Source organism: Pogona vitticeps, chromosome 1 (genome assembly GCF_051106095.1).
Source record: "Pogona vitticeps strain Pit_001003342236 chromosome 1, PviZW2.1, whole genome shotgun sequence".
In the NCBI taxonomy this organism is placed as follows: Eukaryota; Metazoa; Chordata; class Lepidosauria; order Squamata; family Agamidae; genus Pogona; species Pogona vitticeps.
Window position 1 is genome coordinate 224,847,539 of NC_135783.1, and position 72,089 is coordinate 224,919,627.

At 41.5% G+C, this 72,089-nt stretch overlaps 1 long non-coding RNA gene across 2 annotated transcripts; it reads left to right on the forward strand.

Moving 5' to 3' along the window:
* Nucleotides 1–7,110: 7,110 nt before the first annotated feature.
* Nucleotides 7,111–33,788, forward strand: LOC144583384 (uncharacterized). Of its 2 annotated transcripts, none has more exons than XR_013537134.1 (2): nucleotides 7,111–27,385; nucleotides 31,295–33,788. It is a non-coding gene; the product is annotated as an uncharacterized LOC144583384 (long non-coding RNA). The 2 variants fall into 2 exon arrangements; XR_013537133.1 differs by lacking the exon at nucleotides 31,295–33,788 and adding an exon at nucleotides 28,697–31,010 and having other exon boundaries at nucleotides 27,281–27,385.
* Nucleotides 33,789–72,089: the final 38,301 nt, after the last annotated feature.

Sequence of the window (72,089 nt, forward strand, 5' to 3'; positions counted from 1 at the left end):
AGCTGTGGAGATGAAGTCTGCCAGCTCCGGTATGGAAATGGCTGGATCGTGGGAAGCACGGCATGCCAGCAAGATTCCAGTACCGTCCCTGGCCCCAATCGACATGGGGAGGGCCTCCAGACGAAGCATCACCACAGCAGAAAGCCTTACAACCTCCAAGCTGGTTTTTCAGGCAGGCCTTCCTCCCTTCCATTTCTTAGTTTTTATGTTTTACCATCTTGGACCTTCACTATCTCTATGTTGTTGATATTGTTGTTTTGATTTTTGTTATATACTCGGACTGTAAGCTGCCCAGAGGTAGCTGAATCTAGATGGGCAGAGTGAAAGCCAGATAGATAGATAGATAGATAGATAGATAGATAGATAGATAGATAGATAGATAGATAGATAGATAGATAGATAGATAGATAGATAGATAGATAGACAGACAGACAGACAGATAGATAGATAGATAGATAGATAGATAGATAGATAGATAGATAGATAAACCTAGTTGTTGTGGTTACTCCTGTATGTACACAGAGGCAAAAGCAAAGTTAAATCCTGCAAAACACATAACTGAAACATGGAATGTGAGAAAGCATGAATCAACGTACGATTGGAACCAGAAGCAAACATCATCAAGAAAGTAACCCTGAAATTAGAAACAAAGCAATAGAGCAACTCACAGAATATTGTGAAGTCAAAACTTTTGTTATACGCTTCAGGCAATTGAAATGATTATATATGTGGGCATCACCAGACGATCAATACAGAAATCAAATTACAGTATATAGTTGGAAACAGAAAGTGAAGAAGCTCTGTTCTCTCTGTAAAAACAGAACTGTGGCATACACCATAAATTAAAGTAGCGTCAGGATTTTAAACACAAGTTTTCAATGACTTGCGTACAGTATAGGGACACGGAGAATTATTATAATAACTTATTTACAGAAATAGATGAGAAAAAGGAAAAACAAGAGATCTCTTCCATAAGATCCAAGAAATCAAAGAGATATTTAAATCTAGAGATTATCTGTTCAGGACAAAATAAACAAAATATGAAAACAATATACTAAAGAACTATACATGCTGCTTCATTCCTTCCAAGAAGAATCTTTTATTTATTTATTTATTTATTTATTTATTTATTTATTTATTTATTTATTTATTTATTTACAGTATTTTTTAGCCGCACCATTACCAGTGGCTTCTGAAGAACATGTACTTTTTGATAGGAAAGTGGAGCTTCTTTCAAAGAACTTGGAAGAAATAAATCACCAGCAGTGAGTGGGAAACAAATACAGCTATTTTAAGCTACAAAGACTGAGTCTGTCAAAATCGTAACACAAAAATCCCAACAAAGTAGTTAAAACAATGGCCCACAATCTAGAAACACTCAATATACGTTTAATTATTAAAAGAAAGGTGACATCAATTATTGCAGTAAGTATAGGACCATTATGTTCAAAATTATACCAAAAGACTTTTGTCTTGTGTGGAGCAAGAAATTCCAGATGTTCAAGCTGTATTCATAAAAGGCAGAGGCATTAGAAATGATGTCACAAAGCATATTTCGACTACTGAAAGGTACAAAAGAATTTCAGAAGTGTTTCAGTGTGTGCTTTACAGATGACAGTAAAACATTTGATTGGGTCCTTCTGGGGAGAAAGGCAGGATAGAAATATTTCAAATAAATAAATTGTGTGGATCATGAGAAGCTATGGATCATTATAAAAGAAATGGTGTGCCACAACATTTGATTGTCCTGATGTGTAACCTATACACCGGATAAGAAGCTAGTCTTAGGACAGTATCTGAGGTGGAAGCCTTTAATATCAGGAAATTGCAGCCAGATTTCTAAGATGACTCAGAAGTGCATCTATGAATGAACTACAAGTGATCCTCATGTGTAACGCTGTGTATAAAGTGAGAGCAAAGTCATCCATACTACGGTATTTCTAATTATGAAATCAATTTAGATTCAGTCCAAATTCTTACCAGAAGCTAAGTGCTTAACAGAAGTTGTCATAGTTTCAACATATCATGAGAAGACAAGGCTCAGAGAAAAACACTAGCAATAACGCTAGGAGACGTGGAAGGAAACAGAAGTAGGAGAGGACAAACACCTATCCGGTTTCCCAAAATTAAGACGTAACATGAAAATAAGTCCTAGTATGATTTTTCAGGATGCTTGTAATATAAAGTCCTACCCCAAAAATAAGCCCCAGTTAAGTGAAACCCTGCCCTCCATCATTGTGCACCAACCAGAAAATGATGACAGGACTGCATTTAATTAAATGTAGATTGTGGCACATGAAAAAAGTAAAACATCCCCTGAAAATAACCCCTAGTGTGTTTTTGGAGCAAAAATTAATATAAGACCCTGTCTTATTTTCCCGGAAACACAGTAACATGAGGAGGATGGTCTCTATAAAGGAAGCCACCTCCTTCAGTTTGTAAGACCTGAACTGGAGGTTAATGGCAGTATCATTTGGAGGTCATTAATACATAGAGTCACCATACATTGCAATCAGTTTAATGGCACACGGTGATAATACTGTTAACCTTAAAAAGTTCCTTATTCATTTAAATTCGAAAACCTAACCATTTTTGTTATGGTACTGTGTTTAAATGCCAGCAAAACCAGCAAAATAACGTAAAACTAAATCTTGTGTAATATTTTTTCTCTGCTTAGAAGATGCATTAAAATCTCATATCTAAAAAATTAATGAAGGCTTTGCTTTCCAAAAAGATGGAATGTGAATGACTGATCTCGCTTGCTTCTGTCTGTTTATATTTTTTCCTATGTGTTTCTTCCCTGTTGTCTTTTGTCACAATCTATGCACATGTACTCAGAAGTTCTCGCTGACTTGAAATGGGACTTTGCTTCCCATCAGTACATATAGAATTGCACCCTAGATTGTCTTTATTCTGGTTGTCATTTTCCTGCATTTTAGATGTACTCGTCTCATCGTTAAGTTGATCTGCACATTCCTATGCCTAAAAATCAGCAACAGCTTAATAAACAACTTTCCATGAACTACAAAACTATTATTTCCTTCAGCTAGTTTTTCTTGGGGGGGGGGGATCTCAGAAAAATAAAACTGACCGAATTCATCTTTGCTCAGCTACACACGTCCCATTCCACCCTTCAAGATTTCAGTTTTCAACATGGGGCAGGAGGAGGGGAGAGATGTTCCTTAAGGTGTAATTCATTACTTTCTCCACCATTTGCACTAACTGGTAAAGAGAACAGATCTAAAGACCTTAGCAATTGCCTGGCCAAATGGCTAGGTGGAAATGAAGAATGCCTGGAGAGCCTCATCATAAACAAGCTGGAGGATTTTTCACATTGTTTTTACAACTGAGGCGAAATCTAGTTGTCTGAGTATTGGAGTCAGGGAGAAACAGAACACAATGTTCCTTTCCATTAGGGATGACATTGACAGAAAATGTCATTTTGTTTCAATAGGGTTGATAGCTGATATAATGGCGAACACAAAGGATGCAATCAACCTCCTATTGAAATCACTGATGCTAACAGCACTCCACTGCATCTGAAGCCATTAACCAGAAACTTTTCTTCTGTGTATTGAGTCATCCAACCTTCATCTTCACTTCTTTCAGAATTGTTTATCATGAATAATCAATTCTGGTTGACCAAGTGAAATAAGGCCTTGGATTCAACTCTACCACCTGGTATTTAAGTTTGTTTGTATATCAGTGACTCCACTGGATTCTCAGATATCAAAATGGAATTTAGTACACAAATTTCAGGTGAGGTTGGCATCAGGAGTCACTCAGAAACGACAAGGATTCTAATAATTAAACCAATGATTCCCAGCCTTAGGTCCCATGCTGTTCTTGGACTACAACTCCCAGAAATCTTGCCCAGCACAGCTAGTGGTGAAGGCTTCTGGGAGTTTTTGTCCAAGAGCATCTGGGGACCCAAGGTTGGGAACCACTGGATTTGACCAAAGACCTGTCCAGCCTTATAAACTGTTTCCCACAGTAGCCAGAGAAAGACACTAGCCCTCTCCCACTCTTGATCTGCAGTAACGGCTTCCCATTCTTTCTCCCTCTGATCCTGGGGACCCATCATGGATCAGGTCTGATGGGTATCCGTCAAGGTCCATATGTCTGTAGAGTGGCCACATGTCTTCTTTTTCACCTGAGGACAGTCCTTTCTTTGAAGGGCTGTCTGAGGGTAGTCCTCTTTTTAAAGGTGTCACCTACTTGAAGGGCTGTCCGGGTCTACACCCAATTTAAAGAAATATAATGAAGTTGATCAGGGATCTGCCCATCTACAACTGACATCTGGACAGCCACCTCAGCAAACACAGATGTCCCCTGCTCACGGTCTGTGACGTCCACCCTTGTGCCCCTTGCTTGACCTTCAAGCCCCAGAGCACACGAAGGCAAACACTCTCTTCTTTTACACCTGCTGCCATCAGGTGATCTCTAAATCACCATTTACTTCAGAAAGACTCAGGTCCACACTTCAAGTTCTTTTAAATAAAACTTTGATTTATTGATTACAGAGATTCATAAATATCTTCAGTAGCTAATCACATCTAAATTTCCCCAAACTACACACTCTATTACTCTGTCTGGCTTTTCTCTCCTGCCTGACTCTTACATTTCTCTCACTGACTCTATCTGATTTAATCTAACTCTCTGACTCCGCCTCTTATAGCATCTCTCTTGACTCCGCCTCTCAGCAACATGAATATTCATAAACCATTACATAATACAACAAGAACCATAGATCAAATAAAAGGAGAACGCTACACGGTCTTCCCAACTCAGGTGAGAGGTATTCTAGGAACACAGAGATTTTGCCTTACATTGTTACCACCCATACAGTCAATTCTGATCGCCAACAACTCTCCAGGGTTTCAGGAAGGATTCTGTTCCAGTTCTTCATGGAGATCCCTGATATTACCATGGCTTTTCTCCTCCAAATACAGTACCAACTTGATCTGATCCTGCTTACCTGCCAAGGCCAAACAAGACTGGGTGTGTTCAGGGTAGCAGAGTGGTAATTCTGTTCAAAATTTTAAAAATATATATTTCTGATTTTGCATTTGTATGTATAATTTAGTAAATGCTTTGTTTTGCAAATTGATACCCCCTGGGTGATGCATGTGCTCTCTTTTTGGGTGATGAGTAAGTAATGGATCCATTGCTGAGTCCAGATCCACCCAGCACTATCCACCCTTCTCCTTGTTGTTGGGTCTCTCCCAGTTCACTTGCTCTCTCCTGGTGTGCAAACAGTCACAAATGCAAAGGAAAGAAGTGGTAGGCTACACTTCCTTTGACATCTGCACACTGGACCAATAGGAAGGAGGGGAACAACTGGAAGGGCCAGCCCACTGGACAATCGGCCTAAGAGATCCCACCACCCACTTCACAAATGTGGAACCAACATGTATTCAAGAAGAACTTCAGTGTTTCAAATATCAGTTCAATGTGTGTGCCCATTTTCAAAGGGCGAGAGAGAGGAATGTAAATTGCATGACATTGAGTTCCTCATTCCAACACTGAAATGTGAGAATGAGACCTGGTGTTCATATTCACAACAACATTCCCTGTACCTTGAACCAATTCCAGATCTATGCCCACACCCACATCAAGAAGTGTAGCAATGAGCAATATATTTAACAATCCATTCTTCCACATTTGAATGCTGCTGAAAACTCAGATAGAAGACACATGCAAAACAGTTGCCTCAGCACAAAATCATTTCTCTTTGTTTATATGCCATGTTCTTTAGCCCTGCTTCTATCTAGTGGTCAAGGGGCACTTGGCACAGATATAACAAATAACCACAGAGCCCCTTGCATTTCAAACACTTGACTTCCACAAACTGTCATTTTCTCTTCTCCTAGTCATTTATACTTGACTCACACCGATCCTGACACCTCAGTATCTCAGATCACTCTCCATACATGCTGTGTATCACTTTCAAGATGTTTACTTGTTGTCCTAGGTTTTTGCTGATAAAGCCAGAAACCAAAGACCAATGGCAGATTTTAAAAGTATATGTGGCTTTTGACACATTGTTTCTAAATATGGACTTCCTGTTGTGCTTTCATATTTACTGGTATTCTTTCATCAAGAAGAAATTAAACTTGTCTTTTGTGCTAAAGTATGCAGGGAGCAAGGGCACACACACAGAGAGAGAGATAGAGAGAGAGAGAGAGAGAGATTCTGACTTCTTTAAACCAGATTTTTATCAGAGGCAAAAAAATAGGTTCCTTGTATTTTTAACTGTAGAAATTCAAAGGCAAGGGTGGCTGTCTGATATCAAAACACAGCAATTGAGACTTTCCATCGAAATGCAAAGCTCGCTCAGAACCAGAGGGAAGCGCTATACAAATTGACCTGTCCAGGCAGTTTACTCAGTGAAGGGTAGCAGCACTCCCAAATAGCAGTAGGTCTTCGGATCAATCCAGCATTGAAACATCTCAAATTGCCAACAGAGTAGCACCATATAGGGGAAACTGAGGGAAATCTGAAAGGTAGCACTCGGCATGTGATGTCTTAAAAGTTAACACATTTGTATTTTTTTCTTTTTAAAAAAAGTAGCTTGTTACTTCTGCCTTTGCAACAAATAACATTACTAGATATTACTATTGCATTACCTTTTTGGAAAAAAGTACTTAAGAATAAAAAAATGGGAACAAAAAAGGGAACTCTAATGCCCCACCCCTAGATGTCTCTCCCCAAACAAACACTAGCCTAAACATGGAGTGGAATGGACATTATGGGAGCATCCCTCACTCTCTGCAAGGTTCCTGTCACACGCCTGTTTGGGGGAGGGTCAATCGCATCACAGGGAGCCTGCTGGAGTTGCCGGGGAGGCAGCGGGGTGGGGGGTGGGGTTTGGGGTTGGGGATGCTGAAGCAATTTCCTTTCAGCCCTGCATTTCACCAAGAAGACACTAGCCACAATGTTTTGGATATAAGAAACCAATGATGTCACCAGTCATTGCATTACTGTGGGAAAGGGTGGTCCTTCTCCCTCATTGACTAATATACAACGTTACAGGCAATGTCCTTACATGTAATGTCTTACTTCCGATATCTGCTTAAAGATGGCTGGTGCCAGAGTCCTGGACTCTTCAGATTCCTAGTTTTCCTTGGGAGAAAAATCAGGAAAATTGGCTACATGATGGCTACAATTACTTATTTTGATTCACCGTGACTGAAACTGCAGTTAGTCTTTTTGCCATCTTAGAAATGCATTCATATTTGGAAAGGATGCCAGAAATTGCACAAAAAAATCTCTCAAATGAGGGCACAGATGGATTGTGGTCTGGGTAGAAGGCATGATTCACTCCCAAATTTCAGGGTGACCTCCCACATGAAGCACGCGCTGTCCAGGGAGGCAGGAAGGATATGTATCTTAAAGGTGTCTGGGAAAAGGAGGAGGTTTTCACAAGCTGTAAGTGTATTTAAGAGACCGAATTGAACTGGCTACAAGTGCAGTTAAACAGTTTTGAGAAGATGTTTAATGCATTATATCATGGATTTTAAGGCAGAAAAGTAACTCTCATTAGCTATCTAAATTAATCCACTACATCAGGGTCCTAAAGATAATACACAAAATTGGGTTCTGCCTTCACCACAGGAATGACATCATGGTCAGCGGCAGATTGCCACTGATTAAAGCTTTCCTTTTTCAATTTCAGGGTACATGCAACTTCATCTTATTGTGTGCAAGCAGTGCACACCCTGGAATGCAAAAGGCAAGTCTTTTATCAGTAGTGAGCTGTTGCTGTCTCTGAGATCATTCCCATTGGGCAGGAAGAGCTATACAACAGGTTTTTGGCCAATGTGTTGAGCAAAAAATTACATCTCTGCCTTGGAAGTTGAGTCATGGCAACTGGACTTCTTTCTTATTAGATTGAAACATTTTGCTACTCATCCAAGTAGCTTCTCCGGTTTGAGGTGACCTGGTAGGAGATCCTTGGTATATCCTCCACATTGGTCTTTCCTGTCTCCATTTTATTCGGTTCTTCTAAAAACCTCCAGTTTATGAATGTGGGATATTGAGCTTGTGTATCCATGATTTATCTTCACACATAAATCTTTGCCTTTATTTACAGCTTCAAGTGTTATATCATGGCCCTCTTCTTTCCCTGTCAGCCTGTGGCAATATTAAGAGTCTATATCAGCTCTAGGACTGGTTTAATTAGTTTTGGTATGCAAGTGTCATGCTGTCCTTCCTTTATGAATCCAATTCATATATAAAGTTTCATTTATATAACATATAGGTCATAAGTACATAAAACCATAAGAACATAAGAAGAGCCCTGCTGGATCAGGCCAAGGGCCCATCTACTCCAGCTTCCTGTATCTCACAGTGGCCCCACCAGATGCCTCTGGGAGCACACAAGACAACTAGATGCCTGTCTCCCGACGCCCATCCCCTGCATCTGGCATTTTGAGCATTCCATGCCCCACTATATTTAATACCTAATGTCTAAATGGGTGTTGACTCCTCTTCATGTAGTCATAATGTCCTAGCAGGCAACGATCTTGTGCTACACACAAACAGATCTATACATGTATGCTTGTGTACTGTATTTTATATGATATGCGTCAAAACGTTTATTTTGATTTCACTACAGCCAATCTAGAAATTGGTCCTCAGACAAAGAAGAGGTGAGGAAGCCAGACAAAAATAAGTACCTGCTAAATTCAGCCTCAGCATCGATCTTGCCAGAGTGGCTGTAGCTCCCAGGACAGATATAAAACGGTTACTGTCTTAATTTTCAGCAGTTAAAGGATGTGTTGGAGCAGCCAGAACTGGATGCCTCTCTGTCCACCTTGCTAACTACCACTGTTTCTGTCACAGCAGCTAAAACAGCCCCACAGAACTGGACTGCTTTAGTATATTATGATTTGGACAAAGCTTTGTAAAATCAAGAAATATAACTGCTATCCGGGAAGAGAGCCAGAAGTTAGCCTTCCTCCCACTGCGCCGCCCTCAGTGGGGTGTGACATGTCATTGGGCTTTGAAATTAGGACTCAAGCAACACCTTTCTTTACACTTCAATTATTTCAAATTTCTCTTCTGCTCCCCATTCTCATCTTGTTTTCTCTCAGGTGGTGGCAGTGCTGCACTGCTTCCATTCTTAGACTCTGAGACACCTACAAGACGTCCAAGGCTTTTTCTTCACTTTTAGAGTCACTCCCACCACTAACTTTGTCTGCTTTCACCTTCTTTCACTGGACAAAGCCTTATCTTTTCATTAGCTGGCCATCATGGTATGCTTCTTCTTTTTTTTAATGGAGATAGAAAAATAGGAGCAAAATATTTATTGTTTTGATGTAATATAGTTTGGTTCTGACAATTTTGTTCTCATTCAGATGGTACTTCATAGACTCTGTCTTTTCCCCACCGATGATAGAATTTTAATATCTTGTAAGAAAGCAAACACAAACACATTTAGTCTACAAGATTTTATTCAATTCTTCTAAAAACCTCCAGTTTATGAATGTGCGATATTGTGTTTGTGCATCCATGATTCAAAACACCAGGATATGGAAAAATATTGCTGCACGATATATATATATAGCACACGGCAGGCTGAATGTTGACAACAACAATGGCAGCAGACAAGATGGTCTACAGCAGTGGTCCCCAACCTTGGGCCTCCAGATGTTCTTGGACTTCAACTCCCAGAAATTCTGGCCAGTACAGGTGGTGGTGAAGGCTTCTGGGAGTTGTAGTCCAAGAACATCTGGAGGCCCAAGGTTGGGGACCACTGGTCTACAGGATACCCTCCTGTGTTCACTACCATTCACAAAGTGACATCAAGGAAGGGAAAATCCCAGAAGCTACTTCTTTCATCAGTTAACCACTTCTCACCCAAACACAAAGCAATTGCCAGGGCTGCATTTCAACAAGTGTGAATGGTAGAGAGCACAATAGGGTGTCCTGTAGACCATGTTGTAAAACAGTAATTTCACAACTTAAATGGGTGGCCTTCGAAATAACATTTTCTATTCTTTTTTAAAAATATATTTTAAATATTTTTACAATCATACACATAATCCCTTTACCAGCATGAATACCTTTTCGGCCAGAAATGAATTTAAAAGTTCTCTTCCTGAGAGTCAGTACTGTAATTAGATCCTGAATGAAAGGTCAACAGTTCAGATTGCCCCAGAACTGGAGACTTGTTTCAGGAGCCTGGTCTCAGAAATCTGGAGAGAATGTTTACTGAAAGCCCTAAGGACTGGAACAAGCTCCTGTGTGCTTTCTAATGCAGAAACATTTTAAATATACCTTACAAAATTGCATGTTAATTCCCTGGAGATACCTGGCAAAATGTCACTTTCTGGATGATTGCCACTCCATTGCTTTTTTAAAAGCAAGACCATTTTTTTTAACTCTTGAAAGAAAACCTGTGTTTTGACTGGTTCTGCAACCTTTCATTGCCCTTCAAATATTTCCCATGCCAACCGAGAAAACTAGAAGAATTATCAACTCTGTAAGGCTCTTGCTAATAAGCCTGTTCCATGCATGCTTAATCTAATAACAAAATGGCTGTTCTTTTTCTTTTGAAAGGCCTTTTTTGGGGATCAATATTTCAGTCCCTGCAACCTGGATTCCATCCAAATGAATAAGGGGGGAAAAGCAGGTTGTGTCATCAGTTCTCTTTCAAGATAAACAAGATTGGTATTTTCAATTTATTTGATCTGGGTTGAATATGGGGACATTTAAGGTCACTTGGTTCTGCTTGAGGGAGAAGCATCTTACATTTAAAAAATCATAACACAAAAACCCTTTGCCAAAACATCTTCAAATTTAGAATAAAACAAGAGCAGACTGCTACAATTGTGCCACATTTGCTGCAGAGCTGAAGTCAAATTAAACAGTTTTAGAATTGCCTTGTAGATTGTTGATTTGCTCTGCTACACAATAACATCACTACACTCTTTTGCTATGACAATAAAGAAATCTGAATTTCCGAAATCAACCAGAGAATTCATGAGTTAGTTGACAACACATTCCACCTAGTAGTGCTTGATAGACTGTTTATTCAAGAGAAACTCCCATCCAGAGTTTTTGTCAGATTTCTGCAATGGACTCACTACTGTGTGTATTTCAACTGATGGCTGGAATAAATTTACCTGCTACTTTACAACCTGAAGTGCCACAGATGTCTGATTCCAGATTTACGCACATGCCAAGTAAACTGCAGCATAGGGCCTCAAATTATGAGGGACCTCAAATTATGAGGGGCCTCTAACTGTTAAAAACAACAACCCTAAATTCTGAGTTTTATCTGTTTATTAGAATAATTACCCTTTCCTGATAATTCTGTGGGGCCTTGGTATATCTCAGTCCAGCCTGGATGAAGCCTTCCATTAATTAAACTGAAATAATAAAGAAGTCCACCATTGAGTGCCCTCCATGGTATTGTTTTAGGTCTGTCTGCAATTCAGTAACTTGTTTATATGTTGGTCTTTTGAAAAATTACTCACTATCTTGAATTAAAAGACAAGCCAGATGGCTCCCACAAAGTATGAGTCATAATAGCATTGAGGCTACAGCCTATTCTCTTGTCATTTATCTCCTTGTAGCCTATTGATATAATATGCTGAAAGCATTATCTGATTAAACAAGTGGTTTCTCATGGGCTCTCCCAAAGCCTATATCCAATTAGTTGTCACAGAAGATAGAAAAAAATATATATTCATCCCATTGCTAACATTAGATGAAGAATAGCTTCAAAGAGTCATAAATAACACCAGGAGTAGCATACTTAATGTAATCATGGAAAAGGCTGTGGAATCTCCCTCCCTAGAGACTGTTGACCAAAAGTTGAATGGAGAGAGACCCAAGAGCAGTACTTAGGGTTGTCTGGCCTCAGACCACCACCTATGCTACGCACCCACCTCCACCCATTCACAGCTGGTGGCAGGGCTTGCCAGCTTTGCATAAAGATGTTTGTATGTGTGTTTCTCATATATATCTCTTTATAGAGAGAGAGAGTCAGGTGCCGTGGACAATGCTGGTGGCTGCCACATCTTGGGCCTGCTGTACAACTTGGAGCATGAAAGAGAATGGAATGTCAGCATCACAAGTCAAGAGGCTTCTGCACGAGTCCCGGCAGGGGTGATGCAGGGTCTGGGAGGCAAACTCTTTGTAGGCTGGCTGCAAACCTTTCACAAGCTTCAGCAATGACAGAGGTTCTTGAAAAACTACCCCATATGCCACATCTGCTATAGGTAATGCTGTGCAGAATATCCCTAACCAGAATCATGACTACTGCATTCTGCTATCTGCTCAGATGACCAAAAATGGCTTCCTTCTCATTGCCTCTCCAGCTGTCCCTTGCCATATTACCTGGTTAGCCATGTTTTAACCACATTCTCCACCCATTGAGCTGGATTACCTCATGTCCCATTTCTATAATCCGTTCACCTAGAAGCAGTCCTAGCCCTCCTTCCCCAGGCTTTCAGGCCCTGCCTCTGTAATATACCCCTGCAATACCACAAGGACTCAAGGTCTGAGGTTTTGACCAGAAATCTCCAGAAAAGGGAGTTGACCTGGTAACCCTCATCGACTCGGTGTCCTGTTTCTGCATGTAAATCAGAATGAAATGGTTGATTGGAACAAACCTGCAACACTGCTATTCTATAATTTCATGACTGATTCTAACTTTTTCCTTCAAACAATACCAAAAAAAAACCACAGAGAGAGAAAAAGAAAGGGGAAAAGGCACAGTAGTTTTCAATCACAAAAGTAATTTTAATTAAAAGACACAGAAACTCTTTGAAGGTATGATGTTTCTTGGTAGACAATATAATGGGTAGATGGAAGTTTCCTTATACAGTACTGTGGCTGGATATGGGCAGCGCTATGCCTTTTTGAGCAGGTACATTCGTTCAGTGCTTGGAGATTCACTTTTAAAAAGTAACTAATTCTGCTACATGTTACAATATTTGGTAAATAACCCACTGTTGTTACTCAGTGCAACACTGGAAAAAAAACAGCCCATTCCATTTTTGTTTTCCCCTCACATTTTGCGGGTGGGAGGTTAGGACTGATGAGAAAATGGTCTAAAACTGGGGAACGGACCACAGTAGGAATCATGTTTAGTGCCTTAAAATGCAGCTTAAAAACTTTATCTACCTCTGCACCATAAGATAAGCCACAGGGGTCCTACTTTTGCACTCATCTGAGAGAACAATCAAGCTTGTCCACATGAGGGGACACAGCCTTTGTAGCTGTGTCCCCTGACTGTGGCCTACTAGTTGAAATTTGTCCAAGCACTGCAGTCTAACAAGTAAATTCTGGCAACTGTTCTTTCAAACAAGACAGGTATGTAACAGCAAGATGAGTATGCTCTTCCACAGCTTGGCGCATGTTACCTGTCAGAAGTATGCATATAATTATATCCTGAGATTATCCATAGCTGAGCAGTGGTAGAATGATAATTTTTGGGGTTCCAGAACATCATCTCGCCACCAGTCACTTATAGATGAGTTTCAGTGTGTCCTTATATTTACTCTTCTTTAAAATTCTTTCTGAAAATCTTCTTTAAAGTACAGTAGCTTTAAAACTCTGCACTCTACTGTTATAAATGGAGAACTGCACCTCAATTTAAGAGTAAAACAAAAGTATATATGTTATTTAAAAAAAAATGAAATGACATGTCATATAGGGAAGAGGTAGCTTGCATTGAAGGGACCCAGTGTGGTGTAGCAAATTCAGTGATGGACTAGGAGTCAGAAGGACTCAGTAGCAGGTGGAAATGGTAAAATGAACATCTCACGTACCTGAATATCCTATTAGAGTCAATGTAAGAAAAAGATGACTTGATTGCAAATAGTAACAAAAATCTTGAAATAGTTATAATTCATGAGCACACATACAGAAAAGTTAACTACTGTTCCCCCCCCGCACTCAAATTATAACTTAAAGTGCAAACCCTCATCCCCCAGTAAATACTTTAATATTCATCTGATCTCAGTGTCATGGATTTAACCACATCCTTAAATGTCCCCCCTCCAATAAAAAAAATCTAGGCTAGCTGGACAGTGCTCAATGGTACTTAGGATGACTTTTGAAATTGTCCCAAAACTGCCCTGGGAGAGATATTAGGTTATATTAAACCGGCAGAAAGCTTCTCCCAACACATGGAACATCTGTTTCTGACTAAGTGAACTAGCACAGCACCCCAAATCCTGTTTCCTCCATTTGCACAAGTGTCTTCTCCGTTTACCCAGTTGACATACTGAAGTCTGCGTTTTCCCTGTTTTGCTTCTTTTAATATAATGCATTTCTTCGGATAAAGTCTAGCAGAGCACTGCAGGGGGTTCCTCCGCGTGAGCTCTTCAGCAGAAGCGCAACCGTTTTTGAGCAAATGTTCCTCCAACAGCTCCAACACATTTTATCTTTCAGCACAGAGTTTTTTGAGGGAGGCCAAATCAATGTCTCATAATCCCCTGCAGGGTGGATCCTATGTATGCCCATAAAATTGTTACACATGCAAATGTGCATCATCATACGACAGATTGCCCTGAGGGGAACAGGAGGGTTTCCCCCCATTTCCATATGCTCAGAAATCCTGGAAGGGAAACTCTGCTTGCATATGAAATCAATGTAACAAAACCATACATGTGTTTTTATCGTCTGCTACAAGGGGAGGACATGACGGCTTGCCTGTCTCAGAAAATACGACCATCTGCTTAAGCCCTTAAACTTTACTTGGCAAGAAAGCTATAAGATGTCTGACACCTTTATAAACAGGGCTGCACACCCAGCAAATTATTGACTAAACTACTATTACTGCTGATACACCACATTTACATGGTACTTTGCATCTTTCAAAGAACTGAGCAAATATTATCTGATCGATCTAGCGTGGAAAACAAGTCCTAGCAATCTAATATCAAGCTGATATGTATAGGAGAACAAATCATTGACTGAAAGGAGCACATTCTGTGGGACTGTATTACCATAAATTACACACAGATCTCCCACCCCACCCCTAGTCAAAATTATTCCCTTAGCCATCTGATTAATGACTGGATTAAAGCAGATTCATTTACTTGTGGTTTCTGGAAACTCAATCGGTGGAAACAGAATAGAAGCCTGATAGAATTGTCAGAGATAATTGATGCATTAAAGGGCGTGAAATCGGAAAAAGCATCCAGCCAGGATGGGTTCACAGAGAGACTTTTTTATTTTTATTTTTTTAAGGATGCGAGGTAAATTTCTCTGTTTCATTATGCTGTGTTTTGTTTTGTTTTAAGTGAGTTTAAGAAGTAATATTTATATGAGCATATGTATTTCTTCTTTAGTTGATATTGCCCATAGATACAGTCTTAACAGATGTTACAGTATTTCACGTATATATACCTAAGTGTATTTTTAAGCAACAGGATAATGATTAAATGGCAAATGACATCATCTCCTACCCACTCAGCCCTGAGACACTGGCAAACACACCTCCAGTGAAAAAGGAAAAGTAGTTAGTTACCCCAGAAAGACAGAGAAAGTGTATTTTTAAAAAAAAAGAGTGAGGAGGAATTTGGTCTGCTGTTTGTTCTGCTGTGGGAATGGGCTGGTTCATTCCTTTTGCCAGTGATCAGACAATGTAATTGTCTGAGTGAGTCAGCCTGTCCCCAAAGCATTCATACCTGTACCTTTGGGTCCCTGTCATGGACTACTTTTTTTAAGCTGTGGGTAGGATTGCTCCACTTTGGTTTATTTCCAGCACATGCAATCACTGGAATCTAACCAAAGTGGAGCTTCCTGCTTTAATTTCCAAGCAAGTTTTAATTTCCCAATATCAATACTGGCTCAAAAAGACACTTAATGATATTGGGGAAATGAAAAATTTAATATTCCCTTCCTCTGCTCCTCTGTGGAGGAGTGGAGGGAGAAAGCAAGAAGTTTGGGGTGGATGGTTAGAGCCAAGTAAGGCACTATAACTTCTAGGGAGGGAAATTTAAAAAAACTGAAAACTTCCTTCTGCTAACAGGAGGGAACAGGAGAGGCAAGGAGAGAAATTGCTTGTGTGGTATGGGAAAGACTTATAGGCTATGTGGGGAATATTCCTGGTTCAAGGACCAATGTGGAAAACCTGAGAAAGAGTTAGAAGAGACAGCCATGAAACTATAATAGTTGGCTTAGTTAAGAAATCTCTTTATTAAGGAGTGTTTGGTTAATGCACACTAGCCTATTTTGTATTATTTATGCTAAGTTTCATACCACTCGCCTGTTGCAAAAGTGTACACTGTGTGGAGTTGTAGTCCAAAAACACAAACCTGCCCACTTCTATCATAGGCAGTGCCAGATGGCTCACTGGGCTGGATCTTTGGTCTTGAAATAAAAAGTTACTAACTGTATCCCTGCAATATATTTACCTATATATCTATTCTGGCCATGCTGGATAAATGGTTCAAACATCTGTAAAAAAAAATCATTTGCAGTGTTTATTTGAACCATCTTCTCATAAGCTGAGAAGTCACATAACACATTTTCCTCTACTGCTCATTTATTCACTAAACCGTAGACATTTATAGGACATGCTTCACCAATTGAGCTTTAGAACTTCTTTGAATAGTGTCAGTCTGATGTAGGAACATGCAGGAAATCTTTGCATATAATGACCACAACTGCATGCAATGAGAAGCCAGGATTCAAGCAAATCCTGACTCCTCCTCAGAAGCAGAGTGCTGATGCCCAAGGCCCCTTTTCTTCCGTCTTGCTCCTCCCACTGGGAAAAACAGTGACAGTTTCCCACATTTCAAAGGTTCATGTGCCATCTAAACCAAAACATCATTCTGCTAACAGGTCAGAAATTCCAAATCAGGATTTGTCCTTGTTTTGTGATTCCTGGCCTGTTTACGGAAAAACATAAACCAGGAGTTATGTTAAGGCAACATGTAAAGCTTTAAATTCCTGGTTGGTTTAGCCACTCACCCTGATGTGAGGGCCCAATCACTACTAAACAGGTTGTTTGAATAGTAAGCCAGGAGTCTCACTTATCATTGGATGCTAATTCTGCCATTGTTAGGTGGAGAGGTGGGAAGAGTTGTGGTTTGTTTTATTGACTACAAGTCCCAGAATCCCTTAGCCAGGATGGCCTGTGGTACTCTGGGATCTGCAATCAAAAAAAAATCTTTCCTATGATTGGTCATGCAAAATCATTATATATATATATATATATATAAATTTTGTATCCATCTGGCTTACGCTGGTTGATCATTTAAAAAAGGTGTAATTGCATTTTCTCTGCTTTCTATGTAAGAAAATGCATCGGGTTTGTGATGTTATATTAGCAAGAGAGAGGGAGTGGAACAGATAATGGCAAGCCCTGTCTATTAACTAAAACAGACTTCATCCATTTCCTCTGTAAAATGCCTCGCCAAGTCCATGAGAGAAGCAACATATTTTCTTTGAGAGTCCAATCTGTTCTCCATCATCGTTCTCTCCTAATACCAAGAGTTTTTGGCCACAGCACTCTTTCCCCCTGCCCATCTCCCCTGTAACTCTTTCACAAGCCACTAAGTAAAAGCCATTGTAGCGCTGCCTACTTTGGAAAAGCACTGAACAATAATGGCATGTTTGAGCCTGACAGCCAGCCGGCCATGGTGATTACAGGGCAAAGGAACGAAGCTTTTGTTCTGTTCTTATTACCGTTTTTCTTATTCAAGGCAGGGCCATCCATCAAGACATGAAGTTATTTCTGACATGGCTGCAAAGGTCAATCGCTCATACACTGATCACAGGATAATCCCTGGAAACTCCTTATGATCTTCCCATGTCTTTGCTGCACATATGTTTCAGCATTAGAGATCAACAAAGCCACTGACATTTAAACCTGCATGAAAGTGTATTAAAGTGATCTGTCAGGAGAACGTGCATGAAGCATCACAGTTTGAAGTGTAACCATGAATCAGTGAAATTCCTTTCTAACATCAGCTACAGACAGACTATGACATCTAGATGATGGAATCCTTCCCCAATCCTATGGATCTCAGAAAATTTATAGAATTTAATACTTAAAAAGACAAACAAAAATACACCTCTCCAGCTTATCAATGTGGGACATTGTGATTCTGTATCCATGATTCAAAACACCAGGAAATGGACCAAAATTGCTGCACGATGTCATGCCCGTGTTACCAGCAGGAAAAAGGATGCCAAGCTTTACAAAGCAAAAGGCAGGCTGAAGGTTGACAATAGCAATGGCAGCAGTCAAGATGGTCCACAGGATACCCTCAAGTGCTCACTACCATTTACAAATAGACACCAGGCAGGGGAAAAGCCCAGAAGTTTACTCTTTTTTTAAATCAGTTAACCACTTCTCATCTTGAGATCAGAGGCTATTTCTTCTCAATCTCTGTTTTAAACCTAAATTTGTCCTTGGGTGGCATGTGTTCCATTTAAAACAGTCTGTGGTGTGGACCTACATGTCTTAGTAAGAGTGAGACTCTGCGGGGGTGTTGTATAAACCTGACCAGTTTTGTAACAAAAGATTCACCATTAACCAGATAAATTTCCACAGAAACTATGAACACAACGGTATGCAGATAGTTGTAATCTGTGTCAATGGAAACATTACTTACCCCAATTATACGTAAGTGTCCCAGTTTTTCAGATTTTTCTAGGTGGGTAATAGCAGCTAACAAATCCAAAGAAAACAAAGACATGGCAGGGCTATAAAGGAACCAGTAAAGATCTTTACGTGTGGTTGCTGGAGACCAAGGACATAATATTCCAATTACTCCATATGTGTATAAAAAGTGGACACAGAGAAAGGCTGACAGGGAAAAATATTCATGTGACATGTGGTATTAGGGGAAATTTTCAAGGATACCATGAACCACCAAAATGACAAATAAGTAGGTTCTAGATCTTCAGTCTCCAAAACCTGAGCAGGATTGTTAGTGATAGGGTCTGTTGGTCAACATTCTTTCATAGGGTCACCATAACTTAGAAGTGACTGAGTTGAAGGCACATTAACAGCAACAATACAAATCTTACAGTGTGGAAATTCAAATTGGAAGTATCAGTATTACATTCAAGGAGAAATTAAAACAGATATGGAAACTTGGAGTGAGTGATTCCAGATCTATGGGGGAAAGGGACAGCTCTTTCAGTTCCCCTTGATCTGAACCATGCACCTCATAGGAATGAGCCCTAAGATGCCATTTGGTCCTGGCTGTACAAGCAACTCTGTCTGGTTCTCATTCTTCCATATTCAGCCATGTGTGTCCGGGTAAGGAATAAACTCTGGAAAACCTGGGCTCTATGCTAATGGATAAATATCAAAACATTTTGCAATACATGCTGAAATCCCGGCACACTCTTGAAAAAAAGAAGCTGGGAACGATAGGCTGTAGCCCTTGGGCTGGCTCCATTCATTTTGGCACTTAAATAGCAGCATAGATCTCATCTAGAGATTTCTAGCTACAAATAAAGGCAATTCATGCTGCCCTGCGGCTGTGCTACTTGCGTATTCGGGTGCATTGGATAGCTCTAATAATTTCTAGTCAATTTAGCGCATCCCATTTGGTAAAGGTTATTTCACAGACCACAAATTTCATTGGCGTGCTTGATTCATTCGGGAGATAGCTATTGATCATGGAGGTGCCAAGTGGACTGCAGAGAAAGAAATGGAAATTACATGGTTAAATAATTACGGCGTAAACAGATAGTTCTGTCTCCCATATTGTACACAGCCCTCTCATTCATTTCCTGATGGGGATATTGAAAGGGAAAGGCAGTTTCGTGGTGAGCTAGAACATTGACATTTTGGCACATGCAAAGTACAAAACATTCATTTTATGATGGGGGGGGGGGAACACCACAAAACCAGGACAGGTATATATTTTCTCTGAAAATGATGGCTATAAAGTATATGCCAAAATAGTTCATGGGTCTTTGCAGGCCACACAGAAGGCTAACATCTTCACCTTGGGATAAGTCAAGTTGATGGTGAGGGGAAAAATCTGAACATGAAATAGACTTGTGTTGAACAGAAAAAAAGGCCTCTTAATCTTACACAGCACTCAAGCAGCAGTGGGAGGCCACAGAATAAATTGTCCCCTGCCAAAGGAGCATCCTTGGTACACATCCCCACCCCCAAAAAACACCATTGCCTGGTAGATTTTTCCCACTTTTTAAATCATTTATTGAGCTTAAAGTGTTTGCACTGCTTACAGTGCTTGCTAAATGTCACTACATAGCAAATTTCTGTTCTTGTGATTCTTATCTAGAGTGAATGACATCAGACTGGAAACTGAAAAAGAAACATGCTCGAAAACTAACTGCCGGAAGTGTGCAGTTTGTGGCCAAACAACCTTGTGGAACTATTATTGTTGGTGTGTTTAAAATTTTATTTTTTAAGAAAATAAAAGTCTGCTTTCTTTCTATCCAGCTTACTACATATCATCACCGAACTCAGCTTGGCAGTCTCTACAATTCACCATCCAGAGTGAGTTCTCGATCGTACGCCCTGAAACCGCACACCTAGCCTTGAGTTGAGTCCCCAGAAACCCCATTCCATTTCAAATATCACTCAGTGTCCTCCCTATTAATAACTGCAGGGCAGGAGAGGGCCTTATGGATCTTCAAGTCCAGACCCTGTCACAGAGGCACAATCCAGAGCACATACAGGGCAGCAAGAAAGGGGCACATGGAGACATAGGGCCAGCACTGTCATTAGATAAAGTGAGGCTGTTGCCTTCAGTGGCAGATCACCAAGAGCGGAGAATTTGCTAGAGCCCCGAGAAACATCCAGCTCTGCAGCAATTCTCTTCCAACCTCAGGAGAAAACAAGGGGTAGGAATACTCACTACTACCATGATATAAGGGGAAGGTTTCCTGTTCCTGTTCTTTCTCAGATTTTTCGTGGAGAGCTCCCTTCCTGCTTCTCTTGATGACAGGGCGGCAGCTGTTTTTGCTGCAGCCATCGAGGCCAATGTCACAGCAGGGAGAAAACTTGTGCTGTTCCCTTTTCTGCAACATGTGTGAGTTTCTACGGCAGAGTCTGGGGATTTGAACCCTGTTCTTCAGAGTCCTAGTTAGTCACTTTATCCACTACACCACACTGGGAATTCCTATCTGCAACACAACATGATATAATGATGTGCTTTATTCCAGCTCCTCCACATTGGCCATTTCCCCCAGCAGACAAAACTCATAGAATCATAGAATCATAGAATTGTCACAGGGTTGGAAGGGACCTTGGAGGTCTTCTAGTCCAACCCCCTGCCCAAGGCAGGAGACCTCATACCATCCTGGACAGATGGCTGTTCAATCTTTCCTTGAAAACTTCCAGCGATGGGGCACCCACAACATTGGAAGGCAAGCTGTTCCACTGCTTAATGGTTCTCACTGTCAGGAAATTCTTCCTTATTTCCAGGTTGGATCTCCCTCTTGGCCTCCTGCATTTGGCAAAATCTTGTAAGGGTTCTCCTGCTTTAGTGGTCAGCACTACAGTGGCAACAGACCACCTTCTCCTCCAGCTATACACACAGCTGCACCCTCAGCATTGGGTGTCTTCTGACCTGTTGAGATGATGGAGGCCTGCTGGCAGGGCTTCATTTCCTGTCTCAAGCAGAAGGAGGTCTTGGGGTAGCTCTTAGAACAATTTGTACTCTTTAGGTAGAAATGTTCTACTGCCTCCTGGCGTGCTCTGGTCCATGGGGTCACGAAGAGTCGGACACAACTAAACGACTAAACGATGACGTTCTACTGGAAGATGATTCCTACACATTTGAAATAACTGATCTGACGTTGGATTGCCCATGCACATGACACAGAACTGATCTCTGTATGACCATTTTTTGTGTCTCTGAAACAGTGAAGGAGGTTTGCTGTTGTCAAGAGCCCAGGTGATTTCTAATTATTTGAAAGACTTGTAGGACAAAACATAATTTTATTTCTTGCTTAATGAAACTTTGACTCTGAAAACCAAATCGATACCTGTGTGACTCCCCAGACAACTTACTGACTACAGATTAAAATCCTTCTGTGTTTGCTTTGAAATATGTAGACACCCAGCTGATCTCCTGACCAAGATTACAGTGTAAGCATGTGCTGTCAATGGTGTGTGCCATTTAATATGATTGATTGGAAAGCACCTTGGAATCTATTTGAATAAATGAGCATTCCATTGTGTCTCCTGAAAGTCTAGTGCATGAATGACGTAAATGGAGCCAAGAAACACAGAGCCACACGGACTGCAGCTGACCCTCCAACTGTCTTATTTCCACTTCACAGTCCACACTGCAGGAATTCCTTGGCAAGCTGCAGAATGAATGAGGACAGTAGGACTAGTCATATAAGTTTACATATGTGTATCAGCAGTGGGCAATTCCTCCAGATGTTAATGGGTGCCACTTCCCATAATTGCTCACTATTCACTATGCTGGTTGATAGATTAATGATGAGAGTTGTAGGCCAAAAATAACTGCAGGGCATGGACCACCATTTCCCACTCTGACATATATGGATTACCTTTGTATGCCTAAACTATGGAAAGATGCATGGTTTAACCACAGGGACAAAGGTTCTTTTGGCTTTGAAGGCAATGGACACACGCATGTGGAAGGAAAGCAAATTTATTAAATATCTCCAATGAGACAAGAAAGGGATAGTGTGGGATAAAGAATGCTTGTACCCCATGCTGCTGTCCAGAACCCCAAGAAACACCACGGGTAGAACCTTTGGATCTAGCCAAATGCATAACAGTTGATCCATGGTTCAGCCTGAACTGAGGTTCAGTCAGAGGTAATAAGAAAATTTAGAATTCAAAGTGGCATGATGCAGTCTGTGGTTGCCATTCCAGAAGACTTGGTGTGGCAGTATTGTCAAGAGTTTGGAAAAAGTTACTTTCTTGACCTTTTTTTTTTTTTTTTTTTTTTTTTTTTTTTTTTTTTTTTGTTATGGGTCATCACATCATTTCCAAATTATGGCCACCCTATATGAATGAGTGATCTCCAGAACGGCCTGCCTCAACAGCCCTGCTCATCTCTTGTAAACTCAAGCTTGTGGGTTTCTTTAAGGAGTCAATTCATCTCATATTGGGTCTTGCTCTTTTCCTGTCGCTTTCATCCTTCCCCAGCATTATAGTTTTTTCCTACTAATCTTGCCTTCTCACGATGTGCCCAAAGCAGGCCAGCCTCTATTTCATGATTATTAATTTTTTTGCTTCCAGAGAAAATTCAGGCTTGATTTGATCTTGTTCATCTTTTTGACCGTCCAGGGTATCTGCAAAGCTCTACTCTAGCATCACATTCAAATCAATCTTCTTTTTTCTGCCCACTTTCTTAATTATCCAGCTTTCACACCCATACATGGTGATTGGAAATACAAGAGTGTAGATGATCTTGGTCTCTAGTGACACATCCTTATAGTTGATGATCTTTTCTAATTCCTTCATTGCTGCCCTTCTGAGTTCCAGTCTTCTGATTTCCTGGCTGCAGTCCCCATTTAGATTGATGACTGAAACAAGGTATACAAAATATTTAACTATTTCAACTTCTTCATCGTCAATGTTAAAAGTTAAAGTTTTGCAGTCCTTCAGTAGTCATTGTTTTTTACTTCTTAATGTTCAGGTGCGGTCCTGCTTTGGCACTTTCTTCCTGCAGTTTCACTTGAAGTCCTTTCAAATCTTTGTCCCTTTCTGCCAATAAGATGCTGTCATTCTCATATCTTAGATTATTGATGTCTCTTCCATTATTTTTCAGTCTTCCAGCAGGAAATCCCCAAAGCCTATTATTATTTCAATGCTCACTACAAGGCTGCTTTCCTTGTGAAGAAGAACAGCCCTATGACGATCAGGAAAAATGCAGCCTCACTTTGTAATGGCAAAGGAAAGCTGCCCATAATATTCAACAGCTCTCACTTTTAGTTATCATTTCCCAATCCACACCCCATGCTAAAAACATGACTGCAACATCTTCTGGCCAGTTCACAAAGCAATTTTTTTAAAACAAAAAGTGAATGCTTCCCAAGTCTCTATATCATAATGATGACATTCTGTTTCCCACAAAAATTAGTTAATAAGGGCAACAAGATGGTGATGTTTTGATGGCAACATCTGTAATGGATTTTGAGAAACAACCTATTCTCTTGCTTAAAAACTCAGTTTGCTTTTTGGTCTGTGCCTGTTAAAGAAAAGCACTTTGCAAAAGCTGAAGCAAAGCATAAATACAGCAGTTTTCATGGCTGTAGTTAAATGGCAGAAGGATATTGTAAGTAGTTCTGTTATGAGAATGAAGTTGGTGGTTATTGTAAAAAAGGAACAGAAGAGAGCCCAGCCTTCCCCCCCCTTTTTTTTTTTTTCTTTTTTGAAAAAAAGGTACTGTTTTAAACTCAGTGAATTATGTATCAAAAACAATGGGGAACATACACAATCCGGACAGCTGTAAACTTTAATTATTTTAACTGATGTCATTTATTATGCATGAAATTAAAATGGAAGATCAGTGCTTTAATGCTTTTGAGCATGATAAACAATCCAACTGGGCTTGTTAAGCTTAATGGAAAAGAGTGGAATGATTTATAGTTCCATTTGTCTCCCTCTGTGTGTCGGTTGTAAATCAGTGTTCGTTACAGAGAGAATGATTGTCAGAGGAAGGCTTGAATTGTCTTCAGGTCTGAGACCGAAACCCATTGCCCCCCAACTCCTCATGTGAGGAGGAGGAAAACCCAAGACATGCTAGACAGTTGCCTTCAACCTCCAATAACACTGCCAGGGTTGGGGACATGGTTGTAGGGCACCTATAAGGGAAGATGAGAAAAGATGAAGAAAAGCAGAGGTGGGTAGAGATACGCGTGGCAGAGGGTGGCAGAGCAGATGGATTTAGAAATCAAACATTAAATGGCTGGTTTGTCTTGAATTCTGTCCACAGAAAAGCAAATTCCATAAAACAAGAACTCAGAATGTTTATGAATGGACAAAGATGTTTTAACCAAACTGGTGGTCCATCCAGCACTGTTCTGTATACAAAGACAGTCAGACTATAATTTATGCACACACGTCATGAGAAGCTGAAATCATCTTCGAGCATCATTTAGCTGGTTCTCTCCAGTGTGTGAGCAGGGGAGTGCCTAGCCCCTTCCCTCTCTGCCTTCATTTTTTTCCAAATGGAGGGTCATGTGTTTGCAGACGAAAGGTGCCTATTCACATTCAAGCTTTCCACACAAACAAAAGTCCTATTTTTTTCCTAGGTTCTTCTGCAGTGGTAAAGCCTTTAAATGACCAGGGACTTCTCCTTTGTTGTTCTTTAAGTGGAGTAAGTGACAACAGAGAAGGGAGGGGCTAGGTGTACCCCTTGCTCAACTGTTGGAAAGAGCTAGGTAAGCAATGCCTGAATAGGGCTTCAGCGTTCCACAGAAACGATTCTACCAGAATTTTGTGCTTCAGTAATCAGACTTTCAAATGAAGCCCTGTTAACTCCAGTCAGCTGTCACAAGACAAAGCAAGCTAATCTGCAAACAACGGGAGTTGTAAAAAGCATGTGCTGTGATAGTCAGACATCTTGTAGCACTTAGGAGATTCCCTCTTCTAATGAAACGATGTCTGTAACATATTCTTTGGCTGTGACAAGTGGCCATTCTCAGAGATCTCAAGACATTTCCAGCCATGTTACTGAAGACCATTAAATGGAAACACTGGATTTGAATTTCCTCAAAGAAGGCATGTGCCATACTAGCAATAGACTCTCCCCATTATAAGTTGAATATTTCATGTAAAACCTAAATATAGAATGAGTGCTGTTTTACCTTTAAGTTGGTACCCAGCTCCTGAACATATTTGGACCAGGATACTCCTCAACATTGATGCAATACTATAGCACTGTTGCTTTAAATTTCCCATCACGTGCCTTGATACCTTCGAGTTCTAGAATTCTTTTTTTCATTTGATCAGCAACATGTCTTAGACTGGATGTTCGATTCCCCACTCTGCCTTCTTGCCAGCACTTTACATGGACCGGGATTGATGAACCATGGGACCGCTTCCATTTCTGCAGTTGTAAGATGATGAGGATGATGAGCAAAAAGTGACCTGCATGGCTCATGAATTTTCCAGTCATGAGATAATGTTGAAAGCAGCTTATGGAGCTTGTGGATGGAATACAGCAGGGCACGACTGATGTGCTCCGGATGGAATGTGGAGTTCCGATTCTACTCATATGACTCAAGAAGATGCGGAATTATGAGAATCTGGTAGTTCAGGTATGAAGCTGGGTGCCTTCTGCAGTCCTACAGGTGTTGAATTTCTTTGTCGGTGCCGAATCAGATGATGGTTCCACCACTAAGTCAAAGTGCGCAATGTGCTTGTCAGCAAAAGACTGGTACTTCTATACAAAAAATACCATACACAATTAAAGCATGCATGTAAAACTTTTTGTTATTTTTTTACTCTTCCCACTTTTTACATTATCATACATCTTCCTTTTCTGTTTTTTTTCCCTTCTTTTAAAAGATACGTGAAAAAACAACAAGAAGAAAGACAACACCATTAATGTAGCAAATGTTCACTGTTCAAGCCAAAGGCTATAACAAATACACGGAGGTAGAAATCAATGGAATAATATAAACTTACAATTCCACACCATACACCAAAAAAGAATAGATTGCATGAGTACAAACAAGCTTTAATACAAATTTAATCTCCGTTATCTCCATAGCTATGTATAGCAATTTGTTTTGCTCTCCCTCTGATTTCTTTTTTTTTTTCCCTACTAAAGCAAAAAAGAGTGGATGCCAGTATTAAGATCAGGCTGCAATTCATGGTGAAAACAGAAGGCATTTCAGCAATCATAGTATAAATCTTCAAAACATTTTTTTAAAGATCAAGCACAATTGCTGTGACCATAAGATGCTCTTCCATTAGTCTAAGACAAGGGTGTCCAATATGTTGTCCATGGCATCTTCATTGTCTTTCTCCACATCTCTGGCCCCTGTGTTTCGAAGGGAACAGACAAATGATGCTATGTGCTAAAGATGTGCATGGTGGAACCTTTTGTTTCATTTTCATTTCCTTTCAGGGGAACCTCTTTGGCATTCATTTCATTTACCTCAAACGGGGGTGCTACTTTTTGGTTTCTTTCCATTTGCCTCCTCCCCATTCAGAGAGGAAAGAGAGAGACAGGCTGGGCAAGGGCTTGCCTAGCAGTACCCACATCATAGCCATCCTTCAGTCTCGAGAGACTATGGTAACATGCTCTGTATGGAGGACTAGGAACAGCATCTAGTGTGGCTGAGGAGGCCGATTTGAGAGTGACAATCCCTTCCACACCCACAAGAAGGATGGCAAAGGGGACTGTTGGGCAAAGTAAAGGAGGCAGTGGCACACAGTCGTGGCAGGAGGAAGGAGGGGAGAAAACTGAGCTGGCTAAGCAAGGTAAGGAAGTGCAGAGCGAAGGCAGCAGGAAGGAAAGGACAAAATGGTGGGGCTGGCTGGGCAAAGAAATGAGGTGCACAGCAGCAGCAGCAGCTAGGGCGGGAGAGAGAAGAAAGAGAGTGGAGCAAGGGGGCTATTGGTATATCAATGAGAGGAACAGAAAAGGAAACAGGGAGAAAATTTAGTAGTGATCAAGGAAGGAGAGCATGTGTGGTTGACAAGTGAGTATAGAATGTGTCATTCTTTTGTGTGATTTGAGTAACTGATTATGCTTTGGGATATAATTTGATTGAGTGACATCTTCAGATATGGTTTGGGGAGATAATTGACTGGCTTTTCCCTCAGAAAAAGGTGACCTGTTGAAACAGAAAACTAGACGAAAAGGAGTGGATTTCTGTCCTCAAGCTCAGATCCTATCTATACCAAGTACTCAAGTCCATGGGCACTGTGTCCTTTTTGCCTTATCATTTCTTGAAAATGGATGCATTGTGATTGGCTGCACTCAACACGACAGTTGTTTTGTGAATGAGCAGAAAATGAGCAAATCAGCAGAAAAGGGGGGGGGAACCCAGCAATTTTATGATGACACCATTATATTTCAATTGCACCCTTTTGTCCAAAATGGGCTGTGAACCTCTGACGTAAGAGATACAGAAGTTGGCAAAATCACTCTTTCCCCTTCATACTATGATATCCCACAGCATTACCATTGCTAAGAGCAGTTCTTGGAGAAGAAAGGGGCTGAACAGGGAATCAGGAAACTAGATCCACTTGCTCCATGCGTGTAAAAACTGTTCTGTTCACAGAAAGAAAGTGAAGGTTACATTTTTCCTATATCAGTTATTGCTTGCCTACTTAAAGATGTCAGCTTATGTATTTGCCAGCCTTTGTGTTCTGGAATGAACCCAGTAACAACACTCCATCTCACAAATGGTGTTAGATTCTTATAGTTTTGGAAAAGTCCAACTTCAGAACTTGAGAACGGGTGGCTACCTGCTTGGGAAGAAAGATGAGCAGTCAATCCACATCCATAAATTGCTGTGATGCACTTCTGTAGTTAAATGGGTGGTTTGCAATGGGCAGCTTTGAACAGCACCTCCTGTTAAGTAAAAAGAGTGCCAGGTTGTTAGCCTCCTGTTTAAACGTTCCCAGCCTTTCTTTCTCGCTGGCTGTTTGGCAAAACTTTTTTTTTTAAAAAAAAAAAATCTTTTGAACTTAATACATAGATTTCTCTCTCTTGCAATGGCTATAACCACAGACAAAGCACTCAGAAATCTTCCACATCCTTTGAACCACTTCCATGTTTTACAGACCTGTGTGATGAAATCATCTACCAACACCTGGAACTGACCAGCATTTACATGTTGTGATTGGTGTCACAGGGAGTGAATCAACCCGTTCCTGCAACAGTCGAACTGCCTGCCTGATCACACCTACTAATGCATTCACAAACGCAGTAATTCGACAACAGAGGAGCCAAGCAAATAAATCAATTATACTGTGCAGTTTAGATTTCTAAGCACAGAAGCGAAAATGGTCTCCTGATTGTATCACTCTTGTAGACAGCAGCAGCTCACATACACCAGTAATGCATCTTTCTTTCTTATCACCCCTCTCTGAAGTTACACGGGACAAATTAATGCATCTTCCAGACTGAAATATTATAAGGAGTCAATTGCCTTGTACATTTCTCCTCCATCTGCTATGGCCTAAATTCAGGTGCCTAACTTGAAAAGTGATATGGCTTTCAAACTAAACATAAAAACGAGCCAGCTCCGTTTCCCTGTCATTGTATGTATTATTCTACCCCAGTCGCTACCAAGCACGTTTTGTATACCTATGTTTTTTTTTAAAAGCCCCATTATTGCTGCCAGCACATGGATTTGAAAGGGAAGATGGCCGTCATTTCTTAAGGTCCCTCTACACTGATGATTCCGCCAGCAGCGGGAGTGCAGGCAGAATGTGGAAGGAGCAATGCCATAAGCACCACAGGAGCGCTTGTGTTTTGTTTCCCAGATGTCCAGCCTAGTCAGGCAGATCCGGATCATATGAACAACAATCATGAATGGCACAGTTGTGGGTAGTTTCTAATTAGGCCAGGATAGTAATATGCCCTAAAATTTGATGGTGACCCCCACATAGGACCATGGGCCAACACGGGCTATAGTCCCTGGCTTGTGAAATAGTTCTGAAACACCGTGAAATACACTGGGTACCTGTGGGAGGGGGCTTTTACTGTTGCAAAATTTTGAACTGATTAAATTCCTCTAGATGCAGAGCGGAAGTACAGGGATCCACAGAACAGAATAGCTTCAAATTCCTCAAAGCAGTCCACCCCCTTTTTCTCATCAACTGGCACTTAGTCTCTATAGTTCATTCTGATACATTAGTAGGACAAAAAAAGAAAAGTTTTCATTACTTGCAATTGAACAGCTCAAACAACAAACTGACAAACATGACTGCTTTCTACAACAAAGTTCAACAAATACTAGAGCATCTTATTAGATAGGAATGACTCTTTTTAAATTTAGAGGCAGGAGAGGACAATTGGTTGGTGCTGGACAGATTTACAGTCTCCAGCCTAGACAGATCCCTCCCAGCCAGCATGTAAGAATGTAAAAACTCTAACATTTACCGCTTGTGATTGTCCTTTGCCACTAAATTGAGTAGTAAAGTTATTTATCCTGCCTTTGGCATCTGAGGCAAGCTCCTGCCTCCTCTTCTTGTTTGCTTGTTTGTTTCCATTGTCTTTGTTGTTGATAGCTCTTCTTCTTCCTCTGACCAGACAACAAACGTGGGAGGTATCTTCCATTTGGTGGAGGCTCTATTTTCCCTTTTTTATTGTTCTGATATAAATGATAACTGTAAGTAAAGATACTGTACAGCTTTTCTGCTTTACATGCTTCTCGAGTACTTTTATCAAGCAAACTGCTACTTTGTGAGGAAAGAAACCAACGGGATGAGTAGGAGCTGAGGACTAAACTGATCTCTCCATGTTTCTGGGCTATTGTTGTTTTTTCTACCTCTGCTAATTAAGAAGAATAGACAATGTACCTGAATTGTTCCTGCAAAAGGTTAGCTACATGCTGTGTGAAGAACTACTTCCCTTTGTCTGAGCTCCATCTTTTGCTACTCAGCTTGAGCTTTTTGCTTGAAGAAAAAAAAAGATAATACAAGCTGATTAAAATAAGAGAAGAAGAATACAGAAATTCACTAACTGATCTGAGTGACACTAGGTTCTAGAACAATGAGTGAGGGGAAAGTCACATCATCTGGATCTTCTTTCTCCTCACCATGCCTCATGTTATATAATCTACCATGTGATGTTATATAATCTTCTCCACCTTTTCACATGTGAGGCGTAGTCCTTGGTTCTAGTTCATTGCATACAACCTCAGCTGCAGCTTTGGAACTTGCAACATAATGTAACAGTATGGAGTAATCGGTGCTCCAGTTCAGAGTTTACACTTTTCCCCCACCTGCAATGACCTTTCAATATTCTATAGCTCTGAAGAAATTTAATCCCATTTCTGGGTGCTTAAAATGCAGTCCTTCTTCCCACTTTATATATTTTTCCCTTTTAAACAAAGTGTGTGCATCTTCAAAACAAGGTATATGTTCCCATTCTCTTAGCATACCAATGCCTCTCTCTTCTCTGTGGGCAGTACTTCTTTGAATAAACACGCAATGTACTCATACACAATTTAGGACTGCAACGGCACTCAAAGCTGGAATTGGCAGATGGTGGCCGTGGTGGTTCTGATTCTTTGCAACATCCAGAAATAAACTGCACACATTTTACAAGGATTTTTTAAATAAAGAAATCATAAAGTGCCATATGTTTCAAATCCTGAATTAGCTTGCACTTTTTAACTAAAAAATGAATTAATTCATTGTTTTATTTGATAGATACGCCTGGAAAATGCATTTGAAGAGTGGTATTTATATTGGAGGCTGTATCATTTGCAGAGAAGAAAGGGATTACGGTTGGAAAAGTAAAGATCAAAAGCTATTTTTGCAGGTAATAAGAGCCCTCTCAGATGGATTTCAGCAACAGAAACTGCTATAGCAAAGTAATAAAATGAAAGCAAAATGCAATAAAATCAAAAGGAGTAATAACTCACTCGCTCCGAAATATGCCGCACAGCATTCTACTGAACGATATTTACTGAAGTCAGTGTGGCACTTGAAAAAAATTTAAATTGCACAATGTATCCCCACATGTTGAGAGTCGCTTGCGATATCACAGAAGGATAAAGCAGCAAGTCCTTTTGCCAAATGCCCCACCGCTTCTTCAAGTCCTGCATAGACAATGGAACATATGTGTATTACCATATTGCTGGAGGGGTCTTTCCGCACATTGACCCAAGCCTGTTAAGATTTCACTTGTTTGTGTGTATGTATGTATGCAGGCCAACTCATATCAGCCTTGAGGGGGTGTTACAACTATAAAAACAAAGGCAGTAATTAAAATCACAGATATCACAACAACAAGAAAAAAACAAGCACAGCCAAAAAGGCATCAAGATTTTAAAATATTAGAATGCTAAGATATTAAAATTGTGTTTAGGGGTCTGCAAAAAGAAAAGGGAAAGAAAAAAAAAACCCGAGTAGACATGGTCTAGAGGGGCGGGGTAAAAAACAAATAAATAAATAAAAAATAAATAAAACAATAGGAGCACAAGCAATAAGAAACAAGACCTGAATGCCTGCTGGGAGAAAAAAGTCTTCTCCTGGCACCTAAATAAGGATGTGAAGTAGGTCTTTCTTGGGAGGGCCACACAAAAGACAGCTACTGTGTTTCCCCGAAAATAAGACAGGGCCTTATATTAATTTTTGCTCCAAAATCCGTGCCTGAAAATAGCGGGCGGCCATTTTGTTTACCCGGTGGCCATTTTGAAACCGCCAATCAGCTGGCCAAAAATGGGGGCTTCCCTGCGATCATCGCAAAGCGAAATTTCCCCATAGGGAACATCGCAAAGCAATCGCTTTTGCGATCACAAAAACAGCATCGCTAAGCGATTTCATTGCTATACGGAGCGATCGCTATGCAAGGCAACACTGTATAGTTATATATTGTTACATATATTGTTATGTGTGTGTTTTATAAATATAACAGCAACATGTTATACCCTAGTTATATGACTAGGATAGTCTTCATGGTTAAGCCCTTGATGTTAACAGTAATTAACAAATTGTTAACACATGAGAAAAAAGTGTGTTTGAGGTCTGAACCTTTTACCTACTTTTTCTGAACAACAAGATGAGTCAAGCTGAAGTGAGCCTGTGATTCCTCCTGGTGACATGGGATGAGTCAGGCAGTGTCTCAAACCCATATTGTTTTCTGTCCCCAGCTCTCTGCTTCACATGCTTTATGATGAGAAGCAAGTTTGAATACAATGTCATTTGGGAGTAGGTTTTCTGAGGTCAAATCTTGAATTAACTTTTAGAGAAGTAAATACAATGTCAACATTGCTTGTGACTCTTCAATAAATTTAGGCTACCAGGGTCTGAAATGTAGACCACAGAATGAGGGGAAATGACCTCTTGTTTGTATATATGTGTTTGTTCAATTCATTGTTTGCTTGCCATATTTAGATTGGCTAAATGACTGCAACTGGCATTATAAAGGGAAAGGAAGAGGCATTTCTTATATGTTATTGTTGTTTATTTTATTTTATTCCCATAATGGACCCAAGGCAGCTCACTACAATTAAAATCACACAATAATAAGTTAAAAATGCCATGCATAGATGTTACATATTGCTTACACCCGCCAACATGAGACTACTCTGTAAATTGAAGTGCCAAACTGTCACTCAAGATGTTGGTGCTTGAATTTCTTGTTCTGGACCAGTTGCATGTATTGATGCCCAACAAGAAATACAAGGCTTGACTTCTAAACTGATGCCAGATTGCCATTAAAATTTATGCTCTTGGACTCACACCAGCAAACAAAGGTAATAATATTTTAGGCACTCTATGTTATATATGGTATTGTTGTTATAACAATGTTATAATGTTATCATCGCCACCATGTTACACCTGCAGAGCTAAAAGGGACCGTATGGTTATTGAATCCAGCCCCTGTCAAGGAGGCACAGTGGGGAATAGAACTCCCAATCTCTGGCTCAATAGCTAGATACCTAAACCACCATGCTAGTATCCGGTAGTTCTATGATTGTACTCTCACTTGAAATTAGGGGAAATTGATTTTAATTGTAATATTTTTATATGCCAGCTTCCCCCAACCCCTGTTCTTCTTTAGGAAAGGATCCCATGTTATTCCCTTTCTGAACAGAATGTAGATAAGAAAGAAATGACCTTATTTTGGTTGCTCCCAACATAGAATGGCACCTTTTGACAAGCTAATCATGCTTGAAAGCCATCACAAGCATCACAAAATTTCTCTCAGATTGCCTCACGCAAGGCCATCCTTCAGTGAAGAATAGGGTGACATATGAAATGACTATGTAGTACAAACAAACACGAAAATCATCCCACTCTTGTTGGCACCAAAAAATGGAGCCCTCAGATTTGTCAGGTAGTTAAATTGCTTGACAAATCTGGTGTCGAATAACTAAGCATAATAACAGGATACAGACTGTAAGGCATGAATGGATGGTTCTGTTAAGATTTTATGGCCTCCTAGTGAATTTAGGTACTCTTTTGCTGCATTGCCTTATAGAGGCTGTTTGGAGTAACCAATAAAAATGCCAGGGCACATTCTCATAACTTGTTGCTGCCGTGGATTTGAGTCAACCTGAGCAGACTTCTAGCGCTGATGCAAAAATAAATGTGCAGGAAGATGTGCTGTTAGCTGAGGAACTCTGTCTCTGTTCACTGCTAACACATAATCTCAAAAATCAGCACATAAAAGTGAAGCCGCCTTCTACTCCAGTCTGCAGCATGACACGCCCACACCTGAACCTAATACTAAGGTGTGGAATACTTCCATAGAATGGGATTAAAAGGGGACAGAGATAGGACTCCAGCGAGAGTGTCCAACAGATAACTTGGGATCTGCAGTGCAAATACATTCACTTTTCCAGGTTCTGCAAATGGAGCGTGCTACTAGAAACACAAGTGATTCCTCTGCCACTGTGGAGGGCTGACTCGGAGTTTAAGAATGGATTCTTTTCAATATCAAACATATCTGGGAGGAAACGGATATATGTCTCCAGTAGCGCAGTCAGTAGGGTCTCTTTACATTACCTCTTTTACATTATCTCGGTGTCTCCAAATAAAGCTGTGTTGAGATCCCCATGGGTAAGTATCATAGCCAGAGCCAGCTGTGCAGGGTTTGCTCAGAGAGTGTCAGGCTTTCAGTTCTGTTGAAAAGGGGGGCCCAGCATAGGCGTTGACATCGGGGCCCCAAGCCTCTGCTGCAGGATACAAGATGCTGATTCCAAACCTATAACAATCCTTAGGACCACTTCCCCTCTGTCATAGAGCATCAGCATTGTAAGCTTCCCCCTGGCCGACAGGAGGCAGTACTCAGAATATGAGTACTGCCTTTTATGAGGACACAGGAGATTAGCTGCCTAGAGTGGTCCTCACCGACCAGATAGGCGGGGTATAAATTAAATAAATAAAATAAAATAAATAAATAAATGTGTGGCACAGAAGTCTGTGGTGAACATAACATAGCCAAGCTCTGCATGTTGGCTGTAGTTACGTGACTGCTGTAGATCCATGTGTTCCCACTGTTACTATGAGCAGATGGCCACTTTCTGTATGGCTGAAGAACAAACATCATCAGGCAACAGCTATGGGGAAATGAACTGTAGGCATGGAGAGGACCCAGGCAGACCCAGATTTCCACACATGGAGATACCAGCCTTGCATGTAGTTTGAACCTGAGCAAAGTCAGACGTTGCTACAGAGGAGCATTTATATTTAATTTGGCCCTCAGGCTGTGAGTCCATCTATTTTATAACTGGGATTTGCTCCAGTTATAAAATGGATGGATACAATTTTTTTAACTGAGCACACGACACAAAGGCCAATTCGAATCAGTCTATCCCTCTTTGCTTCCAACGGTTTTACTCTGCCGCTGAAGAGACTCCCCCCCCCCCCGAGGACCGAGGGCATGTCTATAGGTGGTGCTGTGGTGATGTAGGTGCTTGGGGCGTGATGTTTAGGAACACCTATCTTCTAAGTTCCTTCACCTAAAAAAACGAATATGTGACTTCAACTAATGTATTGATGAAGTACTTTAGCACTAGATCGCCGCTGCAAGTAAAAAGTTTAAAATGAACCATAGGAGGATTGGCAGAGCTGGGAATAGAGGAAGGAAACAAGGAAAGGGGGCTGAAATGTGAATCACACCACGAGGAACCAATGTGGGCACTGGGTACGAATCAATCCATGGACCGTGTGTGATCACTCAAAGGAATTGGAAGCAGAAGATAGGTTATGACTCAAACTACATTTAGTCAGTGTAGTCACATTGTTAGTCAAGCCAAGGCTTAGAAAACTTTATTTTTCCAAAGTAGAGCTCCCAAATTTCCCCAGCCAAAATGGCTCAAGGCTAGGAGATTCTTGTAGTTCAGAAAGTAATTTTTCCAGCCTCTAAAGGGAGAAGTGGTCTTGTATATTTCCTAGTGTTTTGTTAACATCCAGCTAGAATGTCTGAAGAAATACAGAGTTGACCTTTGAGCATGAAAAACAACAATGAAATAAATATTGGATAGCAATTCAAAGGTCAGGAAATGTTTAATTCATTTTAATTTGATATCATAATTAATTTGCCTTAATATTGGCACAAACTGCCAGGCTTTGAACCTATGATCCAGTGCCAGCAATAATTAATAGAGCATTCCCGGAATAGAGATATATTTGCCTGGGAGGCAAGAGAGAGAGAGATTGGAGATTGAGAGAAAGAATGAAATGCATTCAGACACTGAGGAAATGTGTTAATCTAACATTTCAGCAGTTTTCTTTATAGCTAGAATGGCTTCTTTCAGAGCATGTGTGTTATATCTGGAGGACAGGGGATACATGCAAACCCAACAGAAAGGTGTGCGCCCCCCAAAAAAGGAGGGGAAAGGGAGGGAAATTGCAAACCCCAGATAATGGGCAGAATCCCATCTGGCAATTAGTATTCCATATTTACCCTAGGCAGAGAGTGAATTGAAAGTCTTTTTCCATTTGCTTATGCATAAATGCTGTTGGTACCATAGATGCATACCATGCTTGTGTACACAAAGGCTAAATATATTTTCAAATGACAAAATTTCTATACAGTAGAAGTGTTTTTTTTACCCTGTGCTTGCAGTTGCAACACAGAAGAACCTCTTACGCTGTTTGCAGAGGGAGCTGCTTGGCCGGCGACCACACCATTCAGCAGGGAACCCCCATCTTCTTAAAAGCATGTGTGGACAAACTGCACTTGTTCAGCAACGACAGGGACGCAATCTGCCTGCCCTTAAAAGGCACTGTTCTTTGTAGCTAGCTCATGTGTTCTAGAGCTAAGCCTCATTTTTATTTCACATCTCCTTTCTCCTTTTTGCCCCTTCGAATATTTGTACTTTTATCAAACATTAGAAACAATGAGCTTCCATTCTTGGGATATTCCCTGGATTCCTAGCTATGTGCCCGGAGTGTTAAGGAAGTTACAGTCCAAAAGAATAATTTTCTCCCTCTCTGTTCCAGAGTACGGTCTGAAGGCACTTGGCACAGCAGACCGATCGGTTTGGGGGTTGGGTCCAGAGCTTTATAGATACCATGGACTACCAGAAGCCAAATAAGTGAGTCCTAGATCAAATCAACACTGAGCACTCTCTGGAACTGCAAATCAAAAGCAAAGAGGAGCAGAATAAAAGAAAACATTGGTGAATTTCACACCAGCTGCTCTGTCTGGAATTGTCACTTCTCATTCACTCATTCCATCAGCAAGATTTCAGATGTCACTGCTGCTAACCCGTTGAGCGTTTCCATGGGGTAATTTTTTCAAAACTGACTTGGTGTGTGTGTGTCTGTGTCTGTGTGTGAGAATGCGTGAAAGAGAGAGAGTGTGTGTTTTCTCACTTAAAATGCAACTAGACATCTTCCTTGAATTGCATAGGTCTAAGCAGCATGATTTTGATTATAGACTGATTCTCAAAATAAATAAATATTTCTCTCTCCAGAATGTGGCCTGAGAAAAGTGAGTCTTGGTCTTACTGAGGGCCCTGTTGTTGGCAGTATGGCAACCCCTGGTCTCATGATAGCAGTCTGGCCAGCCCCAATCTCCTGGCATGGTGACTATACATGCCAGCTGGGGAGGGTGCTAGGGCATCCTGGGAGGATGACATGGATGGACCAAGGGAAGTCTGTCTCTCTCTCTCTCTCTCTCTCTCTCTCTTTGTGTGTGTGTGTGTGTGTCTGTGTCTGTGTCTGTGTCTGTGTGCGTCTGTGTGTCTCTGTGTCTGTGTGTGTGTGTGTGTCTGTGTGAATCAACTGTTTATGATTTGATGTCATATTTTGGGGCCATAAGAGTTATACACAGATTTAAAACTATACAGTAGGTGAATCCTGCACTCTTAAATCTAGCGTTGTTGAATACAGAAGTGTCCAGAATAAACAGGTAAAGTAATCTGTACTCTTTACTCAGGCTTTTGAGTACTCCTGTGACTTTACTGAGCCATTTACTTTCTGGAAGGATTAATATCCTCCTTCCTCCATCTTACAGTTTACCTTTCTGTACAGTTCATGTGTTCTAGAGCTAAGCCTCATTTATATTTCACATCTCCTTTCTCCTTTTTGCCCCTTCGAATATTTGTACTTTTATCAAACATTAGAAACAATGAGCCTCCATTCTTGGGATATTCCCTGGATTCCTAGCTATGTGCCCGGAGTGTTAAGGAAGTTACAGTCCAAAAGAATAATTTTCTCCCTCTCTGTTCCAGGACCGAGCACAGCAGATGGAACGCTGGGTACAGCACTACTCTGAGCTATATTCCAGAGAGAATGTAGTAACCGAAGAAGCATTAAATAACATTGAGTGCCTGCCTATCTTGGAAGAGCTGGACAGCGAACCAACCCTAGCAGAAATAAAAGCGGCCTTGGACTCCCTCGCCTCTGGCAAGGCACCTGGAAAGGATAAAATCCCCGCTGAAGTGCTGAAATGCTGTAAGGAGATCATCACCTCCGAACTGTACAAGGTCTTTTGTCTCTGCTGGAGGGAAGGTGAAGTACCACAGGACATGAAGGATGCAAACATTATCACATTGTACAAGAACAAAGGAGACAGGAGTGACTGCAATAACTACCAGGGCATCTCTCTTCTTAGTGTGGTAGGGAAGCTGCTTGCCCGTGTTGTGCTGAAGAGGCTCCAGGTGCTTGCAGATAGAGTCTATCCAGAATCACAGTGCGGTTTTCGAGCTAATAGATCCACCACTGACATGGTATTCTCCCTCCGACAGCTGCAGGAGAAATGTAGGGAACAACAACAGCCACTCTTAGTGGCCTTCATAGACCTTACAAAAGCATTTGATCTGGTTAGCAGGGATGGCCTTTTCAAAATACTTCCCAAGATTGGATGTCCACCTCGTCTCCTTAACATCATCAGATCTTTCCATGAGGGAATGAAAGGCACTGTAGTTTTTGACGGCTCAACATCAGACCCCTTTGACATCCAAAGCAGAGTGAAACAGGGCTGTGTCCTCGCACCAACACTTTTTGGGATCTTTTTTGCTGTCATGCTGAAGCATGCCTTTGGAGCTGCAACCGAGGGCATCTATCTCCGGACTAGATCAGACGGAAAGCTCTTTAATCTCTCTAGATTGAGAGCGAAGACCAAAGTCCAACTGAAATGCATGCGGGACTTCCTCTTCGCAGATGATGCAGCCATTGTTGCCCACTCTGCTGAAGACCTCCAACAACTCATGAATCATTTCAGCAAGGCCTGCCAAGACTTTGGACTAACAATCAGCCTGAAGAAAACACAAGTCATGGGCCAGGGCGTGGACTCACCTCCCTCTATTACCATCTCCACACAAGAATTGGAGGTTGTTCATGACTTTGTGTACCTCGGCTCAACCATCTCTGACACCCTCTCTCTAGATGTCGAGCTGGATAAACGCATTGGCAAAGCAGCCAGCATGTTCTCTAGACTCACAAAGAGAGTATGGCTCAATAAGAAGCTGACGACACATACGAAGATCCAGGTTTATAGAGCCTGTGTTCTAAGCACACTACTGTACTGCAGTGAGTCATGGACTCTGTGCACGGCAGGAGAGGAAGCTGAACACCTTCCATATGCATTGCCTCCAACGGATTTTTGGCATCACCTGGCAGGACAAAGTTCCAAACAGAGCAGTCCTAGAACGAGCTGGAATTTTCAGCATAAACACATTACTGAAACAGCAACGTCTACGTTGGCTCGGGCACGTCGTGAGAATGGCTGATGGTTGGATTCCAAAGGATCTCCTCTATGGAGAATTAGTGCAGGGAAAGCGCCCCAGAGGGAGACCACAACTGCGATACAAGGACATCTGCAAGCGAGATCTGAAGGCCTTAGGAATAGACCTCAACAGATGGGAAAACCTGACATCTGAGCGTTCAGCCTGGAGGCAGGCGGTGCATCACGGCCTCTCCCAATTTGAAGAGACCCTTGCCCAGCAGGCCGAGGCAAAGAGGAAGTCACAAAAGCAGCAAAACCAGGGAGCCGGACAGGGGACAGACTGGATTTGTCTTCAGTGTGGAAGGGATTGTCACTCTCGAATTGGCCTTCTCAGCCACACTAGGCGCTGTTCCAAGCCCTCCATACAGAGCACGCTACCATAGTCTTTCGAGACTGAAGGATGCCTAACTAACTAACAGTTCAGCCATATGGCTATGAATTGTGCTGTAGTGATACCTTTTCCCTCCCTGCATGGAGGTGTTCTTGATGTCCCCTGCTACCACTTTACGGCAGGTTAATGCAGGGAATCACACCATTCACCATCACAGCATAGTGGTGTGCATCCATGGCTTCAATTCTGCTTCAAGCAAATTGTGAACAAGTGATGTTCCACCAAGACTGAAGTTCTGTGGCATGGAAGCAACCATTACCTACCTACTAGAAATTGTAAATGGGCTATGGGTTGAATAGGGTTTCTCTGCATTCTGGGAATGTTTTTCAGAGCAGGCAGATAAGCAATTCATCTGACACATTACTGCCGTCACCACACCATTTTCTCTTGTTTCCCTAAGCTTGATAACTCCACTTTATACTGATTTGCCTGAAGGTCATCTATAGCCTAGTAATTTCCACTAGTAGCACACAAATTCTGAGGACAACATTCTTGTTGACAGCCTGGATTTGTAAGTAAGATTGAGAGAGAAAGCAAGAGAGAGAGAAAGAGGCGGGGAGAGTTGCCACCAAAGTCACATTCTCATTTGTACTGAAAAGAGGCTGTAAAATAAAACCTAAATGCAAACTTTAACTTCTGGTCACAATCATTAACTAATTTCTCACTTACTTAGTATTGAGACCTGCAAATTGGATCTATATTTCAACATGCTTTATTATATATTTTGGGAAGAAAAACAGATGGTTCTAAACAATAAGCCTGATGTCCCTAGAAATAAATATAACTAAACTTCAGACTGCCATTCTTGGGCACATCATGAGCAGACAACTGCCACTGGGAAAGACAAGAATGTTAGGAAAAGTGGGAGGTAGAAGAGAAAAAAGGAAGACCTAACATGAGATAGATTGACTGAATAAAGGAAGTCACAGTCTTGAATATGAAAGACCTGAGTAAGGGTATTAATGATACGAGCTTCTTAAATAAGTCTCTGTGTGTTAAAAGCAACTCGATAGCATATAATGGCCATAATCATGTTGGCCAGCTTATGCAGCACAACTCCAATGATGTCATCAGCCATGCCCCAGGAATCTCCTTCAACCTCGGAAGCCTTCAGGAGCTACGGAATGGAATAGGGAATAATTTAAAGCTGGAAATTCATGACAGCTGGGATGTTGTTGTTCTTCTTTAGTTGTTAAGTCATGTCCGACTCTTCGTGACCCCATGGACCAGAGCACGCCAGGCCCTCCTGTCAAATTCATGTTGGTAGCTTCAGTGGCACTGTCCAACCATCTCGTCCTCTGTCTTCCCCTTCTCCTCTTGCCTTCGCTCTTTCCTAGCATCAGGGTCTTTTCCAGGGAATCCTCTCTTCTCATGCGATGGCCAAAGTATTGGAGCCTCAGCTTCAGGATCTGTCCTTCCAGTGAGCACTCAGGGTTGAAATCCTTCAGAATGGATATGTTTGATCTCCTTGCAGTCCAGGGGACTCTCAACAGTCTCCTCCAGCAGCACAATTTAAAAGCATCAAGTCCTCAGCCGTCAGCCTTCTTTATGGTCCAGCTCTCACTTCCATACTTCGCTACTGGAAAAACCATAGCTTTGATTATGCAGACCATTGTCGGCAAAGTGATGTCTCTGCTTTTTAAGATGTTGTCTAGGTTTGTCATTGCTTTGTTCCCAAGAAGCAGGAGTCTTTTAATTTTGTGGCTGCTGTCACCATCTGCAGTGATCGGGGAGCCCAGGAAAGTAAAATCTGTCACTACCCCCATATATTCCCATTCTACTTGACTTTACTTTTACTTTTATTGAATTTATACCCCACCCCTCTAGACAAAGTCTACTCAGGGTGGCTTACATGAGTAATAAAACAAGATAAAATAACATACATAGTAAAACCTAATATCAAGTGTCTATATACATATCTACATTATCAAGATGGGAACAGTTACGAAAAAACAACAGAAAATAAGTTAATTGACTGGAGGGAAGGCCTACCTAAAGAGCCAAGTTTTTAAATGGCTTTTAAAAACACCCAGTGAGGGAGCCAGACTGATTTCCATTGGGAGCATATTACACAGCCGAGGGGCCACCACCGAGAAGGCCCGTTTTCTTGTTCTTTTTCTATTTGCCAGGCGGTAATGGGACCAGTGGCCATGATCGTAGTTTTTTTGGTGTTGAGCTTCAGACCATTTTTTTTGCACTCTCATCTTTCACCCTCATTAAAAGGTTATTTATTTCCTCCTCACTTTCTGCCATCAGAGTGGTATCATTTGCATATGGGAGGTTGTTGATATTTCTTCCGGCAATCTTAATTCCGGCTTGGGATTCCTCCAGTCCAGCCTTCCGCATGATGCAGAAGTTAAATAAGCGGTTAGACAATATTATATACAGCCTTGTCATACTCCTTTCCCAATTTTGAACCAATCCGTTGTTCCATATCCAGTTCTAACTGTTATTTCCTGTCCCACATATAGGTTTCTCAGGAGATAGATAAGGTGGTCAGGCATTCCCATTTCTTTAACGTCTTGCCATAATTTGCTGTGGTCCACACAGTCAAAGGCTTTTGCATAATAAATGAAGCAGAAGTAGATGTTTTCCTGGAACTCTCTGGCTTTCTCCATATTCCAGCGCATGTTAGCAATTTGGTCTCTAGTTCCTCTAACCCTTCAAAATCCATCTTGTACTTTGGGGAATTCTCGGTCCACATACTGCTGAAGCCTTCCTTGGAGGATTTTGAACATGACCTTGCTAATGTGTGAAATGAGTGCAATTGGACAGCAGTTGGAGCATTCTTTGGCACTTCCCTTCTTTCAGATTGGGACGCAGAATGATGTTTTCCAATTCTCTGGCCACTGCTGAGTTTTCCAAACTCACTGGCATATTGAGTGCAGCACCTTAACAGCGTCGTCGTTTAAGATTTTAAATAGTTTCACTGGAATGCCATCACCTCCACTGGCCTTGTTGTTTGCCATGCTTTCTAAGGCCCACTTGACTTCACTCTCCAGGATGTCTGGCTCAAGGTCAGCAACCACACTATCTGGGTTGTCCGGGACATCCAGATCTTTCTGGTATAATTCCTCTGTGTATTCTTGCAACCTCTTCTTGATGTCTTCTGCTTCTGCAAGGTCCCTGCCATTTTTGTCCTTTATCATGTCCATCTTTGCACAAATTTTTCCTTTAATATCTCCAGTTTTCTTGAACAGATCTCTAGTTTTTCCCTTTCTATCCAAAGTTCTTCAGGCACTTTGTCCACCAAATCTAGTTCCTTAAATCTGTTCTTCACTTCCACTTTGTATTCATAAGGGATTTGGTTTAGATTATACCTGACTAGCCCAGTGGTTTTTCCTATTTTCTTCAGTTTAAGCTTGAATTTTGTTATGAGAAGCTGATGATCAGAGCCACAATCAGCTCCAGGTCATGTTTTTGCTGACTATATATAGCTTCTCCATCTTTGGCTGCAGAGAACATAATCTGATTTCGATATTGCCCATCTGGTGATTTCCATGTATAGAGTCGCCTCTTGGGTTGTTGGGAAAGAGTGTTTGTGATGACCAGCTTGTTCTTTTGACAAAACTCTATTAGCCTTTGCCCTGCTTCATTTTGAACTCCAAGGCCAAACTTATCTGTTCTTCCTTTTATCTCTTTACTCCCTACTTTACCATTCCAGTTCCCTATAATGACAAGAACATCTTTCTTTGGTGTCAGTTCTAGAAGGTGTTGTAAGTCTTCATAGAATTGGTCAATTTCAGCCTCTTCAGCATCGGTGGTTGGTGCATAAACCTGGATGACTGTGATGCTGAAAGGTCTTCCTTGGACTTGTATTGAAATCATTCTATCATTTTTGAGATTGTATCCCAGTACAGCTTTTCCCACTCTTTTCTGTTGTTGACTACTCCATTTCTTCTACGGGATTCTTGCCCTGTCCATTTTAGTTCACTGATGCCCAGGATGTCAATGTTTATTCTTGCCATCTCCTGTTTGACCACATCCAACTTCCCAAGGTTCATAGATCTTACATTCCAGGTGACTATGCAGTATTTTTCTTTGCAGCATCAGACTTACTTATTACTTAATTACTTATTACTGTATTTTTACAGTCTCCTGTATGTTCCAGCATGATTTTCAGATGGAAAACCTCATGACAAAGTGATCCTGTGATCCTGGTTCCATTAGGCAGTCTATGCAGAGTTTCCCAAAGTAAGCATGAAAGTTACTTTATGTGGATTAGATCACTCGGACTCTTCTAGCTAGCTTGGATAGTAGCTATGCTATTTGCACAGTTCTGGAAGCTGTCATCCAAAAAAGTAACTTTTGCAAGCTTGGACTGGCACTCGGAGAAGGAGTTTCCTTACTACTGTGGGTGCTCATAAAGCAGAGATGGGCAGATATGGACAGTCCCATATCTGCCCAGTTTCTTCACTTATGACCTCTTCAGCCTGAACCCACCTTTTTTTTTCCAGAAGATCATTTCCATTTTGGAAAAGAAAGAAAGAAAGAAAGAAAGAAAGAAAGAAAGAAAGAAAGAAAGAAAGAAAGAAAGAAAGAAAGAAAGAAAGAAAGAAAGAAAGAAAGAAAGAAAGAAAGAAAGAAAGAAAGAAAGAAAGAAAGAAAGAAAATTATTTTGTGCCATTTTGAGGTGTGATAAGATCATACTCTTTACAACCTCATGGAAACATGATTAATTTTCAACTTTGGTCAAAATGGGTTGCTGGGATATACAGAAGCCCCCTCCCCCAAAATTCCCACTGCTGACATAAAAATAATGTCCTTAAACAATGTGTGTTGAGGGAGAGGCAGAATAGCGGTGGTGACGCAACACCAGGCACACCTCCTGGATGCAAAACGAATGCAAAGTTAAAACTGAAAAACAAGAAGTAGTCTGTAATGCTGTTTATTTTCTCAGTCATTAGTCTCATGATCTTGAAATTCTCATAATGCCAGTTTCCCCATCAAAATCCCCATTTGGGAGAGAGATTACTAATAATCCTTTCAGCTGCTCTTTTCTGACAAATTCAACAAATTAGAAAGGAGATATATGATACAAAAAATCAGCAACATTTCTCTTGGTTAGGTTTTTATTATTTATGCTGTTTTATATATGTATACTTTTATTATTTGCTGATTGTTAGCCCCCTAGAGTGGTCCTGAGTTGGCTAGATAGGCGGGATATAAATAAAATAAATAATAAATAAATAAATTGGTTAGAGATCTTACAATTAATCTCCAGATAATGTATTCTTTTAAAGATGGGCTTGACAGTGATATACCAAGACAAAAACATCTACAATACAGTAGTAGTGCAAATAATTGTGTGACCAGAAGGTGCAGCAACAATAAAATATACTGTGCAGAGCAAAATCAAAAATGCACTAGCTATTGTAGTATTTATTTAAAGCCCTTCTATGTCACTTTTCAAGACCCATGTCTTTCCCAAAGTAGCTATAAATCACATTTTTTAAACCAATGTAGTAGGGTTTTTGTATCTGTCTGTGGAGTTCAAGGTTGGGAGTTTGATTCCCAACTCTGCTTCTTGCAAAGAGCCAGCCTCAGTGGGATTAGGCAAGCTCAGAAGAAGGGAAAGGTAAACCACTTCTTAATATTCTCTACCTGGAAAACCATGAAAACGGTTACCATAAGTCAGAATTGACTTAATGGCATATTATTATTATTAATGGTAGTAAAGCTATTATTATTATTACTATTATTATTACTATTATTGTTGTTGTTGTTGTTGTTGTTATTGTTCTTCTTCTTGTTGTTGTTGTTATTGTTGTTGTTGTTGTTATTGCTGATGCTGATGCTGCTGATACTGCCTTTGCTGTTTGATTTTTAGAATGCCAGCTCTCCGGCACTGAAGGAGACAGTCCACCAACAAGCCAATTTTTAAATAAAGAAATGCTTGACAAATTAGGTACATGAAGCTGAGTGAGGAGACATCTGACAGGGCCCCTCGGAAGAGTTCTGATGTCTTCTACCACTTGTCCTATCATTGCAGGACCCTCTGCCCACTGTCTTTAGCCCCACAGGTGGACAGGATTGTTTTTATTACAAGTTTTCCATGCTTGACTGGTATCAGATTTCAAAACAGGAAGCTCCAGCTGTTACGTCAAATGACCCAGACAGTTGCAGACAAGTGAACTGAGACAGGAAGCAAAAGTTCATGTTTGAGGCACAGACTCAACACAATGATCATAATGTTTGCCCATATGATTCTCATGTCCATGTCAAAGGTTACTAAGGGACAACTTGCTGGAGAGCGGAGCTTGAAGGGCAGAAAAGCTCCTACAGATCTGGTAATATGCTCATAGCAATCAGTCTTCAAAATGGTTTGCCGTTCCTTTTAAATGGATTTAATAATAACAACAAATGCAAATGGTCATGATTTCAGAGAAATGGAATGGGATAAGGGGCAGCAGACGCATCACCTTCTGACTGCTCCGGTTTGAACTGGACCCTGTGGAGAGTTTGTTAGAAGTGTCACTGTCTTTCACTTGCAAATTAGCTGCCTTTGTTTCATGATAGGTAATCAGAAGTGAAACAGATTTGGTTTCCCATCTGATATCACAGAGATGATGCTCGGAAGGGACTGTGTCTCTGAGACATGAGTATGTTTTCATCTGCTAATGATGTGCTAGTTGTTGTGCAAAGAGGGACAAAAGCCAGCAGACTCCAGACCTACCTCTAGGTTAAAAAGGGGGGGATGGAAAAAGTCCCTTTACTTCTAGAAGGTATAGGGATCATGTAGCAATGTTGGGAGGAGACCAAGACCCATGGAGCATAAACTAGGGACCAAGAGTTTTTAGTGCCGACCTCCCTTTTTTAAAAAATTGCACAGGTCTCTAAAGTCAAGGCTCGAATCTTCCATTACATCTGAATGCAATATAGTATATGAATATAATATAGTCGTCGTCGTTTAGTCATTTAGTCGTGTCCAACTCTTCGTGACCCCATGGACCAGAGCACACCAGGCCCTCCTATCTTCCACTGCCTCCTGGAGTTTGGTCAAATTCATGTTGGTTGCTTTGCAGACACTGTCCAGCCATCTCATCCTCTGTCGTCCCCTTCTCCGCTTGCCGTCACACTTTCCTAACATCAAGGTCTTTTCCAGGGAGTCTTCTCTTCTCATCAGATGGCCAAAGTATTGGAGCCTCAGCTTCAGGATCTGCCCTTCCAGTGAGCACTCAGGGTTGATTTCCTTTAGAATTGATAGGTTTGTTCTCCTTGCAGTCCAGGGAACTCTCAAGAGTCTCCTCCAGCACCACATTTCAAAGGCATCAATTCTTCGGCGGTCTGCTTTCTTTATGGTCCAGCTCTCACATCCATACATCACAACAGGAAAAACCATAGTTTGACTATTCGGACTTTTGTTGGCAAGGTGATGTCTCTGCTTTTTAAGATGCTGTCAAGGTTTGTCATCGCTTTCCTCCCCAGAAGCAGGCGTCTTTTAATTTCGGGGCTGCTGTCTCCATCTGCAGTGATCATGGAGCCCAAAAAAGTAAAATCTGTCACTGCCTCCATATCTTCCCCTTCTATTTGCCAGGAGGTGATGGGACCAGTGGCCATTATCTTAGTTTTTTTGATGTTAAATTTCAGGCCGTTTTTTGCACTCTCCTCTTTCACCCTCATTACAAGGTTCTTTAATTCCTCCTCACTTTCTGCCAGCAGAGTGGTATCATCTGCATATCTGAGATTGTTGATATTTCTTCCACCAATCTTAATTCCGGCTTGGGATTCCTCCAGTCCAGCCTTCCGCATGATGTATTCTGCATATGAGTTAAATAAGCCGGGGGACAATATACAGCCTTGTCATACTCCTTTCCCAATTTTGAACCAGTCAGTTGTTCCATATCCAGTTCTAACTGTTGCTTCCTGTCCCACATATAGGTTTCTCAGGAGATAGACAAGGTGGTCAGGCCCTCCCATTTCTTTAAGGACTTGCCATAGTTTGCTGTAGTCCACACAGTCAAAGGCTTTTGCATAGTCAATGAAGCAGAAGTAGATATTTTTCTGGAACTCTCTGGCTTTCTCCATAATTCAGCACATGTTAACAATTTGGTCTCGAGTTCCTCTGCCCCTTCCAAATCCAGCTTGTACTTCTGGGAGTTCTCGGTCCCCATACTGCTGAAGCCTACCTTGTAGGATTCTGAGCATAACCTTGCTAATGTGTGAAATGAGTGTAATTGTACGGTAGTTGGAGCATTCTTTGGCACTATAATATAGTATCTGAATACAATATGCTTCAGAATACAATATAGTATCTGATTTTAGCCTCTTTAGTAGCCAAGATAAGCTGCTAGTGCTCAAAAATATAGAGAGGGGAACCTGCCTTGCCAATGGTATATGTGAAAGATATTTGGGAGTTATGGCAGACCATAAGTGAAATAGGAATCAATCATGTGATTTGACAGCAAAAAACACTAATGCAGTTCTAGGCTGTTTCTTTAAAAAAAAATGAGTGTTCACAGTAAGAGAAATAATACTACCACTATTTTATGCTTTGGTCAGGCCTTATGTGGAGTACTGTGTCTAGTTCAGGGTACCACCATTTAAGGAGGATATCAAGAAACTAGATGTTCCTAGAGAAGAATGATCAAGATGACAAATGGTCAAGAAACCACCCCTTGTGAAAACTAGTGAACTGGCTTTCTTTAACATGGAGAAAAGAGTGAGAAGTGATATGCCAGCCATCTTAAGATATTTGAAGGGCTACCATATGGAAGATGGCTGGTGACCCCTTCAACTCTAAAACAGTATGATCTATGCTTCTTACTCCTGAGGGAAGAAATTGCACAAACACTGCCTGCACCCAGAAAAGACCAAAAAAAAAAAAAAAAAAAAACAGTCCCTGTACCTTAGAGATGCTATGAATTCTTACAGTGCCTCTAGATGAGAAATCAGTTATCTAATAATCAACTGTCACTTGTTTTGTTTGAATTTTTCTTTATCTTAAACACAGTTTGCAACCTCCCTTTGTAAGTAACATTCTTCTATGTGAAATGGAAATAGAAGTATTGCGAACCAAGGAGCAGAAAGCCTAGCTCTTCCCAATTGTGTCTTTGACTCTAAGGACAATCACCCCAATCTACTGCCTCACTTCACACAGACAATCTGTGTTACATGATGATCTTTACAATTATGCTTAATTAACTACAGAATGCTCCATGAAGTTCAGTTCAGCCGATTTGGGGAAACAACTGCCTGATTATTTCAGAGCTGCCAACCACTTGTTCAAACATGTATATCGCTTAATTCATTGGTGGCATTTCAGTGCTGTGTAAAAAAGGGTTTTGCATACAACACACCAGAGAGGGTCCAGGTATCCAGAGGAAATGGAAGAAAACAGAGCATTTGAGGAGAACCCAAGCACGGCGAAGCCAGGCAAAGAAAAGAACTGGTTGTCTAATTGACTGGCAAAAAATCCAGTAGCCTAATTGATTGCATTACAAAAACTGTATTGCATCACCCAAGAAACTAGAAGAATAGCATTTACAGCAGAATTTCTTAGGATTGCAGTTACACTAAAAAAAACACACATTATTTTCTTGGTATTTTCTGTGGTGTCACTTCCACATGGCTGAAATCGAGTAGAGCTGAATTATCTGGAAAAAGTATCTTGTGTGACAAATGGCCCTGGTACTTCCATGTTTTCATCAAGGACATTGTTTACAGACTGCCTCATGCTTGGCACTGGAGATTGTTACAAAAAGGGATTGAACTGACCCCACTTCCACGCATGATGTGCTGGTGGCCAGCATGAGTGAATACCGTCCACTGAAAATATTGCATTTCACAGTATTGTCATGCTTCTTAATTGGGAGGGGAAAACTTCCATAAATGCATAGTCTATTTTCCCCTCTGCTGTTTCTTGAAGGAACACATCACCCTCTGATGTCTCCTTTGGCATCCAGAATTTTTTTTCCCCCAAAACTGCAAATTTCACATCCTAGAGGTTTTGGAGTGACAGTTTGGCCTTCAAACATAACTTTGTCCCTCAGTGGCTTGTCATACGCCCTTTTTTTTTGGTCCCTTGGTTGGCTGAGGGAAACCTTTTAAGTTTGAAAACAGGTTGAGAGAGGGAAATTACACTTAACAGACAATTTCTTCCTAGAGGTCTGTAAGTACGATTTGCACTTTTGGAGCAAAGCATGGGGAATAAACCATGGTTCATGGCCATGGGAGTGGGCAGCTGGGGTTTTGGCCTGCAAATCCCTTTAGTCCTGTCACCCAAACCCAGTGATAAGGAACTGTGACAGTTGTAGTCCAGCGGGGGTGGTGGGATTCTCTACCACTGCTATATTGTAAAAATTCATTACCAGTAGAAACCTCACTCAGTGAGGAGTAGGGGAATCTAGGACCTTCTTCTTGTGGGAGTTTTATTTACAACTTTGCATTCTGCCTGTAGTTTGTATGACCAAGAGGGACTTTTCTGGACTGTCTATCTATCTAGCACTAACCAATCTTTCCTTCCAGTCTTTGAATTCAAAGAAAACCCTGCCTCCCTGTTGAGTGTTCTTTCCCCCTCTCTTCCCTGGGCTGGAGTCAGTTGTTTTGTTGGCTGTTGATCAGTTTGATTGGTTGTTCAGTGTGCAGGAAAGAAAGCTTTGAGTCTTGCCTCTGTCCAAAGCAAGCAAAAGATACAGTTACTTAAGTATTGACTTAATTGGTAGAGGCAGGGGATACAGATTTCATCTTTATCAATGTGGAGATAAACCGTGCTATTCTGAAAGTGACAAATTAGTCTCTGTCAGAAAGTAGAATCTTGAGTTTTTCTTGTTCAGAATTAACTAGAATGTTTTTGTAAAATAGGCTTAAGGAGTCTTTTGCAATAGGTCTCTAATAGTGGACAATAGAGCACTACATGTGCTAAATTCTCTGCTGATTTTTTTATCACAAGAGCAAACTCTCTCATGCTGTAGAATTTGTGTATAGCAGCCTAATAAACTGCCTAGTGGTAACATATCAAAACATGTCCAAGTAAAAGCTTTTCTATAATCAGAACTCATTAGATCAGCACAATAAGATGGAAGATTTAAAGGCAAGGATAAAATGTTCTTATATAAAGGGGATGTTTTTAGGATGCCTAACAAACCTCTGTTTGAACCCAGTGGTCAGACAATCTCTGTTTCAGTAAATATTTTGCAGTGGGTAGGCCAAGGTGTCTCACATACTCTTCGGAGAATCGAAGTTTAGCAACTAGTTGCAATGCAAAAAGTTTCCATGATCTAAAATTCATCTCCTCATATGATGCTATTAAGAATTTTGACTGAGTGATTAACAGAATTTTCAGCCATTAATTAATTATTAACTTGTATACTAATGTCATTATTGAATTAGTAGCAGTTCTAACCTAAGAGACGCTGAGGGGGGTTGAAGGGGGGACTGCTAAGAGTAATCGAGCAAATTTATTTTGGATTACTTCTAGGGAGGTTAGGTTTCCAGTTCCCCATATTTCAGCACCATACGGGATCTGGGGAAGTAGCTTGATTTTGTGCATTTAATGGATGGATGGGACCAAATGCCCTCCTTTAGTTCTATAGAATCTAAGTATACCAAACATAACTTTTTCAAATTTCTGCTTTGCAAAATCAGTTTGAGCTGCCCAGGAACCAGACTGGTGGAACATAGTTAGTTAGGCATCCTTCAGTCTCGAAAGACTATGGTGTCGTGCTCTGTATGGAGGACTTGGAACAACGTCTAGTGTGGCTGAAGAGGCCAATTTGAGAGTGGCAATCTCTTCCACACTGAAGACAAATCCAATCTGTCCCCTGTCCAGCTCCCTGGTTTTGTTGCTTTTGTGACTTCCTCTTTGCCTCGGCCTGCTGGACAAGGGTCTCTTCAAATTGGGAGAGGCCGTGAAGCACTGCCTGCCTCCAGGCTGAACGGTCAGATGTCAGGGTTTCCCATCTGTTGAGGTCTATTCCTAAGGCCTTCAGATCCCGCTTGCAGATATCCTTGTATCGCAGCTGTGGTCTCCCTCTGGGGCGATTTCCCTGCAGTAATTCTCCATACAGGAGATCCTTTGGAATCCGACCATCAGCCATTCTCACGACATGCCCAAGCCAACGTAGACTTCGCTGTTTCAGTAATGTGTTCATGCTGAATATTCCAGCTCGTTCTAGGACTACTCTGTTTGGAACTTTGTCCTGCCAGGTGATGCCAAAAATCCGTCGGAGGCAACACATATGGAAGGTGTTCAGCTTGCTCTCCTGACGTGCACAAAGGGTCCAGGACTCACTGCAGTACAGGAGTGTGCTCAGGACACAGGCTCTATAGACCTGGATCTTGGTATGTGTCGTCAGCTTCTTATTGAGCCATACTCTCTTTGTGAGTCTAGAGAACATGGTAGCTGCTTTGCCAATGCGTTTATCCAGCTCGACATCCAGGGAGAGGGTGTCAGAGATGGTTGAGCCAAGGTACACAAAGTCATGAACAACCTCCAATTCTTGTGTGGAGATGGTAATAGAAGGAGGTGAGTCCACACCCTGGCCCATGACTTGTGTTTTCTTCAGGCTGATTGTTAGTCCAAAGTCCTGACAGGCCTTACTGAAACGATTCATGAGTTGTTGGAGGTCTTCAGCAGAGTGAGCAACAATGGCTGCATCATCTGCAAAGAGGAAGTCCCGCATGCATTTCAGTTGGACTTTGGTCTTTGCTCTCAATCTGGAGAGATTAAAGAGCTTTCCGTCTGATCTAGTCCGGAGATAGACACCTTCTGTTGCAGTTCCAAAGGCATGCCTCAGCATGACAGCAAAAAAGATCCCAAAAAGGGTTGGTGCAAGGACACAGCCCTGTTTCACTCCACTTCGGATGTCAAAGGGATCTGATGTTGAGCTGTCAAAAACTACAGTGCCTTTCATTCCCTCATGGAAGGATCTGATGATGTTAAGGAGACAAGGTGGGCATCCAATCTTGGGAAGTATTTTAAAAAGGCCATCCCTGCAAACCAAGTAAAATGCTTTTGTAAGGTCTATGAAGGCCACTAAGAGTGGCTGTTGTTGTTCCCTGAATTTCTCCTGCAACTGTCGGAGGGAGAATACCATGTCAGTGATGGATCTATTAGCTCGAAATCCACACTGTGATTCTGGATAGACTCTGTCTGCAAGCATCTGGAGCCTCTTCAGCACCACACGGACAAGCAGCTTCCCTACAACGCTAAGAAGAGAGATGCCACGGTAGTTATTGCAGTCGCCCCTGTCTCTTTTGTTCTTGTGCAATGTGACGATGTTTGCATCCTTCATGTCCTGTGGTACTCCACCTTCCCTCCAGCAGAGACAAAAGATTTCATACAGTTCGGTGGTGATGATCTCCTTACCACATTTTAGCACTTCAACAGGGATGTTGTCCTTTCCAGGTGCCTTGCCAGAGGTGACAGAATCCAAGGCCACAGTTATTTCTGCTAGGGTTGGTTCACTGTCCAGCTCTTCCAAGACAGGCAGACACTCAATGTTATTTAATGCTTCTTCGGTTACTACATTCTCTCTGGAATATAGCTCAGAGTAGTGCTGCACCCAGCGTTCCATCTGCTGTGCTCGGTCCTGGATGATCACACCTGTAGCAGACTTCAAGGGAGCAGATTTCTTCTGTAGTGGACCTAAGGCCTGCTTGATACCATCATACATTCCTTTGATGTTACCTGGGTCCGCTGCTATTTGTATCTGAGAGCAGAGCTGAAGCCAATAATCATTGGAGCATCTCCTGGCAGCCTGTTGGACTTGGCTACGAGCAGCTCGAAGAGCTTGCAGGTTGTACTCGCTAGGACAGGTTTTGTATGCTGTTAGAGCTCTTCTCTTATCCTCAATGGCTGGCATTAACTCCGGGCTTCGAACCAGTCAGCCATCTTTCTGGTCTTCTTGCCAAAGGTGGACAAGGCGGTGTTATACACAGCGGTCTTGAAGTGTTCCCATCATTCGGGTGCATTTACATTAGCTGGACCTGGAAGGGTTTCCTCAAGTGCTTGGGCAAATTCCTTCACTTTTCTTTAATCACGAGTCTTGCTGATGTCAATACGTGGTCTTCCTTCCTTTTTCGTGTGATACAATTTCTTTGTTCGCAGTTTTACTCTACTACACACCAGGGAGTGATCTGTATCGCAATCAGCGCTCTGGTAGCTGTGTGTGATCGTAACACTAGGAAGGCTAGAACGTCTAGTGAGGATCAAATCGAGCTGATGCCAATGCTTGGATCTCGGATGTCTCCAGGAAACTCTGTGTTGCAGCTTCGTATTAAAGAATGTGTTGCTCACACAAAGACCATAACAACAGCAAAACTCCAGTAAGCGTTGGCCATTTTCGTTCATCTTTCCAATGCCAAAACGGCCTAGACAAGTGGGCCAAGAATTGTGATCAGCACCAACTCTAGCATTAAAGTCTCCAAGAATGAACAGTGCCTCTCTTTCAGGGACTTTTTTGATAATAGCTGCCAGATCCTCATAGAATTTGTCTTTCACTTCTGTAGTGGCTGACACTGTTGGTGCATATGCACTAATGAGGGTTACTGGTCCTGCTGATGAGTGGAGCTGCAGAGACAGGATTCTTTCACTCCCCACAGTAGGTGGAACAATGCATCTCAGAAGGGTGTTTCAGACTGCAAAGCCAACACCATGCTCCCTGGTCTCATTCGATGGTTTTCCCTGCCAGAAGAATGAGAAGTTTTTTTCTTTGACAGATCCCGAGTCTGGCAGTCTTGTCTCTTGCAGGGCAACATCATGCCCAAATATTTATAATGAGTTACCTGTTCCAATATTCTCCCATCCATTGACCATTTATGAGCCTGAAGTCTTCTGTTGAAAACCATAATTTTGGTTTTCTCATAGTTGATATTAAGGGATTTTTCCTTACAATAGTTACTAAATTGTTTCAATAATCTTCTAAGCCCTATTTGAGTATGAGATATTAACAGGGTATCATCTGCATAGAGTAATATTGAAATAGCCTTTCCACCGAAATGTAGTCCCATTAACCTATCTACCCTGTCGTTGACATATAAGTTAAAGAGCAAGGAAGTCAGGATGCAACTTTGTCAGACACCCTTTAGATAGGAGTCAGTATACAGATCCTTAATTCTTGCTAGCAATCTAGGACCTATTCCGAGGTTCATACGTTTTTCCCGTAGTCGTCCTCTTGGAATGGAATCAAAAGCAGCTTTGAGGTCATAGAGGCCACCTATAATTATCCTGAGGGTACTATAGTATATTTGTTAATTAGATGGTTTAACAAAAAATATGATGCAACATGGACTGACTCTCCTTAAATCCGATCTGTTTGGAAGATAGCAGATTATTTTCTATTACCCAGACTTCCAGTTTAAGGAGAAGATGTCGTGCGTAAAGTTTGCCTATGACATCAAGTAAACTTATAGGTCCATAATTAGCTGGGTCCTTTTGCTCTCCTTTCTTTAAAATGGGCACAACAACTGAGGAGGTCCATTCCTTCAGGATACTACCCTCCATATCTATATAGGTAAAGAGATTGGCTAAAATCGGGGCCCACCAGTCCTGAAAAGATTTAAGTAAATTGGGAGGGATGTCATTTTCTCCATGAGCTTTATTGCTCTTGATTGATGAAATCAGTGATATTATTTCTTTAGTTGTAACTGGCAGCCAACTAGTTAAGTCACCAGAAAATGATACTAAAGATAGAACAGTTTCACTAGTAGGGGTTGTATCAATGAAAAGTTTAAATTAATACTCTTCCCAGCATTCAGCAGGTATGTAAGAGTCAAAATCATGATGAAGCCTGCCTTCTGCTGAAGCCAGGAGTTGCCAGAATTTTGTCATATCTTTCTGAGACAAGGCCAGGGCAAGTTCTCAGTGGGAATCTTTAATTGAGGCTTGTTTTTTTCTTTTTTAAGAAGTTGTTTATAATTATTACATAGGTCAAAAAAGGATCTGGATAAACTCCTAGACCAGTTTTGCTTATGCAACCTGAGGGCTCTGTTTAATTGATGCTTCATAGTTGCACACTCCTTATCAAACCCGACATTATTAGTTGGGCAGCTTCTAGATGGTATTTTTACATTCTTAGTCAGGAAGGGTCTCAGAGTATTGATTAGTTTGCCATATCCTGTCAAAGCAGACTTGATATTTTGGGCTGCCCAAATTTCTCCTTTCAGTTGAGGTATAGGGGTACCATACAGAATTTGTTGCATTTCTTTCTGCAGAGTAGGTGACTACGTCAGCCTAATATCCACTGACACCAGCACTTGATTTGAAGAGGGTTGTCCACCACCCTTTTTAGTGGGGATTTGAGGGTATACACCATGGAATATAAGAGGCTGATGGTCACTTTCTGGCTGGTACCTACTGCAAAATATAAAATACAGTATTATCTAATAAGGAAGGGGTGATGGCTAAGTAATCAATTAAACTAGCTCCATTTTGACTGAAATATGTGAACTCCCCAATTCATCACCTTGAAAATTTCCATTTAATATAACCAAATTAAGCTTATTGATCTGCTGCCAGAGTTTTTCCCCAGAGATATCCAGATGAGGGTCTTTTGTATTTCTTAGCTGATTGTAAAAATCACCAAGATGGTCAGCATAAATAGATCTAAAACAGTCATTGCCCAAATGTGCATTAAAATCTCCAAGTAATATTGTTTGGGCTTGGGATCATATATATTCATTTCCAAATCATACCAACAATATTAATACTAGAAAGGGTACTAGAGTACTAGAAAAGGGGATGAATAGGGGGGAAAATAGACATTCACAATCAAGATTTCCCAATCTTTAAAGGTCAGAAGAGAAGCCATTGCAATAGGTGTTAAGGGTGGTAAGATATCATACAAGCCAGCCCTCCATTTTGGGTGGCCTTTAGCTTCAGGGGGAGTGGCAGTAAGTATATATGAGGTGAACCCATTTAATATTAGCTCACTTAATGACCACATCTCCTGGATAAAGATGATATCAAAGCGTTACATAAATTGTAGAAATAATGGGCTTTGAATTGTGTTTGACTAGCCAGACATGAAATACATGTTAGACATTGCTCGCTGTAGCTCCTAGATTGTCAATTTGAGATAGGATATTCCATTGAAGACAGCAGCCACGAAATTAAAAGACGCCTGCTTCTTGGGAGGAAAGTGATGGCAAACCTTGACAGCATCTTAAAGGGCAGAGATATCACCTTGCGAACAAAAGTCCGAATAGTCAAAGCTATGGTTTTCCTGTCGTGACATATGGAAGTGAGAGCTGGAAAGCAGACCGCCGAAGAATTGATGCCTTTGAATTGTCGTGCTGGAGGAGGCTCTTGAGAGTCCCCTGGACTGCAAGGAGAACAAACCTATCCATTCTGAAGGAAATCAATCCTGAGTGCTCATTGGAAGGACAGATCCTGAAGCTGAGGCTCCAATCCTTTGGCCATATCATGAGAAGAGAAAACTCCCTGGAAAAGACCCTGATGTTAGGAAAGTGTGACGGCAAGAGGAGAAGGGGACGACCGAGGATGAGATGGCTGGACAGTGTCTGCGAAGCAACCAACATGAACCTGACACAACTCCGGGAGGCAGTAGAAGACAGGAGGGCCTGGCGTGCTCTGGTTCATGGGGTCACGAAGAGTCCGACATGACTAAACGACTAAACAACAACAACAACGATTCCATTGAATATTCTAGATCAGGCATTGAACTTGTCGCTGAGAGATGGGGCTGATCCATAAGTAATGGTGATGATGGAATTAAAGTTAAAGAAAAGAAAGCAAGTCTCTGGTTTCAAGTAACTTAGAATGAGTGCCAGTAAATGAGAAAGGGATGGATTATCTGGGGAACCTGTAGCTATTCTCCTCTGTGAGTCTCTGTACTTTTACTGCATAGCAAAAAGGGATTTTGCCAGAAATTAAAATTTCTTCAACACTTAGTCAGAGGCAAGAGTTCTAATTTGAGTGAAATTCTGTGAATTCAAAAACAGCACCCTGAAGTGGCCCAAACAACTTTACCGATTGTGTGAAATTGTTGCCAGCATCCTATCAAGCTACTGAGCAGAAAATCCTGCCAGGGTAGTAAAGTAATACTGGACTACATGTGCAGCACATGTTGCCATTTGCACAAGTACTCTGTGGAGAAAACCTCCCCAATGGGACAATACCATTTCACTACCATGACAGACTTTCCACTTCATGGAAACTCAGTAGGAAACTGACTGTAGTCTCTGTTGTTAATGTTTCTGATGTTTGTGTCATCAAGGCCTAAATTTTAAACTGACTATTCAATAAGAATATTTATTTATTCATGGTAGGATGTATAACCTTCTGCCACCCAGCAGAAAGAACATGAACTACTGTATTTGAAAGGCCAGGTTGATTTCAGAGCAAGGAAAAAGTGTTCATTCCTGCCAAAAATGGCTTACGACAAAGGCTGACAATTCTGGCTTTTCAAGCCTTCAGATAAACCAACTCATTGTTACAAACAGACAGTGAGGAAGAAAAATATAATGATCACAAAGCAACGTCTTTCTCTTATCTCTGGAACCATTGGCATTCCACATAAGCTAGTAAGTCAGAAAATGCGCAAGCCAAGCCAACTCCAACCCCTCCCCACAAAGTTAAATTGGAGATTAATTTTGTAGACCTTTTAGGCATAGTGCCAAAATGTGCCCATATAATATTCCCAAGTATTTAACTATAGAATACAAAGGGAGCTTTTCTGAAAATGCACAACCGGAAGGCTTTTTGGACTGAAAGTGAAATGACAGCCGTTAACTTCAGAGGCTTAAACTAGAAGGATGAAAAGAAGCATTCAGGCCTATATCAAATTACTGAAGGATTCACCTTTATTCATGCATAGAAAAGACACCAATCAAACGAACTACTTCCTTTGGTTGTTCTGTTGGCTCCCCCCCTCCTTAACATCTTTCCCCCGTTGTCTAATCCTGCAGCACAAATGTCAAACGAGGGGAGAGCCCTACCAACTGCCTGTCAGAGAAATCAATCAAGCACAGCTCGGAAAGCAGGAAGACATTTGGCAGACGTCCCCAATCAACCATTGGCCGTGAATTGTGGCTGATCTAATGCTTTACTTTAGTACATAGAAGGGCTGTTGTCTTCCGCAGAATGTGTCTCAAGGGTTTCCTCCCCAAGTCCTTCTTTTCACCTCATTCATTATATCTGCGTTCTAATATATTAACCCTCTACTTGGATCTGCTTTGCCCTTTCAGTGCCTCTTAGATTTTTCTAGATATATACAAAAAAGGTGGATAATTGTCAGTCTCTTAAGAAAAGAAGACAAAGCAAAGTGACAGCTGAATAATGTGGTTATTGGAAGAGAGCAAAATGCCATAAAGTAACAAGCGCGATCCTGAGGTCTTGACAATACTTCTTCTGACAGATTTTGAAGCAATGCAGCAATGCTGGGGGGAGGGAGGAGGCCCCCAAAATCTGTTGCCATTGTCCCACAAATGAGAGCCTGATGGAAAAGAAATGTAATCAGAATTGCACCCAGGAATTTACACGAAATAGCAGAACAGAACAAAGCACAAGAGTCCTTCCACACGCACAAGAAAAGTAGAAACCTTCTCATGGTTGCCCTAAAGTTTCTTCATTTCAGCATTAAAATGTATGGAAGGAAAAGGTCAATTGGTTGCTGCGAATGTAGCTCAGTGAGTCAGAAGTTGGGAGTTCAGTTCCCCATTGGGCAAGCAGCTGGCAAACCACTTCTAAGCATTCTTTACCTAGAAAACCCTGAAAGGGGTTGCCGTAAGTCAGAACTGGCTTAAAAGTACATGATTATTAATGTTAAATATTTGAAATCAGTAATCCTTAATAATCCACTGCAATTCCCCCAGATCTACCAGCAGAGTCAAATCTACCTTTTCATCAGCATCAGTGTTTGGTTTATCTGTTTTGTTTAATTAAAAGACATTGCGTTTTTATATTGTTTGTAAAGGCAATGTGAGGCCCAGAATAATGCATTGCACTAACGAGGTTGTAAATAAGTAAATAAATAAATATCTTAGAACCGCAGAGCTAGAAGAGATCCTATGGATCATTAAGTCTTTGTTCCAGGTGCGATCGTTTTCAGATTGCTTCGAAACATTCTGGAAGAATGAACAACCTTAACAACCCTCCCATTTTGAAGCATAAAATTCTGCAATAATTTACTGTAGAACAGTTAGCAGCACTATGGTAGTTTTTACATTAAAAAAAATTAAAAATGACTGTGTGTTTTTTTCCTTCACCACCAAAGGGCCTTCCCACATTGTATGGAGCTTCCTATTGTTTCACCAGATTGAGGACCAACACATAATTGCCCAGACTGAGATCACAGTGCCTTGCTCTTTCATCATGGTTAGGGACCAGAAATGATGGGCGTTTTAGACCTATCTATCTCTCTGGGTTATTTTCCTATGTGTTTCAAGTTTCTGCTGGCATAGCTCTCCATCGTTGGTCTGATCTGCCAGAGAAGGCTGGGTTTTGCTTTCCTCTCTTCTCCTGGATTCAGACTCTTGAAGTATTGCATCCCTCTCTATATCCCTCCTGTTGTTTTTTTAAAAGGAAGCTTCCCTTCTTTAAAGTAAGAACAATAAATGAGATGCATTGGCAGTATTATGTGCACCATGCTAGGTAGATGCATTGCTGTTTTACTGTGTCACATATTTCATTTTTAAAAAAGAGAGGGAAAGTTGCCATGGCCCACTGAACGATAGCCATGGGAAAAGGCAGGGAAGAAGGCAGGAAAGGGAGTGTCATTAATAGAAAGGGGAACAATTTGGAGTAGTACAAAGTCCTACCCGGACCCATTCTCACAGGAGAAAAAACATTGACCAGTGTAAATGGAAGGATAATTCTAGTGAGAGATCAAGAGAGATCACACTAAAGATAAGAACCTTTTAAGCATGAATCAGGCCACTCCAACTTCCCCTGTCTGGATGTGTCCTAAAGTCCCATCCTTAGGCAGAAAAAGGTCCACATTCTCCAGTGCTATTATATCATTCCTGGAGAGAAATAAGTGCTGCTCTCCAAAGTGTATGAATGAAATCATAAAGATCTATGTTAGCCCACAAGGACTGACCTTTTCTTTCTTTATTTGTATCAGAATGTTGCAAAATTCAAAATCATGGACGCACTGTCGAGACCCTCAGACTGTTTTTGACCAGAAGTGGTCAGAGCTTGAGATGTGGGCAGAAACTTTTCCTCAGTTTCAACCTTCATCCAGGGGGTCAGGGGGTTCTGCGCTGTTCCGATGCAATGCTTCTGGAAGTGAAGGATTTGCTGGCTGCACGCCATTGCCCTGGGAATGCCGGAGTGTACTCACAATGTTTTCCCACTCTTTGGAGAAGCTCCTTCTCTGACCCCCCCCCCCCCCAGGTCTGGCCCTCCCATTAGGCGAAGAGAGGCAATAACCTCAGGTGCATTAGGTTCACTGGGGTTGCAGTTAGAGGTGTAAATGTTCATTTCCCATGTCCTTACCTGCAAGGACAAGGAAGCAGCAGATTCTTCCTCTCACCCTGTGAAAGGGCAGGGAATTGTGTGGTGCTCTAATTGCTCTCTTTCTCTTCTGTTGTTGAAAGCCCAGCAAAAGACTTTGCCCTTTCACAGGGTGAGGTGAATAATTTGCAACCCATCTTCCTCAGATGCAAACTAAGCCAAATCACGCAATTACTGGCTTAGCACAAGCAATGCTTCAATACCAATACTAGCAATGCTTTAATAGCAATAATTCAAAGGGGCCAAAATGATAACAGCTGGTGCTGCAACCAGAAACTTTTAAGGGTTAGAAGCACGGGTGGGATGAAGCAGTCCAAAAAGCTCCATTCATGAATGCTGTTTCTTGAGATGATTTTATGCAGGGACAGTTTGTACAACTGTGGGAAACAGTGACAAGGAAAAAAAAATAATGCTACTGGTCTCACTGTTAGTGGAAGTAAAGAACCTTCCGAGGCTTGGAAATTCCTGGCTGGAGTGTTTGATTGTGTCAGAGGACCACCTAAGAAGATAAAAACTTGGCAAGTATTCTTTTATATCCATGACTGCAGTCCACTGACTGAGATGAAGTGAGCTGTAATCCATGAAAGCTTGCATTAAATAAAATTTGCTAACTTTCAAGGTGCCACAAGATTCTTCAGCCATTTAGGAAAAAGAATAGCTTGTGCATTTGCAATCCCTTTTCTATGATCCTTTTATTCACTCATTTTTAGTTCAGTAGGCTTTGCAGCAAGCACAGAGAGCTTGCTAGTTAGAAGCTGACATCAGCTGGTCTTGAGAAAAGGACAATCAGCTTTCTGTTGTCAGTCTGTTTCCACACCAAGATCTCCTGACAGGCATGTGGAATCAGGTGTGAAATCTGCTCGGGGAGTAGGCGCCTCCGTGAGCTTGTCACAGTTTATTCAAAGAGACTATCAGGTCCAAAGTGAGGCCAAATTGCCAGACATCCACATAATCATTCCCTCTTCTGTGAAGTCCATCCTGGTAATTTTATGTTCCCTCAAAGATGGAAAGCACAAATTACTGGAAAATTCTAACCCCCTTTGCTTTGTATGTGCCTCTTGCCTAGCACTTAAGTGATTTGCCAAGGTTTTTGTTTTGTTCTTCGAGAGAAGCACTGGATTTTATAAACCCAGTCTGTTCCTACTTTTCATGGGGTTCAAACAAGTTTTGAGAAATATAAGCAATAATGCCCTTCAGCAGTGTCAGTTCTTTACGGGACACACTATAAAGCTTCTTCCTCTGCCTTGCTTTGAGCAGAGGCCTGTATTCTGAGCATTGGCAGCCTGTGAAAGGGCAGGCAGTAGCCTGGAGAAGGATTGAGCAGAGTGTCCTCCACGGACCCCCCCCCATGACACCCAGCATGCAGAAGCAGATGTTGGGGGCCTTGCCACCCCAAAACTGTCAGGCCTGGTGTACCAGCCTCTACCCCTGGCAGACTGGCCCAACTGAAAGAGACAGCCTCAGTGGGATCACCTGCACCTGAGCAGGAGGAGGTAGCAGAAATGGAAACACCTGGGGGAAGCTAGAGCAATAAAGAGAAGAGGAGGGAAGTGGCAGGGAGGGGTGGAGTGATGCCTCAGAGCCCGTGAAGGACCTGTATGTCCCAGTTGTGTCAGGGGCTAGTGTCATTTTGGCTGAGGGTCGCGGCTTCCTGTGACTGAAGAACTGGACCAAGCACCAAAGCTAGCACAGGCCCAGTTTAGTTGCACAGGCCACCCCAGCTCTGACACTGGTAGCACTGGTGTAAGAAGGGGACTTGTGGGGACACTGAAACCATGTGTCAAGGACCAGTTTGCCAGGCAGGACTAAAGAGGAACTAAAAACCAGTCTGGACTGTACCTTGAGCCACCTAAGTGAGGCGACTGACCTTGGGAGAGGACAAAGGGTAAAGCCATCTGCTGGGACGGTACAGACTGAGGGCATTCCTCATGGGACCAGACCTCAAGGAGGGAGGACCCATGTATACAGCTGACTAATAAAAGTTGTTTGGTTTTGCCTCTACCACTCTGTAATGACATCCTTGCAGGGCCTTTCTGACCCCCACCCACCCATGGTGAACACAGGGGCACACCCAAAGCCTCACCCTAGCACTGTGAGATAAGGCGCGCGCACCCCTTTGACCACAGGCTGCCAGTGTCACCACAACACAAAAAGGCACAGCATTGTTTGACCTTGGAAAGATTTGGGACTCCAACCCCCAGAACCGCACCAGTATCAAGGCCACCAGCTGGGGGATTCTGGGATCTATAAACCCAGTAGTAATGTTGGCCATACTGGGTGGGGGATTCTGGAAGTCGTAGTCCTGTAATGTAACACTTCCAATCCCTGAGCACTAGTGATGGTAGGGAGAAGGGAAACAATCCAACCAGTCCCTTGCATGGCAGCTTATGAGCTTTTGGATCTCGGAAACCCAGGACAACTCTAGAACAAAGGCATCTATTAATGAGGTGCCAGATTGCTTGGATGGGAAAAAATCCAGAGCAGTGTGGCTCTTTGAGTTAGCAGAATTCCTTGTGGCTACAACTTAAGCAGAATTAAAACAGAAGGAGGATGTTTCACCCCTTTCGCCCAACCCAATCTTTTTCCTGAAAATATGACTTCTGTTCATGTTGTTTCCCCATCCCGATTATTCATCTACTACTTTGTTTTGATCCCTGGAGGAGTCAAGTTCATGAAACTGCATTGAACCCAGTGGGCAAAGAGGTAGCAAAAAAGATGCAAAATATTTATCACAAGAGGAATGAGGCATACATACAAAAAGCTCTAGATTAAAGATGTCTCTTTGGAGTGTAACACTGTTATTATTTTTCTGTTTCGAAGGGCTTTTTCTGGAGAACTCGATGCTGGCTCTTAACCTTTGCATTGGCATTCTCGTGTGGATTTTTAATGCGTATGGATTTTCTTGTCAGATTAAATTCACAGTGAGCATCAGTCTCAAATACTGTTTTGTTTCAGTCACCTCGGGATTAGGTAGCAAGGTAACTTTTGCTTTTATCTACTAGGGCAAGTTAGCCAATCTCTAAGACCTTCCTCCCCCTGCTTCCCCCCCCCCCGACTTCACCTTACTAAAAACAACCAAAAAAGGGAAGTTTCTCTGTGAGCCAACAGAATGACAACACCTTCAGCTTCATGTTTTTCTGCATAAATTTCTGAGCCATTTATTTTCCCAGTTCCTTGGATTCCATTTCCTCTTGCAGAGGCCAAACATTCAAATCTGAAAGTAAATGAGATTTCTGAAGCAGATGTGTTTGCCCCAATCTGATTTTTTTTTCATTCCTTGATTTGCTGTCTCAAACCTTCTTATTTTGTCTTGCAGACTCGATGGTGACACAGCAACAGTTTCCTCCTACACTCGCAACATTGGAGCAGAAATGCTATTTCCTAACACCGCCAATTTTAATTGGTTCATTCTGCCCATGCAGTCCTGATCTGCAACCTTTCCCTTTTTTTAAGAGCGAAGAGGTTGTTACCAAATCTTTCAGATACGCTTGTCAGAGTGCTTCAAATAATATAAGTGAAATGGCTGATACGCCCTCTCTTCTTTAAATAGATTGAAGGAAAAATACACTAGAAAAGTTAGGCTAAGCAAAACAAAACAGAAAGTGGTCTCCTGTGCCAAAGAGATCATTCTTGACGTTGCCTTTTGAGAACCCACTGTGGAATTCTAACGTCAATTCTTAAAACCGCACCACCATTTCTATTTTACAAAGTACGTAGCTTGCATAATGCTTGGGTGGCATAACTTTGCTGGGATCCTGAAATGGGGAAGTATTCAGAGGAAAAGTTAGCCAACCCCTCCTACCTTGGGCAGCCACCTGTGTCCCTCCACTTCAAAAGTCTTCTTTAGAAGATTATACAGAAACATGGGAAGCTTTCTGAGATTACAACCGAGTCAAACCACAGGTCCTTCCGGCTCAGTTTGAATTGACAGCAACTCACCAGGATTCTAGGCAGCAACTGAAACTACCATAAGCAACATTTGTGGCCCTAAAGAGTGGCAAACACGCCAAGACTGTTGGCATGGTTTGGGTGGGGATGGAAGACTATGCGCTCTTCCAGGCTGACCATCTGCTCCCTACTAAACACTAATCCTGGCAGAAATCCCCACATCAGCCAGAAAACTGTCTTCTTATCTAACTTTGTACAGTACCACTTCTCCCACCACCACCCATGGTTTCCAGGTTCCTTTAACCCCCTGAAGCCCCTTGGGATATTGTTGTTGTTGAACTGCTTTATCATGTGCTGTCAAGTCAATTCTGATTTATGGCTACCATTTTCCAGGGTTTTCCAGGTAGAGAGTACTGAGAAGTGGTTTGCCATTCCCTTATTCTGGGGGGATCCCAGGGCTCTGCAGCTTGCCAAAGGCCACACAGGCTGGTTCTGTTCACAGCAGGCACAGTGCTATGACTCTTGCTGCTGTCAGAGCTAGTGCTTCAGTGAACAAAGCACGTCAGAGCACACCACTCACATAAACACACACTCACTCCTTTACTGACAGGCCGGCAGGACTGAAGGACCATCTAAAAGACGGGTCATTCAGCTGCCCTTACTTAAAAACAAATCTGGAAGAGAGGGACAGAGAAGTTGTGGAAAAGCCCCTCAACATACACACCCTGGGATGAAGATGGCAAGAAGCCATCCTGAGATGCATAGCCACCCACTCTTTGTTTAGCTGCTAACAAGGGCAAAGCAACACCGTAACAAATTTCTGGATGTGAAATAGTCTGCTTACATGGCATTGGTGGATGGAGAGGAGGGTGCAACTCGGTTGCTTCAGCTGCCTCTGCCTCACTCTCTTTCCCTTCTCCTCACTGTGGAAACCAGGGCACACATTCCTCCTTCCACTTTCCTCTGCTATAAGCCAGTAAACAACAGTTTGGATGTGATTCCCAGCAAAACCTGAAGTACTTCACAACCAGGGGACAAAAAGAAGTGGAACAAAGTAATGCAACTGCCCCATCTGGAAAGCCACACAGTTTTGGTATGGGTCTGTAACTAACATTCTTGATAGGGTTCCACAGTTGGTCTTAAGATTATTGTGCTGTTGTGAATGAGAAGATTTGTGACAAGACTTTAACAGCCATTTTTACATTCACGAATCTATCACTCCTTTGCTTAATTTATTCATTTAATGCTTTAATTAATTCTGTGACATTTCATTTATTATTTTGTCATTGTCTCCATGGCAGCCACATCCCAAATGACACGCTTTAGCCATCAACCATCACTGTCATTCTACCTCTCCCACCAAGGCGCAGTGGTGGTTGCCAATTTTTAAAAAGTGATTAAACAAATTAATAGATAATAAAGAGATCAGTGATAATCTAGGAGTATCTTCAGTGTGAAATCCAGGATGTCCTTGTCTATTGGTTGTCAGGATACCTAAGTCGGAAGGTGCTATGTTGCTATTGGGGTTGTAGGTTTCCTCAAGGCCTCTCAACGGCTCGTGTGTGAAGATGTCGTACCATACATGGAGCCTGCAGAAGTAATTAGGTTTCCTGTAGCAGAACTTCACCCTCCAATACATAGAAGGTAGCAATTACACCAACAAGAGGGCACATGGACTCTCAACACAAGCAGAACTGGACTGCAACCACTAGGTAATATTCTTTTTACTTTAATCTGACCCCAGTTGGCTAGATCTAGTGGGTTTACTGAATTATACCCCAATTCCAAGATGGAGGGGTTTTCTGCATCACCTCTGCTTCCCTGGCCAAGCAGAAACGTTTCTTTCAAAGAAGAGCCAAATGGAGAAGAGGTGTGTGTGTGTGTGTGTGTGTGCGTGCATGCGTGCGTGCGTGTGCGTGTCCTGTGTCCCTTTGTTCGAAGAACTGGAGTGTGAAATCCAACTCACAAGCGCCTCAGCCATAACTTTAAAACAACTAGCTTCGTGCTTCCTGCCTCATCGAAGACAGATGTCCTTGTGCCTGGTGAACATCTTGCCACAAAGTTTGGACTTTTTGTACTTTCTTTACCCACAAAAGCTTGCATGTAGTATGATATTTTTATATTTTTTATTCGTGGCCGGTAAAGGTATTGCCTATTCTTGCATTTGTGCCTTGGAGGGAATAAGGCCTAAAGCACATCTCCACTCTTTTGTCATCAGATGAACTCATTAACATCAGAATAGAGCTGAATTCTCACTGAAAGTCATGGGTATCTAACTTTTTCCAGTTCCTCAAGTTCCGTTAATAAAATTTAATCTCTTTTTACAAAAATCTACTGCTTTCAACTGGATTTTGGTTTCAAACAAGCTGAGCTTGCCTGGAGTCTCTGTGCTTCACTGTGGCCTAAATCGACCAGCCTTCAGTCTTGTCAGTTTTTATGGCCCTTGTAAGCATTCTTGGGGGTGTTTGTGGGGGGGGGGGTGTTGAAATGTTCATTGCTTTCTAGAGCGCACACACGATACATCAATATGTAATTACAAAGATGTTTATTACAGTGTTGGTGTTGCTGAGTCAATAGTCAGTAGAAACCAAACAGGAATGAGGTTTCATATGGTTAATATAATTTCAGATACTGTACCAATATCATGTAGCCCTATAGCAAACTACATGTGAAAACAGTGTCACTTTGACAAATATTTGACCTGCCTCTCAAGGAACTCTTGTACACGCAGCACTAAAGCAGAAGGAAAAGAAAAGGTGAACAACTAACTTAGCATCAGGGAAACAAGTGGGGATATTAAGGTTGCCAGCCTCTTGAAGAATTTTTAGTCACTTAATCATCTGGCATAATCAATTAAATGATTCCATTAAAAAATCACTGTGTCTTTTAGAGCTACTGAAGGGAGTGTGAAATGGCACACAATATTCTAAACAAATGCTCCAATTTTTTTTTGCATTATAACTTCTAAGAATGGCCATCTGTAATGTTTTTCTTCATGCCCTCTGATATGCAATGCCAAGATCAAAACATACTATAAAACTAAAGAACTTACCAAAGTAATGGTAAGCCTGTACACTGTTAGCACATTGGGTTGTCTTTTCAAACAGGCCAAAAATACATAAAAGTACTGTATCATTCTCTCTAGTGCCTAACTCTGATATTGCAACTTGGAAATATCTATAAAATGACAAAAGACAAAAAGCCAAAAAAAAAATCCCTCACATTAAAATTGGCAAGAGAACAATGTAAAACCTGGAAACAGTTGTGTCAAAATGCTTTAAAATGCTTTAAAATGTGCAACACTTGGCTATGGCGTTCATTGTTTCCTGTCCCATTGCTTCCAACTTAAAGTGAAATTTTTGTTCAAATAGTGGTTTTGCCATTGCCCTCTTCTTCCAGTTGAAGGACAGATCCTGAAGCTGAGGCTCCAGTACTTTGGCCATCTCATGAGAAAAGAAGACTCCTTGGAAAAGACCTTGATGTTAGGAAAGTGACGGCAAGAGGAGAAGGGGACGACACAGGACGAGATGGATGGACAGTGTCTGCGAAGCAACCAACATGAATTTGATACAACTCCGGGAGGCAGTGGAAGATAGGAGGGCCTGGCATGCTCTGGTCCATGGGGTCACGAAGAGTCGGACACGACTAAACGACTAAACAACGATGACTTCTTCCAGTTAGTTCCCATGCTAAGCAGGGCTTTGAACCCAGGTCTATTGAGACCTCGTCCAGTGTGCTATCCACTACACCACCCAGACTCTCAGTGTTTTAAAGTATATAGGTGTTACTTGTTATATCTAGTAGTAACAATATATCTACAGTTATAGTACTAATTGTATATAACTAATTATCCAAAGTAATTAGTTATACGCATCTGTTACTTGGAACTAGTTATTTCCAAGTTTTGTGCGTTTTAAATAAAAGCCCAAATCCTGCCAAATCAGTCTTCGGGAAAACAAACTGAAGATAAATGTTGCCCGCCTTACCCACAGAACAGTGGATCAGTGCAAATACCACGCCCTGTAGTCTGTCACAGCCTTGGAGATTTAAGATAGTTAAATAGAAACTCAGGTTTTGAAGTTCTTCCCCTTTAAGTGAAAGGACGGCTACTACATGAGTATGCACTTTAGACTAAATGGGTTTAATTGCTCCATTAGTCAGTTAAAGTGTTGTTCTGAAGTACTACCTCCAGAGCAAAGAAAACAATAACAGCACCCTGGCTGCTGAGAAATAATGAGTACACTGACATATTCCTTCTAAAATGTAGCACCTTCAACACCGGTTTTGCTGCTTACCCGGTCTTAAGCACTGGATCAGGAGATCATTCTTTCTTATATACACACTTTTGCTCATGCAGGTTCTCATCTAATGAGGGCTATATATGCAGCTGCCCACACCTATGCTATTCTAGTCCCTCAACCATAACCAGCGTGGGACAATGTTTTGCAGTGGCTTCCAACCTGGGGTAACCCGGATGTTCTTGGACTGTATTTCCCAGAAACCTTCACCACTAGCTGTGCTAGCCAGAGTTTCTGAGATTGCAGTCCAGGAACACCTGGGTTGCCCAGGGTTGGGTGCCACTGTTTTAGAGGGTCAGGACTGAGGAGGTATGAGCTGTGAAGTGCTAGTCATGATCAGCCTAACCTTCAACCTAGCCCAACACACAAGGGTGTTGTACAAGAAAAAAGAAGGAGAACAATCTATGTTGTCTGAGCTGCTTAGAGACAAGATTAGAGCTATACGTAATAAATATATGACTGAACAACAAAACTAGAATGTTTAGCTTTTAATTTTTCCCTGTATTTTCCTCAGAGCTTGGAAATATTAATTTTTGTGTTACGTCTCCCAAAATCTAGATGGGACATTCTGGGAGTTGTAAACCAAAAATATCATTATCATTATTATTATTATTATTATTATTATTATTATTATTATTATTATTATTATTATTATTATTATTATTATTATTATTATTATTATTATTATTATTATTATTACTACAATGGCGGTGGCGGCAACAACGGCAATGACTTTCAGGAAATGGGTTTTGGTAATTAATTTGGTGAATTATCCACAATTATTTTATGATTCTATTCTTTCAGATTTGTTTTGATCTGGATTCCTGTATTGAGCAGGGGGTTGGATCCGATGGCCATATAGGCCCCTTCCAATTCCATTATTCTATGATTCTATGTATGGAGAAAGCTCCTGTTTTCTTTCTTTGACTGTGACTGTTCATGACAGCCTTCACCAACACACAGCCTTCTGCGATGGTTGGATTACAACAATTCCCTGGCTACAACCATGGTTCTGGCTGTTATCCAGTCCTTCAAAAGGTGGGGAAGCCTAGTTTATGGCACCCTTGAGAGTGTATACTGTGTGCTCTGTGGCATGTTTACAGCCGCAAGCACACTTCACAATTGCATTTGAATTTTCATGTTCAGTCCCAGTGAAAATGAACAAACTGACAATTACATTAAGGGGAAAGACCCAGAGAAGAGTAGCACAAGCTTGTGAATGCCATTTCTCCTGAGGGACAAGCGTGGGGATCTGCTGGGGCTGGCGCCATTGCCACAGCCTGTGGAAGCAGAAGGCGACAGTGACAGATTCTCACGTGTGTCTGACAACTCTCTCTTCTTCTCACGTCCATACCATCACAGGAAGAAGGTTCCCTTCATGAGAGACAAATGTTTTATATTGCATAAGAGAATCCCACATGTCTTCCTGAGGTGTCACTTAAACCAAAGAAACCAGGAGAAAGGTGACAGCACTGAGTGGTTGCTTATGTTTGAAAAACAACAGGGACAAGAGGTGAGATGTTACGTCTGAGCTAACAAAACTGGGCAATAACATGCAGTCCCTCACATTCCATTCTTCGGGTTTTGAGAAAAACAAGGAATCACTATGAAATAGAAGACAGCCTTGTAGTCATTACACCATACAAATGCCGAGTAAGTGATGCCTGTGTAGATCGCTAAAAAACCACTATCAATGCTTTACAGCTTACTGAGGTTTCTACATAGAGAAGTTCACAAGTGGTCCTTACCGTCTTTCTCCTGGAGCACGAGGGTGCAAGAAGCCCAACATGATAGTTCTGGATTGATTCCTTAGCAATATGTCCTACTATGTTCAATTGGGGCTTACCCCTAGGTAAATGTTCATGGGATTGAAACTCAAGAGAATTCCTCTGGGAAGATGCTCTATTAAATAAAATTAAAAAACAGAGATATTATTCTACTCCTTGGTAAGCAGAAAAGACAAAGCCAGAGAGATGTCTCTCTGGTACCAGTTTCTTACCAGTCATCCTAGCAAGACTTTGTCAGGGTGATTTCATCAACTCATTATCCTTGTTTGCATTATATTTGTCAACATTAGATTTCTGCTTCAGAGAAGTCACATTCCAAGCTATTAAATGAAGTTTACTTTTGAAAAGGAGGTGGGGTGGGTGGCAGCAATGAAGTCTGCTTTGAACTAGGGAATTTTAAAATGCAAAAACACAGGCCTTGGTAACAAGATTTCAATAATTTAATTAAAGACGCTAAACCAACCAGATTATTCATTTATCAGTTTCATTCCACTTCCCACCCACCCCCAACTCATCAACCAGTAGCTTGCTATT